Raw genomic sequence first — 54,667 nt, 5'->3', positions numbered from 1 at the left:
TGGAGGGGCAGGGTGCTCACCTGGTAAATAGATGGTCCCAGACCTGTTTGGTGGTACAAATGTTCTGTAATAACACAGAAATATGAGGGTGGAAGTGGAGTCCCTGCTCAGGAAGGCGGGCAGCTGGTATTCCACCAGTTTGTCTAGTCGGTGTTCCTGGAGGTCTGCACCATAGAGGTATTTTTTTAGGGAACCACGAGTGGGTGGTGCTAGGGCCACTGGGTGGTTGGCAGCTGGGGCCCAGGGCTGGGCTGACTGGCCTCCGTGTTCTGCTTAGGACTCCCCCATTGGGAGGCCAGCCCTTGGCATCTGACCACCAGCTCTGAGTTCTGTGGGGGCAGAGTCCTGGCTTCCAGGAAGGGCAGGTAGAGAAGGTGAGAGCCCTTCTCGCTGGGAGTGTTAGGGGTCCTGAGGCCAAACTCACCTCCCATGAGTCTCCAGCTCAGCACTGCCCGCCTGACCTCCCACCACCAGAGAGTTCTGGGTAATCAGCAGAGCAGTTGGGGGCTCCCACTGGGGGCACCACATTAGTTTCTGGGTTGTGAGCACATTCGCACTTAAGAAGGTTTCTTTTTGTGTTTCCAGGGTCGGTCTCTGTACTAAACTGAAACGTCCACAGAAAAGCAGCTGGGCCCTCCTGTGCTTGGCGTCAGCAGGGCCACAGGCAGGGCTGGAAGGTGGAGTCGGAGTGTCTGGAGTTGCAGATGGGGAAGTGCTGGACGTGGGAGGACCCCGGGCTGCCAGCTGGAAGAACTTCAGGTCATTCCACACCACACCTTTGATGAGGACCCGCAGCATGTTCTGCTGGTGCTGGCCCTGCGGACTAGGCAGCTTATGCCCTCCAGGCACTGGCTTTTGGACTCCACGACCTTGTCCTTGGTTTTCTTGGGCAAAAAGAGCACCTTCTTTTTCTTCTCCTTGGTGAGCACTGTCATGCACATGGTGGGTGTTGCTGCAGCCTCTCCCTTGCTGTGCAGCCTACTGACCTGGAGAGAGTGGAAGGTGCACTTGAGGGTGTTGTTGGTGGTAGACAGGTCTTTCTTCTTCGAGTCTCTCTTCCTGTCTGTGGGCTGGGCTGCAGTCCAGTAATCCACGTGCCGCTCCATCAGCTTCGTGCCATCGCCCTGGCTGGAGGTGGACAAGCCCCAGTCACTGACGGGGTGCAGAGTGGGGTGACAAGGCCTCATTGGCAACCAGAGGTATGGAGAGAGGGATGAACGAAAGCATGCTGCAGCCCAAGGGGGCCCATTATCTGAGTCTCCTGACATGTCTGAGGACTGTTGCACTATCCCAACTTTCACCCCCTCCCCGAAGGGAATGAACCATAAGGATTCCTCGTGGGGGCTCTTCTGCTTGTAGGAGAGCAGGGCTTCCTCGACGGGCAGCTGGTAGGCACAGTTGTTCCCATGATGTACTGTGTGATTCTCGTCACGATGTCCAGTGTGTCCTGCATGGCGCTCTGGGCCTCCAGCTTGTGGAACAGGTCCCGCCAGGCCAGGTCCTGGAAGAAGCTGTTGTAGAGGTAATGCATGGAGCCCAGGTGCCTGGCCACAGGGTGGGAACCCAGCGGGATGTCCAGGAAGTACATGTATCACAGCCAGTCCAGCATCTTGTAGGACAGCAGCTCCAGGAAGATGCGCAGCACAGCGCTGAAGTAGTTGTGCCCCTGCCACCAGTATCTTCACCGGCTTCGGGGGCTGGGAATTATAGTGACAGTATCTCTGTATCTGCCAGATGATGAAGATGAAGGCTGCCTGGACGTCAGCCATGAAGCAGGAGCACAGCAAGGCAGCGTGTGCCCTTGCAGGGTGTCCGAGGGGAACTGACCCTGCCAGTTGGAGGTGTTAACGAGGATGATGTTCTCCGGCAGCTGGTCATCAGAGATGAGGATGTGGTTCAGCTGGTTGTACGTGGTCTTCCTGGGGATCTGCAGCTGACTCCCTGAGTCCGGGCAGCGCTCATTGTCTAGGGCCCAGGCGTCCTCAAACTACAGCCCGCTGGCCACATGCGGCCCACCGAGACATTTATATGGCCCACCGGGTGCCGCTGCCTGTCCTGCTTAGCAGCCGACTCGTCCCAGGCCCGCAGTGAGCATAGGAATTTGTTCATAGTTTTTTTTTAAACCATAGTCCGGCCCTCCAATGGTCAGAGGGACAGTGAACTGGCCCCCTGTTTAAAAAGTTTGAGGACCCTGGTAGGCTGTTGACCTGCTTGTTCTGTGGCTGTGCCGTCTGCCGCTCCTTCAGGTACCTGCCCCAGTCATGGTGGCTGGGATGCTTCCCCTTGGCCTTGGTGGAGGGGATGATGAGAGCTTCGGTCTTGGTGATGCACCCACTGGGCAGTAGCTTCTTGGTGAGCATGTCCAGGGCTGAGGTCTCTACCTCGGGGCTGTCCTTGGGCCGTGCTGGCTGCTGCCCTGGGTGGGCATGCTCTGAGGCGCTAAGTGGGAGACACTGTCACTTGGCTATTGCTGCCTGGGCTTGGTCTTCTCGGGCACTGCGGCCAGACTAGGAGGCTCCTTTGTTTTGTTAACCTTCACTGGAGGTTATTTTTCCACTGATTTTTTAGAAAGTTGAAGCGAGGGGGAGAGACAGAGAAGGAGAGAAGTATCAATGTGAGAGAGACACATGGATTGGTTGCCTCCTGCATGTGCCATGACCAGGGCTGGAGATCAAGCCTGTAATCGAGACAGGTGTGCCCTTGACCAGAATTGAACCCGGGACCCTTTAGTCCATGGGCCAACACATTAGCCCTCAGTGAAACCTACCAGGCTTGGAAGCTCCTCTTGGAGCTGGGCACCATGGATGCTCCCCATGTCCATTTTCGAACTGAAATATGACAGGCCTTCTCAGTATGGCCAGAGCTTAGGCTTGATGGTACTGAGAAGGCTGTCATCTTCCTCCCTGTCTAGGCTACTGTCGCTGGTTCTCCAGCATCTTAGACAGAAGGTACAGGTCCTCCTCCATTCGGGGACATGATCTGCAGGGTCCTGCTCTGAGTGTAGGACCTCCTCTGACACTTGGGCCCTGCTCAGCCACGCCATGACATTCTGATTTAAATTTGGATGCCTTGTCATGGACATGGTTGTGACTTTCAATAGTCGCTGCTAAGTGGGCTCCCTCATGTCAAAGTCGTCCTGGTCTGGGTCCTACCCATGGGCGGCATCTTCACTGGCCTCCTGCTCTGAGAAGCTCTCATACTCCTCCTTTGAGTAGTGATCTGTGGACTTGGCCTTGGGCCGGCCTGCATGGCACTGTCCTCATGCAAGTCATGGAGAAGGTACAGGCCCAGGAGACCTTGGGGTTGAGGGTGCTGTGGGCCACCGTGTTCCAAACACTATCGATGGGCTATTTGATGCCTGAGGCTCATGTGTTCTCTCACACTTTGGCCAGTTTTGCAGGCTACTGTTGGTTCCGGGCCCTGTGGATGCTCCCCATCTTTGTCTGTGAGCTGGAGTGTGCCAAGCCTTCAAAGTACAGCCTGAGCTTGGGCTTGGGAGTGCTGAGGGTGCTGTTATCATCCTCCATGTCTGGGTCACTGTCTCTGGAGTTTTCTAGTGTGTCGAATAGAAGGTCGAGATCCTCCTCCAACCTGGGGACATGCTCGAGTCCACAACCTCCTCTGACACTTTGAACTTGCCCAGCCATGCCACGACTTTCTCCTTGATATTTTGTGGCCTGGTAATGGACGTCTTTCCTAATATCCATGGCCTCTGCTTCTTGGGCATCCCCATGACAATGCCCTCCTCAGCCCGGTCTAGGCCATGGGTGGCATTGTTGCTGGCCTGTTGTTCAGATGAGAAGCTCTGATATACCCCCTTGGAGTAGTTAACCCTTGACTTGGCCTTGCATCTGGCCTGTATAGCACTGTCCTCTTGGAGGATGGGCTGGCTGACAGGGAGCAGATCCACATCTCAGCCACTTTGGCAGAAGCCTCCTTGATGCTGCTGCAGAGGCACAGCCCCTGGCCACCCTTGAGGGGTTGCTGCCTGACCTCGGCCATGTGGATGGTGCCCACAGGGAGTGTCTTGTAGCTCCAGATGATCTGGTTCTTTTTTTTTTTTTTTTTTTTTTTTAAATATATTTTATTGATTTTTTTACAGAGAGGAAAGGAGAGGGATAGAGAGTTAGAAACATCGATGAGAGAGAAACATCGATCAGCTGCCTCCTGCACACCTCCTACTGGGGATGTGCCCGCAACCAAGTTACGTGCCCTTGACCGGAATCGAACCCGGGACCTCTCAGTCCGCAGGCCGACGCTCTATCCACTGAGCCAAACCGGTTTTGGCCAGATGATCTGGTTCTTAAAGCGCTTCCTCCAGTGCACAGGACCTGTAGCTTGTTGTAGCTTGTTGTCTTCTCCCGAGGAAGTTGGGGTCTTGCAGTGAGGTCAGCCCCAGGTCTGTCTCCAGTTGTCCACTAGGGAACAGCACACTCTCATAGGATGTGCTTGTAGCCCTGCATTTTCATGGTGATCACCATTGATATGAGGTTGGAGCCCTGTATCTTCATGGCAATCACCATGGAGATGAAGTCCTTCTCGAGCTCTTTGAAGACCACCATCTTCACTAAGGTCAGGTTGCACAACCTGGGCACGAATCTGAGGCTGGGGCTGTCCAACTCCTGGGTAGCAAACAGGTTCTTGGGCATTGATGTGTTGAGCCTGGGCACGGGGCTTGGGGTGCAGGGTGTTGTGGAGACCAGGACTGTGGGCATCAAGGAAGCTGCAGCTGCTTGCCCCATGCAGGTCCTTTCTGTATTCTGGGGTGATAGTTTCTCTTCCTGTGTTGGGACAGAAGAGAGACATTCCATCAGGGGCAGCTTATGAAGGTGGCTTGGGGGCTATAGTTCAGACCGAACCCCTAAGCACTCAGTTATTATTGTCAGGAGGTGGGACACGAGTGATCCAAGGACAGCGTATGCGAAAAGGGACCACATGCTCACTGACTAGCTCAGGGAAGGCCTGTGCGGTGTTCTTGCAAACTCAGAGACCTAAAGTTATTACAAAGGATGTTCTGAAATGAAAACTTTTAAGCTAAATGCAGTTTATGGTGGGTAGTCATGTCCTAGGCTGGCATCTTCCCTGACAAAGGTCAATCTTTACCTTAACTGAGCCTGTCTATTGTCTATTGGCATCTACAATAACATATCTTTGGAATGTCAAAGGAATTTCCCTTTTTCCGGACCCCTCAAAGCATAGACAATGCTCTGTGGAGACCACAAATGCCCTCATTGTACCCTAGATAATTGGTGACTTGAAACTCTCCTATATCCACCTATGTAAAAGAAATATGTCTGTGTCATTTTAATGTTTATCCAGTCACATAGAATTCCCCACTTTGATTTCTCTGGGACCCTAATGTATCACCACTGGATTTCATGTTACCAACATACATCTCCTGTTTTAATTGAAATGTATAAAATAAGATGAACAACCGCCATTCTCCAGAGCATTCTCTCAATCTGCTGAGATTTTCTTCCCACCAATTGTTGACAGCTGGACTTAAATAAACTCACAAAAATTCTTCACAAGTTTGAGTGTTTCTTACTTTGACACTTACTTGGCATAGTGGGTTAGGATTCCAAAGAACCCGCTCCACCCCCCTCCTGGACCAAACTGTGGACCCGGTGCTAGGATTCAACAAAAAATCCATTGAACCCACTGGTTCCCCACCCATCAGGTGAACCTGGGTGAATTGTGTCTTAGATCTAGGACTTACCCTCTATGGTCATAGAGGGTTTGATTTATTTGAGCTGTATTTTTTTTTAATATATTTTATTGATATTTTACAGAGAGGAAGGGAGAGGGATAGAGAGCTAGAAACATCGATGAGAGAGAAACATCGATCAGCTGCCTCCTGCACACCTCCCACTGGGGATGTGCCCGCAACCAAGGTACATGCCCTTAACCGGAATCGAACCCGGAATCCTTCAGTCCGCAGGCCGACGCTCTATCCACTGAGCCAAACCGGTTTCGGCCTGAGCTGTATTTTTAAATACTCCAGGTGTAACTAAGATTAAGGGTTGAGGGAACTTAGGCTAAGACAAGACAGAAGGAACAATGGGTGCCTGGTTTTATACTGTGGTTTTCCAATTGGAATTGCTTTCTGAGAATCTGAGAAAAATTAACCTTTGCTGTATAAATTAAAGTTGAACTCGATCAGCTCCAAAAATACAGGGGCATGTCCTCCCTCCAGCCTGAATATCGGGTATTCTCAGGTGACTAAGAATCTCTGTGGAGGTGTCAGGTCATTCCTCATGACATGCAGGGGCCCCAAAGCAAAGATTTCAACTCAACTGCAATTAAAGTGACTGGTTCTGGTGGGGGAGCACCCATAAGTTTTGGTCAACTAGTTCCCTGAACCCTCTGGTTGTTTTAGACAGCAGGGAGATAAACCAAGGCAAATAAGAGGGTTGAATGTGACTTGAGGGGTGAGAGCCTCATGGAGCTCAACCATAAGCAATGCATGTTGACCAGCTACATTATATAACAATCCTAGAAAATTTGCTCAGATTCTGCAGATATCAGAAAAACAAACAAACAAAACAACAACAATAACACACACACACACACACACACACACCCCCACACACACACACAACTACAAAACAACAAAAACAAAACACACCTAAAATTAACATGGGATTGTGCCTCCAAGGCCAGGAGATGCCAGATCCCAGCCCTCATTAATACTCCTGATAGGAAGCTTTTACTTGCAAGTGTTTTACAGAAATGGGAAGATTTAACTAGAAAATATTCTACTAAAAATGGCCAAAATGCAGTTTTATTTGCGTGCCTAATTTAATTTTTGGCATGCAAGAAAAATGCCAGGTCTAACATTAAACTGAATGAATGAATGGAAGCATATCTTGATTTGGAAATGAGGAGATTCTAAGGAGAAGCACATATAAATTCTTTTTTAAAAAATTAAGGAATTAGAAATTTTAGAGACTGTCTCTGAACTCTTCCAAAGCTAATGAATGCCAACACCCTATTCTTCCGCCTTCTCTAGTTCCACCACTACATCCTTCGCCCTTTCCCTCCCTTCTTCCTTCCCCTTCAGTCCCCTCCACTACCACTCCCCACTGACTTAAGGAATAATGAGAATAGGAATTCCAACAGCTTCCTTTGGAGAAAAGCTTGTCTCAGCAAAAGAGGAACCAGCAATTGTTCCTGATTTTCTCAATGACCCTGATGGGTTCACAAAGACATTTAACTGTTAGAACATGTAATCCTGGCTATTCTAACCAATTCCAATGGATATAGCTAATGGTTTCTGCCAGCAAATGCAACACAATTTCTAAATAAGGTTTGCAAGGAAATTCCTGTAGCGAAGTCTGTCCACTGTTAGAATCATAGAAAACTGAAATAGGATGTAGAAAAAGGAAAAAAAAAAAAAAAACACAAAACAACCATAGGGTTGACCCAAGGGTGTTTCTCCTTCTCACTGATAGTTTGGGAGAAGTGAAAATGATCATAGAAAGGGAAGCCACTAAGACCCCTGTAGATACTGGGGCTACTTTATTTGTTCCTAACCACATCCAACTAAAAGGAATTTTTATTTTATTTTATTATTCTTTTTATTGTTTAAAGTATTACATATGTTTCCTTTTCCCCCGCCATGGGTCCCTCCCCAGCCACTCCCAACCCCTTGTGCATGCTCCCACACCCCCAGTGTCTGTGTCCATTGGTCAGAGTAAAGCTTCTGTGTAAATGGCAGGAATATTTAACCAATGTCTGTTTTTAATCAAAACCTGTTTCCAACTAGGGAATGTTATAGCAATATTAGCAAATATATATCTTTGCTAATAAAATCTGCCCCAATTCAACTGATAGGGAGAAGTGTTTTGTTTCTTAATTTGTTTTATGAAATCAGTGATAACCCACACTTGCTTTTTACAGAAGGGTAATATGCATTTAGAAATAAATGAACAAGATACCGAACCCAACAGAGCCTCAGATGAATCCAGTAGGGTGTCCTTAAAGTTGGGGTCCTGGCTGCAACCAGGTTTCCTCAGGGGCTCTGGAAAAGGATCTGCTGGTGGAGTCATGCACAGACATGGAGAGGCATGGGGGAGATGGTGAGCATTCAGCAGGCAAGATGGGCATTTGGCCAACATTTGTCTGAAAAGGAGCCCAGAGTTGGAACCACATACATGCACCTCTGTCCTATACCCACCCAGGGGGGAGGGAGCTGGGCCCCTTTGTTCTGAGCTCAGGCTTATGCAGTTCTGAACCCAATCCTCAATGGAAAATGAGGAAACTGATGTCCATAGAGTGGTAGATGTTACCCAATGTCCATGACATTCAGAGCCCAGAGTTCAGGAGTGTTCAGACCTTCCAGGCCAAGGATCCCACCTCTCCAACAGAGTTGGTCTTGACATTAGAAATCCTGACATACTGGGAAGCTCCTGCCTATTCTTCTGTATCTAGGGCCTAGGGTGGGAGGGAGGGGGTGCTTTGTTCTGGGATCCAGAAAGAGCACTAGCTCTTTTTTTATTTTTTTCCAAAGAGGAATTTTTATTTTATTATTTTTTTATTGTTTAAAGTATTATATATGTTTCCATTTCCCCTCATGGACCCCGGCGCAGGCACTCCCACCCGCTAGCACATGCTCCCATACCCCCAGTGTCTGTGTCCATTGGTTATGCCTATATGCATGCATACACGTCCTTTGGTTGAACTCTTACTCTCCCCCAGCCCCCCACACACTCTCCCCTGCCTTCCCATTGAGATTTGAGAATCGGTTCGATGCTTCTCTGTCTCTGGATCTATTTTTGTTCATCAGTTTATGTTGTTCATTATATTCCACAAATGAGTGAGATCCTGTGATATTTATTTTTCTCCGACTGGCTTATTTTGCTTAGCATAATGCTTGCCATGTCCATCCAAGCTGTTGTGAATGGTAAGAGTTCTTTCTTTTTTCACAGCAGCACAGTATTCGATTGTGCAGGTGTACCACAGTTTTTTATCCACTCATCTGCTGATGGGCACTTAGCTGTTTCCAAATCTTAGCTATTGTGCTGCTATGAATATATGGGTGCATATATGCTTTCTGATTGTTGTTTCTGATTTCTTGGGATATATTCCTAGAAGTGGAATTACTGGGTCAAATGGGAGTTCCATTTTTAATTTTTTAAACAAACTCCATACTGTTTTCCACATTGGCTGCACCAATCTGCATTCCCACCAGCAGTGCACAAGGGTTCCTTTTCCTCCACATCCTCACCAGTATTTGTCCTTTCTTGATTTGTTGATGATAGCCACTCTGACAGGTGTGATGGTATCTCATTGTGGTTTTTTTTTTAATATATTTTTATTGATTTCAGAGAGGAATAGAAACATCAATGATGAGAGAATCATTGATTGGTTGCCTCCTGCACACCCACTATTGGGGATCGATCCCCCACCCTGGGCATGTGCCCTTAACTGCAATAGAACCCTGGACCTTTCAGTCCGCAGGCCGACACTCTATCCACTGAGCCAAACCGGCTAGGGCACTCATTGTTGTTTTGATTTGCATCTCTTGGATGATTAGTGGCTTTGAGCATATTTTCATAAGGACAAGAGACATATGAAAACAGAATTTTTTTTCTTGTGACTAATAAAAAGAATTTTATTAAACTCACTGAAGTCACATGTCCACATACAACCATCATCACTGTGGTCTGGCCAGTGAGATGTGCTGATACCTCCACTCTGGGGCCCTGAACCACACACCCCAGAACCACCTGGATGTGGAAATTGGCAGCTGTTAGAAAGGGGGAAATGGAAGTCATGTCCACCACAGGCCATTTCAAATAAAACATTGACTTCTGGTTCCCACTCTGACATATAAGAGCTTGGAAGTCCTTACGCTCATTCTTACAATAAAAAAAAAAAAAAAAAAAAAAAAAAGATGAACAATCCAAAAAACAGAAACTCTTTTTCAATCCATCTGAAATTAACTATGACTGTGAAGTACAATACAAGCTAGCCTATCTTCCTGATAAGATGGAAAACATCTTTTCCACTCAAAGTGAGAGACAAAATAAAAAAGCATAAGAGAAGACAGATCTGAACACATCAAAATGTAACACCTCTATTTGGCAAAACACACATCAAATTGAGACAAATGGTAAGCTAGAGAAACCATTTGCAAGTTACATGGCAAAAAGGTGATATCCATAACAGTTCAGATTTCCTAGCAATCCAATGGAAAAGAAGACAAAGGGTCTCAAACCGAAATTCCAAAACAAGGAATAGGCCAAAAAAGCATGTAAAAGATATCCAACTGCAGTTTAAACCAGAATGAACAATTCAAATGAAAATATTGCTCTTTCTCACCCTGGACAGGGTGCCTCATCAGTTGGTTGGGGAGTCATCCCATACACCAAAAGGTTGCAGGTTTGATTCCCGGTCAGGACACATACCTAGGTTGTGGGTTCTGAAAATGTTCTGGAACTAGAGAGTGTTTGTGATGTTATGGAACAGTTGCAAAAAATTGTGAATGTACTTGATGTTGGAATTTATACTTGGAAGGATCAAAGAACTAAAATTTATATAATTTAAATTTATTTTAATATAATATTTAAAATACATTTTATTTTACTCAATAGTATAAGGAAAATGCACTAAAGTTCTAAGTATGTGTAAGATAAACACAAAAATGTTTTAAATTGCTATTATTGGGGAGGGGAAGCCCTCTCTGCCATGGCAGCTGAAACAGGCTGCCGCCCAGGACCTGGGACCACAGGCCTCGCAGGAGCTGAGGCGAGTTGCTCACAAGCTGAGGTGGGTCCACATCTGAAAATTCAGTGACAGCTGTGCCTGGAGCCTGCTCTGGCTCTGGAGACGGCACCAGAGTTGGCGTTTCCTCTTTAGGTATTTCTTCATCTTATTCTGGAGCTGCTTCTAGAGATCCAGGAAGAGAATATGTTACACCATGACTGCCTTTTGTGTACCTTCCAAGGAAGGGAACCTCCCATCTCCATCACTAAAATCCCAGTTCAAACCCAAACCCAGGAAGTCCTCCAGACTGCAGGCCATGGGCACTGACCTGAGCAACTCTGTGCTCCTGCCTAACCCCAGCCTCTGGGAGCTCTTCTCTGTGTGGTCCAGCCCCATCCCACCCCCTCACACACACCACCCTCTCTGACTCCGCCTCCTTCTGTGTCTCAGCCTCAGTGGGCTCAGGTGCTCCAGCTGTGAGGGAGATACTGGGCCTGGTTTGGCAGGTCTGGGACTGGAAAGGTGAGCTCTATGGAGGCCAAAAGCGTGATCAGGCTGGGAAATTCTGGTGGCCGATAAAAATCTTGAGGGTACTGGTCCAGCCAGATGCCCAGAGTGCAGGAGATGGCCCTGGGGAGAGAGAGAGGTGGACAGCAGGGTCTGAGGCCTGGCCTTTCATTCCACATGGCCCTCCCAGAGCACCACTCAGAGAGACTGGGGTCCTGTGCCTGCTGCTCCTGCCCATCCAGAAGCCAGACCTACTCCTTGTCCACCTTCAACCTGGCAGTCCTGGCAGAGACGCGCCTGGTCACCCAGGAGGGGCTGGCAGAAAGCCCTCCTAACTGACAGCTCTGGATCAATGAGGGAACCACTTGTACCCCTTCTTCATGGGAACCTGACATGCTCTCTCAGTGTCCCTGTTCCCTCCCCCTACCCTCCCACCCAAATGTCAACTCCATGAGGACAGGGAGGGCTGGTGTCTGCTCTGTTCATGTCACTCATTGGCAAACAGTAGGTGCTCCAGGAATAGCTGACCAATGAGCGAACAAAGAAAAACCGTCTCCACCTCTGCCGACCCAGAGACCTCCTAACACCTCAGACTTTGGATCCTGGACCTACATGCTGCCCAATTTACTAGCTGCCTGATTCACTAGCTGCCTGTGGGGTTCTTCTCCTCCCGTTGACATTTACCTCCCATGGGTAGAGAGCAACAGCCACACTGCCACTGAGGAGGTTCTACAGATTAGTGAGCAAGGTCCCTGGATAGGGGTGCAGGCAGGGCTGGGATTAGGAGTGGACGGGTATGAATTTTCTGAGGGGCTCACTCTGTCCACTGACCTCCCCACTCGCCCACACCACCCATATCCACATGCACAGCTCTCTGATTCATGTCCTTTTCTCTAGGAGAAGCCCTCAGACCTCTGCCCTCTTGCAGAAATCCCACCATGAGTGGGATCCAGGGTTCTGCCAGCACCTTGAATTCACACTTTCCATACTCCTCTCCTGGCTCTGACCCAAAACTGACTCACGTTTTCTGCTGGAACAGAGGTCCACCGTCCTCTTCACAGTACGGGAAGATGCGCCATAGGTAGAGGAGGCCAGGATGATGTCACATCGGCTGTCCTGTGGACACTATGAGCCTGTGACTGAATCGCTGAGCCAACTGCAGAATCGCTCCCGATTAGAAGGAAGCTCTGCAGTGCAGGCTTGGGGTCTGCTCTGAGCACTGGATATGGTCAATGCCTAGAGACATGTCTGTACCTGGCAGACTTCTCATATATTTGCTGAGTGAGTGAGCCCAAACCAGCCCCATCTCAGATATCTGGGTGAGCCTGGGCCCCACTGCTCACCCCTGGGGTTTCTGATCTGGCTTCACCCAGGACAGGGACCCATAATGGAATTTCCAAACTCTTTATCTAATGAAAAAAGTGCTTAGCCCTAGGCCTTGAGGAGAATCACGAATTTGGCAGAGACTTTGTCAATAGTAAGAGAAAATGACCAATTGGCTCAAACACAGCCCCTCCAGCAGACATCTCCACTGTCCAGACACCCAGAGGCACCCCACTGAGACCCTACAATAACCTATTGGGCCTCATTTCTCCCCATGTTCCGAGGAACAAAGACTCAGAGACATGCAGTGACCTGAAGTTTCACAGAAAACAGGTGGTCAAATGACCACTGTGCTGTGCAGGGGCAGCAGCTCACCTGGTACATGGCTGGTCCCTCACCTGTTGTAGCAAATGCTCTATAATAACAACGAAAGGTGGGGACAAATGTGGGGTCCCTGCCCAGGAAGGTGGGCACCGGTTTTTGAGCCCAGGTGGTCAGTACCACACTGGTCCTTTGCTTTTCCTCTTCTGTTTTGCCTTGTGAGGAGGGAGTTTATTGGACACCAGAGAGGGTGGGACTGGGGCCACTGGGCTGGTTGCAGCTGGGCCCAGGGCTGGCTGACCGGCCTCCGTGTTCTGTCAGGTGCTCCCATGGGAGGCCAGCGCTGAGTCGGGCACACAGTGAGGCTGACTCCCCGGGAAGCAGAGTCCTGGCTTCCAGGAGGGGCAGGTCTTGACGGGAGAACCTTTCTCAATGACGGTTTCTGGGTCCTGAGGGCCATCACCTTCAATGATTGTCCAGCTCAACCCGTCTGCCTGACCCCCCACTCGCCAGAGTGTTCTGGGTAATAAGCAGAGCAGCTGGGGGCTCCCTGTGGGCTCCACCACGTTACTTTCCAGGTTGTGAGCTCATTCACACTGAAAAGGGTTCCACTTTGTGTTTCCAGAGTCTGTCTCGGTGCTAAACTGAAATGTGAACAGAAAATGCGGCTGGTCCTTCCCGGGCTTGGCCAGGGCAGGGGAAGGGCATGGGACGGGCAGGCTTGAAGGTGGGATTGGAGCGTCTGAAGATGCAGGTGGGGAAGTGCTTGACGTGGGAGCTTCACGTTGTTCCACTCCACGCCGTCGAAGAGGACCTGCAGTGTGTCCTGAGGGTGCTTGGCCCTGCAGATCAGGCGGCTGATGCCCTCCCGGCACTGGCTCTGGTACTCCACGTCCTTGTCCTTGGTTTTCCTGGGCAAACACATCACCTTCTTGTTGTTCTCCTTGTCCACAGTCATGGACCTGGAGGGCGTGGCTGCAGCCTCACCCCTGCTGGGCAGCCTGCTGAGCTGCAGAGACTGGAAGGTGCACTTGAGGGTGCTGTTGGCAGTAGCCTGGTCTTTGTTCTCGGTGTCTCTCTTCCTGTCTGTGGGCTGCCCTGCCGTCCAGTAATCCACCTGCAGCCCCATCAGCTCAGCACCAGCACCCTGGCTGGAGGAGGACTCGTCTCCACTCACAGAAGGGGAGGAGGGAAGGATGTGTGAGGCCTCCTTGTTTGCCACAGACCTGTGTGGCGGGGTGGACGACAGCACGCTAGAGCCCAAGTGGGCCACATAATCTCAGTGTCCTGATGCGACCCAGAATGGTCCCACAATTCCAGTTCCACCACCCCCACAAAGGGAATGATGGTCAAGGACTCCTCATTGGGGCTCTTCTGTTTGTAGGTGAGTGTGGCCTCCACGATGAGCAGTTGGTGGGCACAATTGGCCCCTGAGACGTACTGTGTGATTCTCAACACCAAGCCCAGCGTGTCGTGGACAGCCCTGTGGGCCTCCTTGTAGAACAGGTCCTTCCAGGCCAGGTCCTGGAAGAAGCTCTTGTAACAGTAACGCACGGAGCCCAGGTACCTGGCCACAGTGTGGGAACCCATCAGGATTACCAGGAAGCGAATGTAGCCCAGCCGGGAGGGGCGGGGGGGGGCAGATTGTAGGACAGCAGCTCTAGGAAGAGCCACAGCACAGCGCTGAAGTAGTGCAGTGCCCCTGCCACCACGATCTTCACAGGCTTCGGGGGCTGGGAATTGAGGTGACAGTACCTCTGTATCCACGAGATGATGGTGCTGAAGGCCGCCTGGACCTGAGCCTTGGAGCAGGTGCACACCCCGGGCAGCATGTGTTGCTGCAGAACTCAGACGGGAACTGCCCCTGCCAGTCGGAGGCGTTGAGGAGGAGGATGTTCTGGGGCAGCTGGTGTCAGAGATGAGGATGTGGTTCAGCTGGTCGTAAACCGTCTCCCTGGGGATCTGCAGGTGGCTCAGCGGGTTGGGGCAGTGCTTGTTGTCCAGGCTGTGGACCCACTTGTTCCTGGCTGTGCCTCCTGCTGCTCCTTCAGGAATGTGCTTCAGCCCCAGCAGCCCTCCTGCTCCTCTGGGATCTGGTGGAGGGGATGAGGAGAGACTCGGTCTTGGTGATGCGCCCACTGGTTGCTTGGGGCTCGTCTTCTCAGGCACATGGGTTGGACCTGGAGGCTCCTCCTGGCACTGGCACTGTGGATGCTCTATCTCTCCATGAGAGCTGGGCTGGGACATGTCTTCCAAGTATGGCCTGAGCCAGAGCTTCGGGGTCCTGAGGACACGCTCATGGGCCACTGTCCCTGGGGCTCCCTAGTGAGTCATACAGAAGATCCAGGTCCTCCACCTCAGGGACCTGCTCCGAAGACTCCTGCTCTGAGTCCAGGACCTCCTTCCACACTTGCACCCTGCGCAGCCACGCCCCAACTTTCTTGTTGGCATCTTGTTGCCTGGTCATGAATGGCGATCTTACTTCTCCTTGGCGCTGCTTTTTGGGTGACTCAAAGTCAAAGTCCTCCTCCTCCTGGTCCTGCCCGTGCCTGCAATCATGGCTGGCATGTTGCTCCGAGAACATTTCATATTCCATCTCTGAGTAATGAACCCTGGACTGGGTCTTGGGGCCGGCCCGCCCGGTGCTGTCCTCGGGGTCAATGGGCTGGCTGCACGGGGAGGCGATGCTGACCTCACCCACGTGGGCACATGCCTCCATGATGGTGCTATCTGAGGCTCAGAATCTGGCCACCCTCAAGGGGTCGCTGCATCACCTCAGCCATGTCGATGGTGCCCAGGGCGAGCTTCCGGTAACCCAGGATGGTCTGGTTTTTAAGACGCTGCTTCTGCTGCAGCATGATCTGTAAGCTGTTGCCTTCTCTCTTTAGGAAGTGAGGGTACTGCAGTGAGGTCAGTGCCAGGTCGGTCTTCACGTGACCGCGAGGGGGGCAGCAGAATCTCGTCTGACCTCAAGATGTTTTTGGAGCCCTGCGGTTTCACAGTGATCCCCACAGCGCTGAGCTCCTTCTCCAACTTCTTGTAGATCAGCAGCTTGGCTAAGGTGAGGCTACACAGCCTGGGCAGGCAGGTGGGGCTGGAGCATTCAAAAACAAGTTCATGGGCACTTGTGTGTTGAGTGCGGTGAGCATGCTGTCCAGGCCCGCAGGCGCCAACATAGCATTCTGATTTCTACCCTGTGTTGGGAGAGGGGGCACATGCCATCAGAGGCAGCTCATAAACTGCCAGGTGAGTTGGGGGCTGCAGCTCAGACCGAACTTCCAGGCACTCAGTGATTGGCAGCAGGAGGTGGGACAGAAGTGACCACAGGTGCCACATGCTAACCTGGCGGCCTTGCAAACTCAGAGACCTAAAGTGACCACAAAGGATGGTCTGAAATTAAAACTTAACTAAATGCAGTTTGTGGTGGGTAGTCAAGTCCTAGGCCTACATCTTCCCTGACGAGGGTCAATCTTTACCTTAACTGAGCCTATTGTCTTTTTGCATCTAGAATAACATATCCTCTGAATGTCAACATAATTTTCCTTTATTCAGATCCCTCAAAGCACAAGCGCCACTCTGCTCTCTGCAGAGACCACACATCCCCTCATTGTTATTGGGTTCGTTGTTGACTGTTAACTACCCTGCACACACCCAAGTGAAAGAAGTACGTGTCACCATTTTACTATTCATCCAACCTCAGAGTTTTCCCCACTTTGCTTTCTCCTGGCTCCCTAGTCTATCACCAATGGATTTCATGGGACCCACAGAGGTCTCCTGTTTGAATTTTAATGTATAAATAAGGTGCAAAGCTGCCATTCTCCAGAGCATTATCTCCATCCATTTGAGATTTTGTTTCCCAGCAATTGGTGACACTTTGGCTCAAATAAATTCACAAAAATTTTTCACAGGTTTGAAAATTTTTTACATTGACATGAGAAAAGATACTTGACAGGAAAAGTAGAATTGTAGGGGAGGAATGATGAAACACATTAGTACCTTAGGTCATTTCTTAGCAGAGGATGGACAGCACCTCCCTGTATTAACAGCATCAGTCCTGGGATTTCTGACAAAACATCTCATTCTAAGATGGGAACACAGAGGCTTTTCCTGGGGTGGGAGGGTCTGGATATTAGGACAATGGGGTGGGACTTGTATGTGATCCCACAATTGACATGTCAACAGGGCAGCACAGCTGACATGTCAACAGGATGGGATCATATCCAGGTCCCACAGCAGTGAAGAGATGGATCGCTAGCCTTGATAACAGGTCTCCCTCCTGGTATGTTGTGCAGCCCAAGGAGACCTCAGCTCCTGACCTGGAGGGTCTATGGGGATGTGGTTCTCGGGGCAGCAAAGGGTAAAGCAAAAGACTTGGTACCCTGAGCCCCATGTCCTTTTGGCAAAAGCATCCCCACTAATCACGATGATGTGTAAGAGTGGGAGAAGGTGTGTAAGGATTGTCAGAACAACATGGACACATGGAGATGGGCGTTAAAAAGAGAAAGTCTGTAGAAAAATGCAAAAATACTCTTGACTGAGAATAAAGTGAAATGGAACAATGTCTCTCCTCTGGTATTCCTAACACTTTGTGGGCAGTGACTTTGCATCTCTTCTGAAAGGGGCTGGACAGTGAGAGTGGGTTGTGGGGAGGATACGGGCCCCAAATTCCTTTGGAAATTGGACTCTAGGAGGGACCTAGGGGCCTAGCAGAGCAGCTTCTGGAACCCAGGGCTCTCTTCAACTACATGGGATCCTGGAGTCTGGGTCACCTCAGCACCTGCACTCACCCCGCAGCCGTGCTGCACACTGGAGGATGGATGGGGCACCTGTGCCTCCTGCAGGGGCATGGAGTTGAGGACCCCATCTGATGCCTCCAGTCCGTTCTCCTGTGTGGAGCTCTGTAAAGACAGTTCCCAGTCACCAGGGGAAAGCCTCAGAGCCCTGTTTTGCTGGTTCTGTGACCCCTGTGACCCTCCACTCCAGAAACACACACAGTGTGATCCGTTCAGACCTCCACTGCAGAGGAAAAGGAGTGACAGCCTGAGGGCCTAGGACTCCCATTGGCGCAGATAAGGGACCCCTCTGGAAGCCCATCTCCAATGGCCTGCCCTGCCCTGCCCTGGGGTGTGATCACAGCAGAGCCTCTAGGTGATCCTCTGCCCCAAAAGCTGTACCTGCCCCAGGGTTCTCCCTTCAGGTTCCTCTTCCCAATACATGAAGAGGAGGGGATGTGGGTTGCACAGGGATGGTGCACAGAGGTGGCCTGGCCTGAATGGGTCTGACCCAGCCCACCTTGTGTTACCTGAGGCCATATTTTTGAAAATGCCAAAAAACGTCAGGGACAAGGGTTGAACCAACGTCTGCACCGTCTGGAAAAGCTCTCACTGCAGGGTCTCCGGAAGCAAGAGCACCAATCACTGGGAACACAGCAAGAGAACATCTTGCATTGGCAAATGCCTCTTGGCAAGTGAGCTGCCTGTGGGGCTAGATGTGGGGGCCTGGTTACAGGGTTTCCAAGTTCTATTGGTTAGTGACCTCAGTACCTGGGATTGTCTTGCCTGAGTCCCCTCATCTCATGACAGCTATGCAAATAGTCCTGTGGGCGCTGTCAGTGGACCTCTCTTCCCCGTGAAGCACCTGATCTGTACACAGTTGCACCAACACACCCCTAGCCCCCTAGAAACTCTGGGTGCAGCCAGGATCCCAGAGTTGAGGAAAATGACCTGGGCTCAGACTCAACCCCTCATTCTTACTTCTTCTGGATCCTGGATAAGTCATTGTGCCTGTCAGGGTTCGTCTTTCTCCTGCCCGCACAATGGGTTATGCAGCAAGTGCTTCTTAGGGCTGTTCAGGCTCATGTGGGGAGTAGCTGTAAAGTAGGAGGAGGACTGTCACATGTAGGTAATGCCTCCAACCTCTTTTTCCCTCCTGTTATCACCTCCTCTGAGTCTGCTTTTCTTCTAATCCCACCCAAGATCATCACATCTAGAGTGTGTGTGTGTGTGTGTGCGTGCGCGTGTGCATGCCAGTGCTCCCTTTCTGGATCCCAGAACAAAACAACCCCACATAGGGAGGAACAGGCAGGAGCTGCCCAGTAAGTCAGGATTTCTAATTTCCAGACCAACTCTGTTGGGGAGGTGGGAGCCTTGGCCTGGAAGGTATGAACATTCCTGAACTCTGGACTCTGAATATCATGTACCCTGTCCAATCCCTGCCTGACTATGGGCTTCTGTTTCCCACTTATACAATGAGGGTGTGATTCAGGACTGTGTAAGCATGAGCTGAGCATAAGGGGGCCCAGCCTCAGCTTTCTCCACCATGGGTGGGTTGTGGACTGAGGTGCACCTTTGTGATTCCAGATCTGGGCGCCTTTTCAGACAAATACTGTCTAGGCTGCCAAATGCTCACCGTCTCCCCCAGGCCATTTCCATGTCTGTACACGATTCCACCAGCACCGCCTTTTCCAGAGCCCCTGATGGAACCTGGGTGCACCTAGGACCCCACCTTGAGGACACACAGCTGGGTTTATCTCACGCTCTGCATTCTGACCATCTGTGATCCTGGGCAAGGCATGGACCTCTCGGGTCACCGGTTCTCTCCTCAGTGACTCCCCATGGTCTTCACCTTCCTCATGTGGTGTGAATGTGTGCCCTCCCCTTAAGTGTGGGTGTCAGTAGTGACTCCATAGAAGATGGCAAAAGGATCCAATGACCTCCATGATTTGGTTCTAAAAGTTAGTGCCTAGCCCAGCCAGAGTGGTTGAGCATCATTCTGGGCACTGAAAGTTTGCTGTTTGGTTCCTGGTCAGGGCACGTACCTAGGTTGTGGGTTTGATCCCTAGTTGGGGTGCATACAGGAGGCAACCAATTGATACTTCTCTCTCACATTGATGTTCCTCTCTCTCTCTCTCCTCTCTCTCTCTCTCTTCCCCCCCTCACCCCCCGCTCTGCCTCAAGTCAATTTTTTGAAAAAGAAATTTAATTTAACAATTTTAAAGCAAATTCATTTTTTTTATTTTTTAATCTTTATTGTTGAAAGTGTTACATATGTCCCCTTTTTCCCCCATTGATCTCTTCTAGCCAATCCCTGCCCCCACCCCAGGCCTTCACCACCCTATTGTCTGTGTCCCTGGGTTATGCTACATGCATTCAAGTTCTTTGGTTGATCTCTTCCCACCCTGAAAAGTTTTTTAAAAAGTCAGTGCCTACCACTTGCTCACTCTGATCTGTTCTCTTCCCCACACACACACACTGAGGAATAAGCCTCTGTGCTGTGAGCTGCTATCTGGAGAGACCCCCATGGCCTAGCACTGAATGAGACCAACAGACAGAGAGGAAGTCAGGCCTTCCATCCAAACTGAATCCCAGAGTCCCCCCCGAGTGAGCTCAGACCCTCAGTGACATGGATCCTGCCTCAGGTGACACCACAGTAGTTCCAGCTGAGCCATGTAGGATTCCTCGTCACAGACGTGTGAGCTAATAAGTGTGTCTTGGTTAAGTCTCTAATGTGGGGGAACTCTCAGCAATAGATCACTAGCACGGTCATCCCACATCAGGCCCTGGCCCTGCCCTCCTATCTCCCTCATTTTTCTCCTTCCAGGTCCCTCCAGCCCCCACCCTCTAATTTCTAACACCCTCTGCCTCCAGTTTTGAGGATGGCTGTGAAACTTAGGAAAGGACCCTGGAAAGTAGAGCCAAACTGAAAAGTGTAATTTAAAATAGGAAACAGCATCTGTTGAGACCACAGTTCTGAGCTTCCAAGGTGAGGAGACGCTCCACGCAAGGCGGGTGGCTGCTCCTCCAGGCCCATTGCCAGTGCGCACAAGTGCACTGACCATCACCACAGACCTCTAAGGTAGACCTGCCCCTTGATTTCCAGACCTCCATTTAATTTCACAAAGCTTTCATCAGCTGCCATTGTGAAATCAGGATGAAGAGGGTAGACAAGTACTTACTCTTCTTTCTGGTTTAGGAATTGCACCCTAAAGAGAGTCTGTACAATGTTCCCGCGATGGGCTCACGTTCTCAGTGCTTATGGTCCTCAGGGTCAACGGTAGGACTCCTCACACTCCATTAGAATTTCCTTCCTATCCGTGTCACCAACAGGGCTGAACTCCTTGAGAGCAGGGACCCTGGGTGTGGTCCAAAGTTAACACCCATTTGTCCTGAGACAGTGTAGCTTGTGTCATGCAGGGTGCCATACGAGGCTGTTAGTCTATCCTTACCCGGTGGTTCAGAGCTTCGAAGAGGATTGATGTAAAGGGAGAAGCCAGGCTGATCCACAACCTCGTTCAGCCTTGGGCCATGAGAAGGAATGGCCGCTGGGCTCTGGTGAGACGGAAGAGCCTCAGGAAAAAGCTCAGCTGAACCAGGGCTCAGGGGCTGAGGTCGGAGAGAGGCTCTGACCCCAAAGAAGACTTGGAAGCGGTAACTGTGGAGGAGATGAGTGTGGACCCCGGGCCCTGGGACATTCCCTGTCCCCTCTTCAGTGCTATGGGCCAACATAGGAGATGCTTGGAATGCTATTCAGTGCAAGTGGAGGAGGGTGGAGTTTCTGTCCAGGTGCAGGTGGCAGTCAGTGTTCAGGAACAGCTTGCTGCTGGTTAAACCCTACAGCATTCTGCAACGTGGAAGCCAGGGGGTGCTTAAGACCATGCTTTGCCCATGTGCTGGTGGGAGATGAAGTCAAATGAAATGTGGATTCCTAAGGACATTCGTGACATAAAGGGTCCCTGCCCCAATGCACATCAGTCAGTTCCACCCAGAGTCCCATTGTCCTCGGTCTCAAGAATGTCACATCCTTAAAGCAGGTGGCTCTTCGGGGACAATCTATTCCTAACCTTAACTTACGGTAACACAACCAAGGCCCAGAGAAAAACTGACTTGCTCAATATTATGAAGGTTGTTTGGTGACAGTGCTGACCACAAGGACGGTCCCCTGATTCTCAGTGAACACTCATGCTGGTTCCAGCCTTTGCAAATTGCTAACCTGTCTTCCATTGATTTCCTCAACTTTAGATGAGTACTATTACCTCACTACATTTGATGGGCACTTTTACACCCTTTATCTCATGTGATTGAGTTGAGTATCCTGTGGGGAATGATTCTTATTCCTCTTTGACACTCTGCTAAACCAAGACAAGGTGAGTCTCTCCCCTGAGTCACACAGAGAGTTATGGTGGAGCTGCGACTGGAGCTCAGAAATCCTGACCCTGGGACAAGTTGTTAAGTTCTATTCCCATTTTTTAGATTTATTGATGGATTTTTAGAGGGGGGGAGAGGAGAGAGAGAGAGAGAGAGAGAGAGAGAGAGAGAGAGAGAGAGAGTCATCAATCAATTGTTCCACTTATTTGTGCACTCGTTGGTTGATTCCTGTATGTGCCCTGACTGGGGATCAAACCTGCAAACTTGGTGTATCGGGATGATGCTCTAACCAATGGAGCTACTAGGCCAGGGCCTCTAATCACATCTTCTTGTGATTTGTCTTTTCATTCATCCGATGAGTACTCAGTGAGAGTCTGTCGTGTGCCAGAACCCTGCTCCTCGGGCAGTTCCTTGCCAGGTTGTGGGGAGGGCAGTACATCAATATTATCAGAAAAAATACAGGCGTTGAAAATAGTGATGCAAAGCTGTCATGGGATTCTGCAAGAAGCAATAAAAACCATTCGGGAGATTCATAGGGCCTCACAGAACAGGTGGCTGTAGAATGGGGTCCTGAAAGGTGAGCTCAGTTCTGCAGGTGGAAAGAGTGCAAAGGGAACAGCGGGGCGGCGGTGGGGGGGAGCAGAACATCCCAAAAGAGCTGCTGGGTTTGATCCACACCCAGATTGTTCCCCACACCTTGCCACCATCCTCGCCCAGGAAAGGATTGTCAGATCCTAGAGACTATGTGTTGGAACTAAGTGTAAGATAATATCTCATGGTTGCTCCAAACAGGATTCAGCACAGTGTAAGCTTCAGTGCTCTGCTTCCATTTGCCTCAATATTATGGGATAAAATAATTGCTACTTTTCATTCAGAGCTTCCTTTTATTTCCCATGGTCCTCAGTTTCAGAGTCAATTGCTGAATCTCAAATGAAGCCTTTGATTTCTTTGCTTTGTGTTTTTATTCTTAAAATAAAAAATACTTTTCCTTGTCCTACTGAACTATTAAAAACTAGCCCAGCTGGTGTGGCTCAGTGGTTGAGCATCAACCTATGAACCAGGAGATCACGGTTCGATTCCTGGTCTGATTCCCAGTCGGAGTACATGACCAGGTTGCAGGCTCAATTCCCAGTGTAGGGCATGCAAGAGGCAGCTGATCAATGATTCTCTCTCATCATTGATGTTTCTATCTCTCTATCCCTCTCCCTTCCTCTCTGAAATCAATAAAACGATTTAAAATTTAAAAAGCTACATGAACGCAGTCCAAGTGAGCCAACCAGGTTCTGTGGGAATCATGTAGCAGAGGACGGGACCCCTGCCTCGTGCAATCCAACAAAGCAGCCTTCAGATGTGGAGAGGAGCAGCCGCTGGCATCCCTGCTGCTCCACGTACATCTAGTTGATAACCTCTGTGCTGCTTTTGCTCTGTGATGTGAAGTCACCATATTTTGCTCCCCACCGTTAACCCTCCATTCATATTACCTCCAAGTCCCGACCACCACAAATGCTTTGTTCTACACAAAACAAACATAATTATCTGGTCCCTATGGCTCTGTGAACATTTCCTTGGAGCCTGTACTCTAGAGTAGAATGTCTGGGACACGATTTACCTGTGTTCTTAGCTGGACGGATACATCCTCACCAGCAGTACCAAGAGTTCCTGAAACTCTGAGTACTGCCAATAGGCCTGCTCTGGCTATGGTACATTATTGCAGGAGACCGATTATTTCAATAAAACATAGAGAAAAGCTGGATCCAGCTTCGTAAATAGTTTCTGTGTGGCCATAAGAAAGCAACCACGTCAGCCAGGAATGGCAGATCCAGACCCCCAAGAGAAAGGAAACTCAGTGAGTGAGCGTGGCCCCTGCACTGCTTTTCCTCTCGAGACATTAGCCATGGTTTGTTGTTGTTGTTGTTGCTGCTGCTGCTGCTGCTGCTGTTGTTCATGTTTGTGTTTTGGCATCTCTCCATGTTAATGCAGAGGCAGGTTGGGCCATCTCCCATCACACTTTAGCTCTGATATTCTTCTTTGGGGGAAAATACAGATGACAGTTGAGCATTGACCTATGAACCAGGAGGTCACGGTTTGATTCTGGTCGGGGCACGTGCCTGGGTTGTGAGCTCAGTTCCCAGGAGGAGGCAGCCAATCAATGATTCTCTCTCATCATTGATGTTTCTATCTCTCTCTCCCTCTCCCTTCCTCTCTGAAATCAATAAAAATATATTTAAGTAAATAAATAAAATGCATCTTATAAATTGTAACTATATCCATTGAATAACTCCTCCTTGCCCTGCTCCTCCCAGACCCTGATGACCATGAATCTTTCTGTCTCTATGAAGGATACTAATCTAGGAACCTCGTTAATGGGATTCATAGGGTTTGGGTACTTAATTATGCTCTCTATCCCTCATGCAGCCAACCTGAGTTTTAACCAAGGATGTTGGTGGCCCACTAGCAGCGACGTCCTCACTCCCCTGGAAAAGGAGGGTAACCCGGTGCTCTCTTCCCCCAATTCCAGGGCTGGGCTTGAGGATGGGAAGAGTTGACCCCTAGAGGGATGCCAGACGCCTGCTGCATCCCACCCCTCTCGGCCGTCTTCACAGACCACTGCGTGGTGGGCGATGCTGAACTGTAGAGTGGGCAGGACTCATCATGCTCCACTTCATACTAAGATGGGGCTTCCCAGAGGACATCAACGCACACCAGGATTAGGGTTCACCTGTGCCCTTTGTCCTTCCAGAGGGTGAGATCACAGCAGAGGCCTGCACACCGCCCCTCTGTGCTGAGTTCCAGCTCGGAGGCTGTGTCTTTGAAGAGGGTGACAGGGGGCGATCAAACCACCCCTCCCTGATGGGCATCTTCTCCATTTGCTTTTGTTTTCTCCCCACATTGTCTGAGTACCTTTTAGTTCCTTTTTTTATTTAAATATATTTGTATTGATTTCAGAGAGGAAGACGAGAGGAAGAGAGAGATCGAAGCATCATTGATGAGAGTGAATCATTTATCGGCTGCCTCCTGCACACCAGACACAGGGAATCAAGCCTGCAACCCAGGCATGTGCCTGACCGGGAATCGAACCGTGACCTCCTGATTCATAGGTCAATGCTCAACCTCTGAGCCACGCCGGCCAGGCTACCTTTTAGTTCTCGGTAAAATACAAAGAAAATAAAGAGAGAGCCTTATCATAAAAGTTCAGATGGCGGCTATGGAAAGAGAGGGGGTGGCAGTAGCCGGAGAGACGTCCATAATGTTCTGTTCATTGACCCGGGCGACAGTCCCAGGCGCAGAGGTAATTCATTGGACAGCACATTGTGCTTTTCCTATATTTCCCCGTGTTTGATCTATACCAAACACAAATAACAAGTAGCATGTACACCAATACAACTATCTGCATTTGCAATAGTGCGTAAAAGTAAGCAGAAAAATAAACTGCTTTTGGGTGGGGAACTGAATGGAATGGAGATATGAGGAAAATAAAAGGATGAATAAAGTAAGAGAAGGACTTCAACATCAACAGATCAATGATGTTTAGATTCCTGGAGTTGAGGATTAGAAATAGCTCAGACTCTGAAACTGAGGCCAAGATTGTACAAAAGGAAAACCTTCAATATAAAAATGAATAACTTATTGTAAGCATTTTGACATGCAAAATCCAAAAGCTACACCAGGGCTTACATGGAAATGAAATCTCCGTTTCCTCCTCAACATGAGGATAACAGCTCCATCGCATAAGGCTGTGAAGGTCAAGGAGGATGTTAGACGGCAGGTATCGTGATTCCTGGCACATTTAAGGGCTCATTGACGGTGGGAGGAGTTCCTGCCAGCTGTCAGAACAAACCTGCAGGACAACTGGGGATGAGTCAACAGAGCATGCTGCCTTCAGAGTCCCACCCTCTTTATGTCCAGAAACCCAGTTTCTATTCCAAATTTCTTGTCCTGTTATGATGCATCCCACTGCACCCCCTCCCCGCCCCCCAGCCCCATTCAATTTTGGGACAGGAGACAATTCTAGGTGTTGTCGCTTGGGGGTTGCATGGAATTTTACCAGGAAATGCTGAACACACGCCTAGGTGTGTCCCACCCACCTGAGTGAGACAGTGGTCCAGGCTGAGCTTTATAAAGGGACCAGTCTTTGCCCAGATGCACTGCACACTCATCCTTCCCCTCAGCACTGCCTCCTCGGCTCCAGGAAGTCTGCACCAGGTGGGGTTCTCAGGGCCCAGCATGTCTGCTGTCTGCAGGAGCAGGGGAAGCAGTGATGGGAGAGGATTCAGGAGCCTGGGCCCAGTCTCCGCTCTGCCTCCCATGGGGCTGAGGCTTCACACTGAGGTCCTCTTCCGCAGCAAGATGAAGGGACCAGACCTTCCCCATTGCTCTGTTGGCTCCCTGTGACAACCCTTGTGGAACATCCCCAGTTGTAACTGAGGACATGACCCTCCCTCTCCTCCTTGTCTTCTCTCTCTCTGGACTCAGCGAACTGTCAGGCCCCAGATTGCTGTAGACCCACTGTGCACCCAACCTCAAGGTAGAGTGGCTGTCCCTTCCGAATCCTTGAAGATTCTCCTAACCCCAAGCCTGGGACCTCCATTCTCCTTGCCCTGGTGACGAGACCTGCCCTTACCTGGGTCAGGGACTGATCCAAAAAGATCCCCAACCTCCTCTCTGCCTGAGGGAATGATGGTGACCTCCTAGGCACAAGCCTCAGCTCTGCACTTGGCCCAGTTGACAGGAGCCTTGGCTAGCTCCACTTAGCGAATAACAATAGGGAAGTTTCTCCCAGATCAGTAGAAGATGGTGGCTTGTGGGCACCCGTGTGAGCCATGGGCACTTCCTGGGTGCTTTGGTAATTCTGTGATGTGAGGGCAGCACTGTCCCATTTCTCTGGCTTTAGATCCAGAGTATTGGGGAAATTACCAGCTTTAGGCTACAGGATGTTCTCTTTATTTAAATGTGGTCTAGACTTTTAGTTCCAGAGAGCAGGGAGACACAAAGGACAAATAATCCCCAATAACAGACAACCCAAGGATCCCAGCTCACTTCCACTCAACAGCCTAAGATCCGGGGCAGGTGTTTCTCTTCTCATAAACCTGAGCCTGGCTCCTAGTCCCTCTTTCTCTCGCCCACGGGTGGCCCCATAAGGTTTCCACCGGGGCCCAGGACAGGGCTGTGTTTCTCTGCTCACACTCACCATCCTACTCACCAGCCCACTTCACGCAGCTCTTGCTGTATGGTCTGGTCAGCCCTCAGGGGACCTTGTTCAAGCCCAGTAGGGTCAGACCAGATCGTTCAGATGTTATTTTGTCCAGAGACCCAACCCTGACATTGATGCTGGAGATTAACTCGGTGCTTCTGGAAGCGTGGGGGGTGTCTAAATGCTCTGTTGGGCTCGGCGCCCCACCTGGGGCTTCATTCCTTCTCCTTGTGGTTGACCCCTCCCCTCTCTGCTTCTGCCTCCTGTGGTCCTAACCTCCATGCACTTCTGTTTTCTCCTCCATTTCCTCTGGACCCTGACCTGCACGGGCCCCATCCCAGCCTTGGTCCCAACCTGTACCTCGTGAGCATCTCATCCCACCTCCTAGGGGAACACAGTTCCTCCTGCTCTACCTGAACCTCCTTTCACTGGCTCCTCAGCCCCCACCCCTTTGTCTAACTATCAGATTTCACCCAGTGAACTCTGAGGTTACTGACCAACTGGGCTCAGGAAGAGGTTGCTGCCCAGAGAAGCAGCGGGCCCCAGGTGCTGCTAGCTGCCGGGCACCGCAGGAGCCAGACACTGAATGAGCTGCAGGAACCTAGGATTGGATGCGCTGCCCAGGCTGCAGGAGCCAGACCTGAGCCCCAGGCATGTGCCTGTGTCCCAGAGTTTGCCCAGCAAGCACAGAACCAGAAACAGAAGCCTTCTCCTGCAACGTGCCTCTTCCGCCCTCTACTGGCAAAGCTGAACATGGTGCCAGTTGACAAGGGAAACATGACTCTTGCGCCCTCTACTGGCAAAGATGAACATGGTGCCAGTTGACAAGGGAAACATGACTGGATCCATTTCACAGTCTAGGCCTGAAGGGAAAACTTGGTGCTGAGACCAGCTCAGCTGCTCTTCAGGGCGAGAATAAAGGTAAACAAAAAATTATCACAAACCCGTAAGGAAAAGACCAACCACCCAATAGAAAGAAAAGAAATACGGAGAAGCACAGAGAAAAGCTGAAAGCGGAGGCAGATAGGACCTTTGCTGTCCTTCCGGGGGCTCAGCTGCACCCCTGCCCTTTGATTCTAGAAGACACCCCTGTCTCTTTTGAATGAATGCCTCCTTTTCTGTCAGCTTAAACTAGCTGGAGCTGGCTTGAAGCCCTGCCACAAAGTCAGCCTAATCAATACAAGCTGGCAACAAGTCACTGAATTAAAATCTTAGATAATTTTATCATCGCTGAGTCCTTGTAATAGTTTGTAACTGTTGGTATCTCTGGAATTTTAACCTTTGCAGTTTGGGGAAGCTTTCTTCCCTAGGGGAAAATTCTATAATAAAGAAGTTAAAATCTTTTTTCATTATATTCATTATTGCACTCTAAATAGCTGGATGACATCTGGGCCTCCTTGTCCATTTTCCCTGGACGTTTTCTGAGAGCCCTTACTAGTGACAAATTCTTGTAAAACCTGCCGATTGATATTTTAGAGCAAAGGTATAAAGACTTCCTTGTCAGTTTTATATTTAAATTCCTTAAATATAATACCTTGCAGGAGATTACTAAGATTCATCTGACCCAATAATTTGAGCAAGTTCTCTACCCTCTTTCTCATAAACACGCCTTTCCATAGTACAGTCTTGCTGCATCTATCCCATCTTCATCTGTATGTTTTCATGTGGACCCATTTATGTTGCATTTCTTTTTATTCCCTCTTTCATAGGGGCTGTGTCATGTTATTCATCCACTCGATGGAGTCAATTCATCAACCACATTCTTCGCCTACTGGAGTTATGAGATTCACTCACCTTTAACACCATTAGTGCCACACACACTTAACCCTGGGTGTCTTCAGCTTTTCCCAGCAGCGATTTCATTCCTAGACGGCAAGTAGGTTTCCGCAGTCTCACATCCCATCTCTCATCTGATCATTTGTTTTGATTTGAAGAAAGGGGCTCTAGCTGTTTTCAATTTTAAGTTTCCATTTAACTTTTGATTCTCTCAGTATCTGATTTTCCTTTTCACCAAATTCCTTCTGCTTCCTGCATGATGCTCATCTTTTCTCCCAATGTTCCTATTACAGGCTGCCCTGTAATGTCCTCCATGCAGCCATAGTCCATTCTCCCCTGAAACTACTCCTTACAAGCTTTATTTGATGCATATTTCTCTATTCTGTTCTCTCTGGCAACTCCCTTTCATTTTCCTGCAAGATCTTGTGCCTCGCTGGGACACAAGACATTTGTGTGACAATGATTATGACAGTCCCTTAGGTGGGGGGCCGGCATCTTTCAACTCCCTTGCACCCTCAATTCCCCCACGGCTTCCTCACTGGGCCTGAGACACTGTAACAGGAGAGAGGCTTACACAGAGCCTGCACACTGGATCAGTGGTTCCCAAAGGGAAAGGCCACAGCAGAACCCCTCCTGTGCTTGGTGAGATACAGGACCCGGGGCCCACCCTGTCCAGTGAGTTCTAGTCTCTGGAATCTGCATGTTAACATCACTCCAGGGATTCCTATGTGCCCTGAGGCTGAGCTGCTAGAGAAGGCCTCCCTCCACAGCTGGGAGCAGCATCCTGTTCTGAGTGGAGAGGGCTGCTCTGAAGTTGGGGATGACCTTCTACAAAGTTTCTCCAGGTGTTATCTCCAGGTATGTTTCCAGCAGGTATTATCTCTGCCTAAGGAATTGGAAACCGCCCGGCCGGTGTGGCTCAGTGGTTGAGCATCGACCTATGAACCAGGAGGTCGTGGTTTAATTCCCAGTCAGGGCATATGCTCGGGTTGCAGGCTCGATTCCCAGTAGGGGGCGTGGAGGAGGCAGCAGATCAATGATTCTCTCACATCACTGATATCTCTCTCTCTCTCTCTCTCTCTCTCTTCTCTCTCTCCCTCCCTCTCTGTTCCTCTCTGAAATCACGTCCCCTTCTGAGGATCACTGGCCTTAGGTGGCATGACTAGGTCTCAGAGTTCTTCTCTGGAACATCAGCTTGGCTCCCATAAGCAGTGCCCACCATGAGAACACCATTAAATATCTAAGGGCAGATGTTTGAATGGGCCATAGCAGTAAGCCACCCAATTCACATTTCAAATTCAGGGAACTGCTGGAGTCACAGGAACCAGCCATGGAGCCAGTCCACACTGTGGAGAGGCACCATTTCATCGGAACACCCTGCCTCATTCCAGACAGTGGAAGAGGAGCCCTGGCTCTGTGTGGGAAGGAGAACATTTGACATGTCTCTCTATTTCTACAAGATTGAGGGTCCTCCAAACACGCCCCCAATGGGTCATGGTGTGGTGATTGTCTTTACATTGCCAAGACCACCTGTCGCTGGAGGGTCTGGAGGAAGGAGGAAGGAGACTCCGGGTGAGGTGAAAGCATGTTAGGGTGTGGCACCGCACAGCAGACATCGCTACCCACTGGGGTGGTCGGGATGAGGGCACATCCTGAGGGCTGAGTGGCACCGAGGAGGCAGCGGGGCTTGCAGTTCACACCATTAGCCAAAGGTTGCAAGGCAGACCTCTCAGAGCAGGGGCTGAGAAAGGGGAGACGTGGTCCCGCCTGAGCCCCGTCTCTCATGGCAGAGGCCTTGTGACAAAGCAGCAGCACTGGAACGCCCGCCACGCAAAAGGACTGAGAGGCAGAGAGAACCAAGAGAAAGGGGGCCTCACCTCCCCCTAAACTAGTGAGGGCCTCTCTACTAAGGAGGGGATACTGTCAACCACCAAAACTGGGGCCGTGCCTACGGCGACCATGAGACTGTGCCTCTCAGGTGTCCAACTGCAGGGGGCATGGCTGACCAGTGGCCCCAGCTGCCGCGCTCTGAGACCCATCGCTGCGTTCACATCACTGCCAGGCCCCCACAGGCTGCTCTCCCCCAGGGACTGGGCGTGGCGGGCAGAGTGATGAAGGCTCATTCTCGTGATATGCAGGACTCCACCGGTGGGAGACTTTGGCTAGGGCTTCCCCTGGCCCCACCACCACTCCCCGCCCCCCACCCCCCACCCCCCGGCACCCACCCAGGAAGCAGCCTTGCTGAATTTTTCTTAGAAATGGACTGATATCAAAGATGCCTCCATCCTGCCATGGTTCTCCCATCTCTCCTTCACCAGGGGCAAGCCTGCATCACAGCCTGAGGGCTCTCCAGCCTTCTCCAGCTCCTTCCCCATTTCCTCTCACAGGTCATTCCTCTACATTCCTATTCCCCTGGGGATGTCTGCTTCTCAGAGTACCCAGACTAGCATGGAGGTCTTTCAGGGGCAGTCCCCAAAGGAGAGGCCTCTTTGCCTCTCCCTTCCCCACCCCAACACTGGAGGAGAAGTGCAGAGGAAGGAGGGGCTTGGACATAGCGGGCAGGGGAAGCAGCTACCAGTCAAAAATCTGCACCCAATGAGTCAATGAGTTCAACAGGCAAGGAGGACTGTATTGAAGACTATTGCAATAGGGGAGCGAGATTGACCGCAGCTCCACATACAACAGGAACGAGTGGGGAGTTCTAGCCAGCAGGCAGGGTGAGCGATTGGATGGAAAATTACTACGAGGAACTTGGTTATGTATCAAAGGCTGGGGAAGGGCAACTTGGATATCAAAGGTGATGAGTGGGGAGGATTCTTGATAAACCAGTTTAATGGGATGCTTTGCTAAAACAGGGCTGGGCAGGCCGAGGACGGGCCAAAGATGACAACTAGCTGAAAAGGGGGCTCAGAGATGTGGTCAAGGAGGGGGTCTTTGCCACACACAGGACCCTGGGCCCAACAGGCTAACTTGCCCTAGAAGGTTGGTGGGGATGCTAGAACGGGATGTGAGCTGATGTTTAAAACAAACAGGACTGAGTGAACTGAAATGGCCCTGTTTTAATAACTGGCTGCTACTGCAAAGTGAGAGAATTGGACTGCGGTAGTGGTATTGGCGCCAGCTACCCCGGGGGCAGAGGCGGGTTGGCTGGCACTCTGCTGGCAGGACCACAGGCACAGCAGGCACTTGGAGAGTGAGAAGGAAGACCCAGCCGAGCAGCTGCAGGGGCCTCTCCCTGTGGGGAGGCTGAGTGATGGCCCAGGATGTCTGATGACTGCTGCGAGCTGCTGGACACTGAGGTGGGGGAACAGGTGGCAAGAGTCTGAAGACCCAGCCCCTAACTTGGCAGAGTGCCCCATCTAGTGGGGGCACACCTGAACAGACCCAGGTGAGCTTGCTGAGAATCTGAAGGTTTAAAGGAACTGAACAGGCCCAGCTGAAGGTTTAGCGAGGGTGGGGACGTCCGGCTCACAGGCCGCACAAGGCCGGAGAAGTCATTGGTCCAGCCCTTCCAGGCAGTAGGGGTGAGTTAATTAAATGTTTGACCAGATACAGCAGGCCACTTTCTAAGCTGGTAGTTTTGTGTGGCCCGAGAATGATGTTGTAAATATCCACATGGCCCTCGGCAGAAAAGAGGTGCCCCTCCCCTGGTCAGAGGACCTGTAACTGGCCCAGCTGGAGTCATCCCTGCCCCCGACAGCCCTTCCCACACAGACAGGAAACAGTCACCCTCCACAGAGCTCCATGGAATCAGCGATCCCCCCGCGTCTGGGAAGAACGCATGAACCCAGGAAGCAGACAACCCATGAGGTGCAGACGGGCCTGGATGTTGGTGTAGAAGATGCAGCTTCACTTGCAGCCATGGGGACTCCGCAGATGGAACCTAAAATCTGAGAAATAGGAAGCCTGAGACCACAGGCTCGGGGGAGGCCCCACGTGACGTGGGAGTGACCACAGGGCCCCACATGACGTGGGAGTGACCACGGAGCCCCACATGACGTGGGTGTGACCACAGCGGCCCAGGATACTGCAGACATGATTCCCGGACTGCAGCTCCGAGCCGGGCAGAGGAGCCAGAGGGCTGGATGCACTTTACCGGGTCCATCCCGATGCGTCTGGAACCCCAGTCCAGAACACACCCTGCACCAAACTTGCATTCCAAACTGAAATTTGATCCTGGTTCTTTAACAACATGGAGACAATAACACACACTTTAATGGGCTGTTTGGATGACTAAGTGAGATAATACAGTCAGTTCTGCTGAAATACTTGTTTTGAAAATGGTAGTTTGGTCCAATGCCATTGATATATTAGAAGAAAATATAACACAAACTGCATGTTTGAATATGCAACCCTCCCATGAGAATATTAGGTGCACGCGGAAAACCGCACCCAGCTAAATCGAGCTGCATAGGAACACACAAAGCCCACATGGACACAGCTCCAACATCCACCAGCCTCAGGGCACACCACTGTTATGAGCTGCACCCCTCCACATCTGGCGTTACTGCTGTCCCGGGGTTTCAGAAACTCTTACTCCACCTCTCGGTAACTCACACACGGCAACCCTTCCAACACCGGCCTTCACAATCAAACTTCAGGTCTGACTCAAAGTAAGAACACCGTGTTTATTGTAGAGTTTATATATTTCTTAATCCTCTAACGTGTAAAACTGTGCTACCGTTTCCACTCAGTAGTGAATGAATTTTTTTAATTAGCAATGCTGTTTTATTTGAATTACAATAGAATCTACTTGATAATTTTCATAAATGCAATTTCCAACTCTAAAAGCAAGTTTTTTGTTTGTTGTTTTCATCTTCATTGTTGAAAGAATTACCTATGTCCCTCTTTTTCCCCCATGGACCCCCTCCAGCCCACCCCTGTCCCCCGCCCCAGACCTTCACAAACCATGAATTTTTTTTAATCCTCACCCAAGGATATGTCCATTGATTTTTAGAGAGAGAGGAAAAGAGAAAGAGAGAGAACAAGCTGTGAGAGGAACATTGGTCAGTTGCCTCCCGTACGCACCCTGACCAGGGATCAAACCCACAACCGTGATAGGGAATGTGCCGTGACAGGGAATCGAACCGGCAACCTTTAGGTATACAGGAGGACGCTCCAACCAACTGAGCCATACGAACCAGGACTAGTGAATGAATTTTTATTTTTATGTGTCACTGACAGCGTTTGTAAGTGTTATGTCCTTCGCTCTGTTTTTCCCACTTGCACAACTTTGCACAGTGTTGTGATTTTTTTAGGAACTAATATGTTGTGTTACAGGAAAACTGGCTGAATATGTACAACACTTAACCTCGTGGTAACAGTCAATACATGTCAGCTGCTGTTCCAGTTATTACAATAACAATCATCATGGAACCTCTGGCGCTTGAATAACACTTGCCAGTTTTTTTCAAAGCTCTTTCCCAATTATAAACTCACTTCTCTCCTCATGCTTCCCTTGTAGATGGTTTTTCCAATTACACATAAAAGAAAATGCAAATCCAAGAGGTTAAAAAATTTGCCCAAGATCACACAACCAAGTCCCAATAAATAAAGGCCTGTTCCTTGCCTTCAGATTTCTTAAGGGAAAACACACACACACACACACACACACACACACACAAACACACACACACACACACACACACAAAACCTCCAAACATTATAAAACAAAGTGTATCTATGTAAGAGTGTGGCCATGCAGGAGTCAAAGGGGATAGGAGGGAGGGCACTTAATCATGAAAGAATCCCTGAAGAAATAAACTGGGACTCTGGAGAGAAAGTGGGCAGAAGGAAGAAAACCCCAGGTTGAAGACAAATCGGTGAATGGCAGGGGTCTCAAACTCAGATGCCCACCTGGGCCAGGCCCAGCAATAGCAGGAAAGGGTGAGATCCTCCAGGTGTAAACAAGGGAACTACGGTGCACAGGCCCCACCTAGGGGCCTCTGTAAGCTCTGAGCAATCCCTGCCACTCCACAGGCGTGGATACCGCATCGGATTTGTAACAGAAGTGGGAAGTTTCTGTGATTTTCTAGGTTTTCAAAAAATGTTTGTGGTCAGTATTTTGTTTATTTTTTTTTAATATATGTTTGTTGATTTCACAGAGGAAAGGAGAGGGAAAGAGAGAGACACATCAATGATGAGAGAGAATAATTGATTGGCTGCCTCCTGCATGCCCCACACTGAGGATGGAGCCCACAACTCAGGCACGCGTCCTGACCGGGAATCAAACGGTGACCTCCTGGTTCATAGGTTGACACTCCAACACTGAGCCATGACCGGCCAGGCTGTAGTCAGTTTTTTAAACATCAGCAACTCATTGGGAAAATTTAAAACACTTTCGAGGCTAAAGTAACACATCTGCAGGCCCCACATGGCCCGGGGGCTGCCAGTATTCAACCTCTGGTGAGTTAAAGGGGACCCTCACTCGGGGGTGGGGCCCCAAGCAAAGAAGTCTGAACACTGATGGACACAAAATATGTTATTTATTGTCAATTTCTGCAAAGACACATTTAAGCAACAAAATATACATTTGTCAACCTTTTAGAATTTGTTTTATACATTAACAAATACAATGTGCTACCATAGCAATAAATTAAATGTACACTATTTACATGACATAGGCAGTCAGGGTCCACAAGTGACCCCCTCACAAAGAGGGAAGGAAGGGAAGTCACCACCACGGGGGGCCTCAGGGCCAAGCTGCACCCCTCGGGCCCTGCGCCTGCCCAGAGGAAGCGCTCACACGGAACGGCATCCTTCCCCGGGCCGGGGTGTGGAAGGGGAGCACATGACAGGGAGCGTTGGTGCACATGCGAAGGAGCAGCGAGGGGGGACTGACCCTTCCAAGCGGAAATGTCACAAGATCAAAGACAACAGCTTTGAAGTTCCAGCCTTCCCACCAAACACCCTCTCCCCGGGACTGGTAAGGCACAGAGCAGAGCCGCTGCCCCAGCACCTCTCCCTAGGCAGGGCTCCTGGTCCTTGGCCCTACTGGGGGCTGTCTCCTTCCTTCCCCAGGGGCCCATGGTCCAGCTAAAAGGGGGGACATGTGGGTTTGGGTTGGGCAAAGGGCTCGTGATGAAACAGATATCAGAACTTGTACTAGAGAATGCCCCAACCGCCCCTGGCAGGCTGCAGGACAGGCTTGGCAAACCCCACTGACCCACCCTTGCCCTTGAGGGAGGGGTAGCCAGAGGCTGGGAGGAGCCTCGGGGTCCTGAGCGGCCAGGTCCCTGCCAGAAAGCTGCAGCCCTAAGATCTGCCTGAACCCCAACCATCCCCCCCACCACAGACCTGCCTCTGGCGCCTCAGGACTGAATGAAGAAGGTAGTGTTTGCATTGGCACCTTAAACCCTCAGGGCGAGAAACTGAAACAGGCTCCCTCCCGTCCCGCCTGGTCACCTGCGTCTACATTTTCACTAACCACCATGGTTTAAGGATCAGAGAGAATCAAAGGGTTTTCTCTTACACTTTTCTTAACTGAAAAAAAGGGAAACTGAGTGTCGGATAACTGCGTCTACGCCCTGGCCTCCTCCCCCCTTACACGCCCCAGTGGAAGGGCCAATGTCACTGAGGAACAAGCCACTGAAATCTCTTTTCCCGCCTCGTCTTCAGGGCCCAAAGCTGCATCAGAGCCCCAGGGCCTCTCTGAAAAGTCCCAGCGAATATCTCTCCCGATGAACAGCCCCACCAGCACCCTGGGCGGCTCACACCCCCCAGCCAGGGCCCAGACCCCAGCTCACCGGCTCCCACACCTCAGGGCCCCAGCACACGCAGCCACTTGCTGCGCCAGCCATGTAGGCGGTGCAAGGAAGGGCCCTGGGTTGCGTGTTCTCAGCCCGGCTTTGCCACTGGCTGGTCATGTGGCCTCAAGCAAATTATGCTCCCCTCTCGGGGGCTGAGGCTTCTCCTCTGGACAGTGGCCTGGCTGGATTCGATGCTAAAAGAAGCCCGGGGGGCGTGGACAGCAAGATGCTCCCGACAAGGCTGAACCACAGAATCGTTTTCAGGAAACCCCGTGTTCCACTCATGACAGAAGCTCCAGCTAAGACCCCGCAGAAGCTCTTCCTGCCTCCGTTTTTAAGCATCATCTGAGCAGAGGCACCTGGGTGCCTACAGAGCCCATGGGCAGTTTCTTCCTTGAGTGAGCCAGGCGATTCCCGCAGCAAGAGGCGCGAGCGGGAAACACTTCTCCTGTGTCGGGGGCCACAAACAGAGCCCCTCAGGTACCAGCATGAGCACCATCGGGACGGATCTAGTTACAAGGACCCGTGAGGCTTCAGCACATCTATGAGCCCAAAACTGGGCGCAGCAATTAACGGAAAGACATCTGAGCCCAGAGCAGATGCAAGGAGACTGTCCAGGCACGCAAGCTGCCTGCCCCGTGGTCCTGAGGGCCGGGGACGACTGCGGGTCCTGCTTCTCCTCTCCTCTCCCCTCGCCCTGGCCATGTACATTCTGGAAGCTACAGGATGGACTTGCTAAAGATGGTGATGCAGACACAGAGGGAGGGACCTTTCAGATCCTTCCCAGGCATCCCCGTTAGCAGAGGGTAGACCCACTGCTCAGGCCTGCGATTCTTGGGGCAGATCTGTGCCTCTTGGTTTCCGGGACACGCCCAGCCACCCTAGCCCCGGGCTCAAGAGGCAGGAGCAAGGCCGACCTGGGAGGCGAGGGCTGCAGGAGGGTTGGGGGAGAACGGTGGGGGAAGGTGGGTATGAGGTTCCGAAGCAGGACGGAGCGGGGACCACCTGGAAACCCCAGAGGACCCCCCAGACCATGAACACAGCACCACCACCCAGCAGCTGCAAATACCAGCTCTCCAGAGAAGCAAGCCAGAGCCTGGGGTTGTTTTTAAAGAAATGCAGTTCGACCTTCCAAGTTCCTTCAGAAACCCAGCCAACAGGACGCCGCCAGGACCTGCAGGCCTCGTCACTGCAGCGGGTGCTGCTGCAGGAACGATTAATCCACGCCACGCAGACATTTGTTGACCTTCTAACCGGAATAAATTCCACGGGGCTAGGACTTGAAGTAAACAAGTTTCCCAGACAGTGTGAGGGGAGGGGCCCACCGGCCTGCAAACAGGACCCCACAGGGTCCACGTGAGTGGGGGACGAAGGACCGAGGTTTTGCTCTCATTGCAAAAGCAACAGGGAAACGGTCACAAAAGCAGGTGTAACATTTATATGCCTTACTCAGGAATAAGCCCAGATCTGATGCAAATAAAGCACTGGGCAGGAGACCCTTGTCATCTGCTCGTTAAAGCCCTGGCCGCCCGTGTCACAGAGGGCCCAGGTGCACTTGAAACTGCCGCACCTCCAAGGGTCTGCTCTTCAGACTCCGTTTTCCTGGAGGACACTCAGAAACCACCGAGGACTCAGGGGTGGGGAGCAGCCAAAGAGCGGGCTGTCCCACAGAGAGCACGCTGGCTCACCCCCGGGGAGGTGGCTCTGGCTGAGGGGCCCTGGCAGGCAGTGTCTCAACTGCATCAGCTGGGGCCCAGGCTGCAGGAATCCCACCGGTGTGACAGCTGCCTGGAGACCCACAGTGGAAAGGGGAAGAGGAGACTGGGGGGGGGGGGTGGCAGAGATCGAGCCGACAGCCCAAGGACACAGCCCCCGGGCAGCACTAGGCCTCCCACAGATGCCAGAACGTAAGCGCAGAGGGAGGCCGCCCCTTCCCCTCACCTGAGTCCTCCTCCCTCGCCAAGGCCTGACCGCACCTGAGTCCTCCCCCCTCACCTCTCCGCTCTCACCAAGAGGTGGGTTGAAGTAACTCCCCACGAACCTACGAACCTCCGCCACCCGCAGGGACAGGGATCCTGGCCTGGCCTGGGTCTCAGGGTCTCCAGCCAAGGCCCAGGCGCTCACTGCCTTGCCCCTTCCCAGCTCCTCCTCTCCTGGCACCCACCCCTTCGTGGGAAAAGCATCTGCTCAAAGGGAGAGACTGGCTCCGGCCTCTCCCACAGCAACCACACAGGAGCCTGTGTGAATGAGGCCACGAGGAAGAGTGTGGCGCCCGCTCCCACATGCCCAGCCCTGTCGCAGCTTCACCCAGCCATGCCCGGGCAGCAGAGACAGAGGCCCCGGCAGCTGTCAGCAGATGGGGAAGAAGCTCCTAGCACAGAAGCAAACAGATGTTGGGAGCTCCAGAAATGTGGGAGCGACAGAGCCGACTTCTACCAGGACATCCTCAAGGAGCTACAGACTCGGCTGCTGGAAAAGTGCTCCCTCCAGCAGCACAAAATGCCTGCCTGTCAGGACCCGGCGCCGCCCCTCCCCAGGCGCAGCCCCCTCCGGGCCTCTACTCCCCACCACACCAGGCTCTGCCTCTCGGCTCTCTGAGTCCCCAGTACCCAGACCCCTCTCACCCAACACTGGCTGCTGCAGACAAAAACAAGGTAACAAATGACCCAGACACACAGCACATGGGGGGTCAGGAGCAGGGGAGCCTGGAGGAATGAGGCCTTGTCCAGAGATGGGGAGGTGCTTGCAGGGTGTCTTGGCAAAGGAGTGGGCAGGGCTGTGCAGGTCGGGGCACTGGGACAGGTAGCTGGTCTGGTGGGCAGGTGGCCGGTGGAGCAACAGGCCTGTGACGGTCAGAGTAGTGAATGGCACCCCAAACTGCTAGGATAGGAGCATCTCCAAGACAGAATCAGGGCTTCCCTGGAGGAGACAAGAAGGAGGGAGGCGATCAAACACTGGGTGAAGGAAGGAAGGGCAGACACGTGTGCCCATGGCCACAGCCCATGGATATGCTCGGACAGGAGGGGCCCACACTGGGTACCCGGCGTCAGACAGCCGAGCAGTTGGGCATCGACAGGAACCTGGTGAACAGGGTCTGCAGTGCAGGATGGGAGCTGAGCTTGCCGGCACCCCCAGCTCACCTGCTTTTCTACAGATCAGGTTTCTACAAATGGGCTCAGCTCTGCCCCTCCCCTTGGTTCCAACTGTGACTCTCAGCCCTGCAGCCCCGTAGCAGGGCGGAAATCAGAGGGTCTCTGCTAACTTCACCCGCACACATTCAGGCCTTGGGGGGAGCTGGGCCCAGGCCCGATGTGCTGAAAACCACACACTCCTGCCCGCCCCCAACTGGCTGTGGCTGCCAGCAGGGTCCTCCCTCGGGGCGCCTCACAGTGTTTAGGGTGCTGAGGCATCTCTGGACACTCAGGTAGGAGAGCTCAGCCCAGAGCCCTGGGAAAGGCCACTGATGGCAGAAAGGCAGGGGCAAACGGACACCTCTCCCTCCAGGAGAGGAAGCAGCTCTGGGCGACTGCCCCAGCCAGGCACCTCTGGGGCAAGGAGACCAACTCAGTGAGTCCAGCCCAGACCCACACAACCCTTCCCATCCACACCGAGGCCACACGCCTTCTTCCCATCCTGGGCCCCATCACAGAGGCTTCAGAAGAGGTGACTACCCTCCCCAGCCGTCAGGGTCTCGGGACAGTGTCGGGTTAGCAGGCCCCGTGGCCACAGCAGGACACACACTTGACCCACCTTTGACAGGCGAAGGTCTCCTCTTTCACATTAGTGACCCTGTTTCAAGAAAAATCCACGCGAGAGTTTTATAAAACTAGGCAACATAACCCCTGCCGACTGCACCTTCTGTGCGCCCAGCTCTCCACTCTCCAGTGAGCTTGGAAGGGACCCAAGGCCCCGGGAGCCAACCATTCACAACTCACATCTGTGTGTGTCCGAGGGTGTGGCTCTAACCCAGGACATGGGGCAGAGGTGGCTGGCGACCCCCAGGCTGCTGCACCACGTGGCACCAACAGCCTCACCCCCAGGTGGGACCAGAGGTTCCTCCCCCCCGCTGTGACATGCCCAGGAAGGAAGGCTGGCTGGGAAGAGGTTGGAATGTGGGATGCGGGAGGCTCCCGCTGCCACCCCCACACCCATAGATCCTTACTGCACTGGAGCTCGCATGGCTGAGCTTATCAAAGCGGAATTTCAGGTTTGACCTCGGGGAATTTCGGCCTTTGGCATCTAGGAAAAAGAAGAATGCCCATGAAGAGGGTGGGGCTGTGGCGGTCATGGGCTGCTGGGGAACTGGGCAGGGAGGCCAGAAGGGGCGCTCCCCTCCACGAGACACTCTAACTAACACACCAATTCACAAGAGCCAACCCTTAAATTTTTACAAATGTTGTGAGCTGGTTGTTACACACACAGTCACAAGCTTAGCCCTGACCGGTGGCTCAGCGGTTAGAGCGGCAGCCTGAGCGATTCCTGGTCAAGGGCATGTACCTGGGTTGCAGGTTTGATCCCCAACCCTAGTTTGGGGCATATGCAGGACGCAACCAATCAATGTATTTCTCTCACATCAATGTTCCTCTCCCTCTCTCCCTTCCTCCCTCCTTTCCACTCTCTCTAAAAAAAATCAATGGAAAAAATATCCTCCAGTGGGGATTAATAAAAAAAATTAATTATAAGCTTATAATTAAGTGATATTCATCAAAGGTAATAAATACTCAGAAGTCATCGCTTCCTCGTTATTTCTCTACATTTTACCACTCCCTATTCTTTTAAGGTTATTTACATCAGTCACATTGGTGGCTTGAGATCAGCAAATGCTACCAATCAACTTAATCTGCTGTTTTGTTGCTGAGACTTCAGAAACTAATGGAGAGAATATTAGCAATATAGATGCAATGTGAAAGTGTATGTGTCTATAGCACTGCGAATAACACGGAAAACTGAGTAAATATTCTTCCGGTACTTGAGGCATGGGAAGGCTGAGGAACGTGTCCAATGTCACATCGCTCGTCAGTGGTGGACCCAGGGTCCTGTGCTTGCCCCCACCCCACCGTGCTGCCCTCCTGGAGGGCGGGACCAAGGCTCTGACTTCTGGGCACCCACAGAGCCCATCAGTGCCTACCAGGCATGTCTACCGACATGCCCCTCAGGTGCCAACCTTCACCCTCTCCCCAGAGCCGGCTCCTCCTACTCTGTCCAACTGCAGGGATCCCAGAACCCCGAAGGCCCAGACTCCTTGCTCTCCCTGAAGCCCCTGCTACTGAGCCCCGAAGATTTACCTCCTTGGCATCTCTTGAATCCAATGCTCTATCACCCCACAATCCACGGCCCATCACCCCTCACCACTCACTGTGACCCTCGCTGATCTTCCCCCCTGCACCTGCTCCAACCAGTCCTTCCTCCTGGGCCAGCTGCAGCCACAAAATGTTCTTTCTCAACACCAGATGGCGCTTCTCTACTTAAGAACCTTCAAAGACTTAAGACCTTCCCATGGCTTCCACTGCCTGCAGGACAGAGCCCAAATCCTCACCAGGGACAGCCCTGGCCCTGTCCCCTAACCATGGTCTCCTCTTTCACCTGTCCCCTAGCACCCTGGCCCTGTCCCCTAACCACTGACTCCTCTCTCACCTGTCCCGTCACCATTGTGAACTCCAGCCCCCCTGACCCACATGTGGTTCCAGATCATGGCCTCTCATGTGCTGTTCCCTCCACCTGCAACGCTCTCCCCACCTGGTACCCTTGCATTTTGAGGACCATCGCTGTGATGGGGGGCCCTGAGTCGGAGATGGGGAGGAGCGAGAGGTCCGTGGAAAGAACCTCGGCTTTCGACTCACACAGTCCCAACTCCCCTCTGAGCTCGGTTCCCGTGAGTAACGAGAGGACAAGAACAGGCCCTGAAGGCTGATGTACAGACACAGTGAGGGAGCAGAGCTCAAGGCCTCACACTGGGGTTGGACCGAGACTGGCCAGTTACAGACACCTGGGGCTGGCGCCCCACAAACAGTGCTCAGGGCACAGCCCCCGCCCTGGCTGCGTGGTGCACACCACGTGGTGCACACCGACCTGTCGGACTCCGGCTCATGATGATGGGGGTGGTGGCCGCCCCCAGGCTGGGGCTCTCGCTGCTTGGGGACGAGCTGTAGACAAACACCTCCTGCTTGAAGGGCGAGGTTGTGGACGGCTGGCTGCTCTGGGGAGAGAGGCCGGGTGAGCGAGGTGGGCCCACCCTCAGCTGACCTGGGCAGCCCCTGCCTCCCACTGCCCACTTGGACACGCTCTTTCCTCCTGCTGCCTCCAGCCCTGGCTCCCCTCCAGCCCTGGCTCCCCTCCATCCCCAGGCAGTGCCCCTGACCACACCCATGCAGCGCTGAGCCCTCTCCTCTCCAGCCAAGAACTCCACGGCAGGGACACGCTCAGCCTGACCTCTGACCCTCTGCTGCTGCTGCTCCTCTGTCACCCCAGGGAGACCCTAAACCACCGCTGCCAGAGGGTGGAGATGGCTGGGTGGGCCACCTCTTGTTTCCATACTCCCCGCTCTCCCCGGAGCCTGGAGGGGGCTCTGCCCACAGGAGCTGTTTTAACACACCGAGCGGTGGGCCCAGGTGCCTCCCCGCTGCCCGGGTTGGCCAGGCCGCACCTACCCCACTGTCACACTCCTCCATGGCCTCGCCCTCCCCGGCCGTGCTGCTGAAGCTGCTGGTGCTGGAGGAGGAACGGGAGATGTTGGCCCGGCCGATCTCCTTCAACTTCATGAAGGGCCTGCAGGGGGGCGGGAAGGCGGCCCTGGTCACACGTGGGAGCCGAGGGCAGGGCAGGCCCCGCAGAGACTGAGTGGCTCCCCGTGGCCCTGCCTGCTGGCTTGTGCATTCCAGGGGGTCCCCAAAGCGGGAGATGCCAGAGCAGAGACCTATTCCAGGTCCCGCGGGGCTAGAGCCAGCTTCACTCTTACTTCTCCTTGCTGGGGCAGATCTCCGGAGAGCTGGGGTTGGACGAGGTCTCAGACTTTATCTCCTGAGAAGAGTGCCCACCGTCCACAGTCTTGGGGTTGCTGGATGCACTGTCACTGAGGAGATGAGGATGAAGAGAGGTGAGCTGGTTCCCAACTCCCACCTCACTCCAGGCCCGAGACTGCACCATGGGGTCCTGTGGGGTCACAGCATCCCCGACAGAGCACAGCCTCCGGGCCATCTATCCCACCATGCCCCCATCAGACAACAGGGTTTTCTGCTTTGCCAGGGTCCCTCCCCTGCAGGCTCCTGGGTGAGAGTCCAGAGCTACCAGGCAGGAGTCCCAGCTTGAGGCCACCGAGCCCAAGTCCATCCCAGCTGGCAGAGCTCTGGGTCAAGGGCTGGCCACAGAGGGAATGGAGTGAGGTCTGGGACATCCACCATCACAGCCAGCACACACGCACCCCTCGGGGCCCCGGCAGGGCCACGGCTGCAGAACGCCAGGGGACACCCTTCACACAGACTACAAAATGGCTCCCCGGATACGTGTGCTGAGTGCTGGGAAGGGCTTCTGGGTAAACAGGCTACTCCCAGCCAGCGCCAAGGGTTTCCTTCTGCCGTTTAACAAAGGCCACAAACACTGCCCATCAGTTGCTCAGTGTCCACTGTTGGGGCCCTGTCCCTAATGTACTTTTATTTTCATGACAGCTTCATGGACATACAATCCACATACAACTCACTCATTTAAATTGTGCAATTCAATGGTTTTTAGTATATTCACAACCATGACTACCATCTAATTTTAGAACATTTCTACCCTCCCTCAAAGAAACCCCACTCACTCACAACCACTCCCATTCCTCCCTCCCCCCAGCCCCTGACAGAATCTACTTCCTGTCCCTATGGATTTGCCTATTCTGGACATTGCATGTGAATGGAGCCATACAATACGGTGTGGTCTTTTTGTGAATGGCTTCTTTCACTCAGCTAGTGTTTTAAAGGCTCATCTATGTTGTAGCATGTGTCCATCAAGCTTCACTCCTTTTTATTGCAAGGTAATACTTCACTTTTTGGGAGGGCATGTGGATCGTTTCCGCTTGGGGCTACTATGACAATGCTGCCACGGACATCCGTGTGCTGGTGCTTATGCAGACACTTGTGTTCTTTCCCTTGGGAGTGCACCTGGCAGGGAATTGCTGGGCCTTGTGGCAACGGCACGGTTAACCCTCTGAGGAGCTGCCAGGCCGTGGTCCAAAGCAGCCTCACCAGTTCACATTCCCACCAGCCATGCACGAGGTTCCAGTTTCCCTACGTCCTTGCCAACACTTCCTTCTTGTCTTCTGTATTTAACCATCCTGGAGGCATGAGGTGCCCCGATGTACTTCTAACGAGGTCACCAGGGACCTCCTCACTGTCCACCCCACCAGGGGCTAGGGTCACTGTGCTCTGCTCGGCTGCCACTGCAGGCCTCTCTCCTGCAAGGTCTCCTGCCCTAGCTTCCGAGGGTCCCCCCTCCCCAGGCTGTCTTCCTCCTCCCTCCCCTTCCTTCCCTGTCTTTTTCACTGGCTCTGCCTCCTTTCTCCACTTGCCCTTAAGTGCTGGTGTTCCCCAGGCATTCTCCACACCCCCTTGGGCGAGCATATTCATTGATTCATCTTAAGCACCACCTCCTCCCACCTCCCAGTGACTCCCACCTCTCCTTCAGTCACCAAGTCTCTCCCAAGCTCAAGATGAGCAATTCTGAGCACTCAGAGCCCTGGGTCTCCCTACTGAGTGGGCCACAAGGACTCACTCACACACACAGCTTCCAAACAGAGCTCTGCATCCTCCTCCATCACCACCCTCGTCCTGCGTGCCCACGCCCGGGGCTGGCACCACCGCCAGGGCTACAGGAAGGCACTTGTATACGTGGAGGTCAACCTGCCTGCCTCCCTTTCCTTCGTGAGACTGTAAGCTCCTGGAGGGCAGGTTTGAGTCTTTGGAGCTCCTGTCTGAGCTCTGAGCTCCCACACACCAGGCACTCGAGGGATGCTGCTTGCCGAATTCAACACCAGGTGGGCTCACTGACTAAAGGATCAGAAAGACAATTAGCAAGAACGGGGTAAGTAGGATATGAGAGCTGTTGAGCTGTGTGAGTTCTTTACATATTTTGGAAATTAACCCCTTCTCAGATGTTCATTGGATAATATGTTCTCCCATACAGTGGGCTCCCCTTCCTTTGGTGGGTGGATTCTTTTGCTGTGCAGAAGCTTTTCAGTTTCAGGTAGTCCCCTCTGTTTACTTTTCCCTTTGCTTTATGCTAAGCAAAATAAGCCAGTCAGAGAGAGGCAACTATCACATGATCTCACTTACACGTGGGATCTAATGAACAGAATAAACTCACGAACAAACAGACATGGAAACATGGAACTGACAGAGATCTCAGAGGGAGCGGGCGGGGCGGGAGAGATTAACCAAAGGACCTATATGCATAAATGCACAGCCATGGACACAGCCAGCAGTGCGGTGAAGTCCTGGGAGGGGTAGGAGCAGGGTGGAGGGAGCAAAGCGGGGAGAAATGGGGGACATCTGTAATAAACAATAAAAATAAATTCTAAAAAAGGAAGGAAGAAAGAAAGAAAGGGAGGGAGGAAGGAAAGAAGGAAGGAAGGAAACAAACTCTGGAAGTCCAAAGGCATGTTCCACGAACTCTGCTGTCAGAATCAGGGGAGGCTTCCATAAAGGGACATGTGAGTGAGCTTCGCAAAAGGAAGCACAGAAAGAAACGACTCTGAGCCGCATTTCTAGCTGGGGCCAAACTGCGAGACCCATTCTGTCAGGTGCAGGGACCTCAAAGCTGCCCGAGTGGACGATGCACTGCATGAGTGACAGAGGACATAGGGGACAAAGCACTGAATGAGTGATGGGGGGACATGGGGGACAATGCACTGAATGAGTGACGGGGGACGTGGGGGATGAAGCACTGAATGAGTGACGGGGGATATTGGGGGACAAAGCACTGAATGAGTGACGGGGGACGTGGGGGATGAAGCACTGAATGAGTGACGGGGGATATTGGGGGACGAAGCATTGAATGAGTGACGGGGGATAGTGGGGGACGAAGCACTGAATGAGTGACGGGGGATATTGGGGGACGAAGCACTGAATGAGTGATGGGAGATATTGGGGAACAAAGCACTGAATGAGTGACAGGGGATATTGGGGGACGAAGCACTGAATGAGTGATGGGGGATATTGGGGGACAATGCACTGAATGAGTGACGGGGGACATGGGGGACAAGCACTGAATGAGTGACGGGGGATATTGGGGGACGAAGCACTGAATGAGTGACGGGGGATATTGGGGGACGAAGCACTGAATGAGTGACGGGGTTATTGGGGGACGAAGCACTGAATGAGTGACGGGGGATATTGGGGGACGAAGCACTGAATGAGTGACGGGGGATATTGGGGAACGAAGCACTGAATGAGTGACGGGGGATATTGGGGGACAAAGCACTGACTGAGTGACGGGGGACATGGGGGACAATGCACTGAATGAGTGACGGGGGACATGGGGGACAAGCACTGAATGAGTGACGGGGGATATTGGGGACGAAGCACTGAATGAGTGACGGGGGATATTGGGGAACGAAGCACTGAATGAGTGATGGGGGATATTGGGGGACGAAGCACTGAATGAGTGACGGGGGATATTGGGGGGCGAAGCACTGAATGAGTGACCGGGGATATTGGGGGACGAAGCACTGAATGAGTGACGGCGGACGTGGGGGACAATGCACTGACTGAGTGACGGGGGACGTGGGGGCCTGACGTGGGGACCAGGGTTAGACGGAAGCCATCGCTCGAAGCTGAAGCTGCGGGCAGCCCTCCCGAGGGAGCCCACCCACGCCACGTGGACACTCACCACCGTGTCCGGCTGTCCCCTTGGCCTTCAGAGCCCGTGTGCAGACGGGGGGAAGAGCCCCGACCGCCGCTTGATGGGGCTCCGCGACTGGTTCTTCGCAGTTGCCGCCGCCACTGGAGGCTGCCAATGTGACCACCAAAATGAGCGCTCACTCCCCAAACCCAGGTCTCCTTCCCTTCACCCCCCTTCCTGGTCTACAAGAGCCTGTGCACCACCTCCCACCCCCACAGCTGGTCTGGATAGATCCCCAGAAACACAGCAGTAATCGCTAGAACAGAATTCTTGGAGGAACATGGGGTCAGAGCCACCCTAAGGAGAACCCCAGGTACTGAGAGGACGGGATGACTGAGGGGGTCACAGACTGGGAACCACAAAGCTGAGAGAGTCCTGGGAGTGCCCTGGTCCAACTCCTCGCTTTACCGAGGAGGTCCTGGAGGAGTCGAGGGGCGAGGGAATTTGGTCAAGGTCACGTAGCAAATCCCTGGCAGGACTAGCATGTGGTCCACACGCACCCACAGGCAGAGAGAGCCTGCCAAGCATGTGGCTCTGCTTCTGCCACGTGTGGGGGACGACGGACGGAGGGTGGCAGAATGAGAAGGGGGAGATGGGAGCCCGCCAGGCCTCTAAGCCAGGCAGGCCCCAGTGTTTGCCATTCACACGCGGTGCAGCCTTGGGCAAGTGGAAGAATTCTCTGGGCCCCAGTCTCACCCACAGATTGGAGATAATTGCCCGGCCCTGCTCCCTTCACAGACCCGCTGGGAGGAACAGGATAATAGCTATGAAAACACTATTTGGTAAATCAAATGCATTACACACGATCGTTTACAATGCCAATTGTCAGTATCGTGGTGGGTATGTTCTGCTATTACAAAAAAGAACAAGAAAACCCCAACGTGCACAAACACAAAGCCACTTTGCTTTATAAAAGGAGGGACGCTGGTCCCCTCACCTGGCCAGCTCCTGGTGCAAGCTGACCAGACCCAAAACCGGGACCGGCCGGGCTCTCTTTTCTTAGAACTGTACACACAGCGATTAAGAGCAGAGACTTGGGATTTGGGCGACCTAAACGCGAATCCCAGTTCTTTGGCATAGCTGGGTGACCTCCAGCAAGTTACCTAACCCCTCGGGGCCTCCCCTTCCTCAGATGTGCAATGCAGAGCACTCAGCACCTCCCTCAGACAGCTGTCACAGGGACCCATGAATTACTTAGCTCAGTGCCTGGTGCACAGCAGGCAGGGGGCAGCTGCGTGTCATTAGGAATAACAAAGGGAGGGCCCTCTCACAGTCCCAGGGCCCAGGACCACTGCGCAGGGCTGGTCCTGAGGAGGCCCAGGTGTCAAGGAAACCCCGAGAGCAGGACAACAGGTGCGCTCCGGTCTGGGCCAGCCCCAAGTGCTGCCTGGCTGGAGGCTCTCACTTCAAGGGGAGGGGTCGCCCCTGGGCAGCCTCAGTCTCCCTCCCCATCATTCAGCTCACCCTGCTGATCACCTGGCCCAAACCTGGGTGAACACACCCCTGCCCCCACCAAGGCCTGGGGGACCCCAGGGCCCGCAGACACTCACCGAGAAGGTGGTCTTGGTGACCTCCACGCTGTTGTGGGAGATGCCCCCGCTGAGGCTGCCGGGGAGGCCCCCGCCGTGCGGCTTCTTCTGGCTGGTCACCATGGTCTCCATGGAGTGGCTGCGCACACGGATGGCCCTCTGTGGGGACAGCAGGTGAGGGAGGCCTGAGAGTTGGAGCCAGGCCTCTCCAGATGACCCCGCTGCCTCAGTGGGATCTGCAGACACACTCCAGGCTCTCCTCGCTCCTCTCTCTCGCTCTCGCTCTCTCTCTCTCTCCCCCTCTCTCTCGGCGGCCCACATGCTAATCACTACAGTCTGCAGAGGACTTTCAGAGGCTCTGGGCACGTGGCACTCTGCAGGCAGAGGTGAGGGAGGACACTGGACAGAGGAGTCTGAGGGGTCAGTGCCTCAGATGCCCTCAGGTTGTGGGTCTAAAGGACAGTGACGCGAGGCCATTTCCCAGTCCCCTGCCTCTGGGCCGACTCCAGTGGCTTGACTACGGGGAGGGAGATCTTCAGGCCTTGCCCATTCCTTGTCTCTGATCCAGTAATCCAGGGAAGGAAGGAAGGAAGGAAGGAAGGAAAGAAGGAAGGAAGGGAGGGAGGAAGGAAAGGAGAAAGGAACGAAGGAATAAAGGAAGGAAGAAAAAAAGAAGGAAAGAAGGAAGGAAGGAAGGAAGGAAGGAAGGAAGGAAGGAAGGAAGGGAGGGAGGGAGAGAGGGAGGGAAGGAGGAAGGAAAGAAGGAAGGAAGGAAACAAACTCTGGAAGCCCAAAGGCATGTTCCACGAACTCTGCTGTCAGAATCAGGGGAGGCTTCCATAAAGGGACATGTGAGTGAGCTTCGCAAAAGGAAGCACAGAAAGAAACGACTCTGAGCCGCATTTCCAGCTGGGGCCAAACTGCGAGACCCATTCACATTGTCGGGTGCAGGGACCTCAAAGCTGCCCGAGTGGACGAAGCACTGAATGAGTGACGGGGGACGTGGGGGACGAAGCACTGAATGAGTGACGGGGGATATTGGGGGACGAAGCACTGAATGAGTGACGGGGGATATTGGGGGACGAAGCACTGAATGAGTGACGGGGGACATCGGGGACGAAGCACTGAATGAGTGACGGGGGACATCGGGGACGAAGCACTGAATGAGTGACGGGGGATGTGGGGGACGAAGCACTGACTGAGTGACGGGGGATGTGGGGGACAAAGCACTGACTGAGTGACGGGGGACGTGGGGGACGAAGCACTGAATGAGTGACGGGGGATATTGGGGGACGAAGCACTGAATGAGTGATGGGGGACGTGGGGGACGAAGCACTGAATGAGTGACGGGGGATATTGGGGGACGAAACACTGAATGAGTGACGGGGGATATTGGGGGACGAAGCACTGAATGAGTGACGGGGGATATTGGGGGACGAAGCACTGACTGAGTGACGGGGGATGTGGGGGACGAAGCACTGACTGAGTGACGGGGGACGTGGGGGCCTGACGTGGGGACCAGGGTTAGACGGAAGCCATCGCTCGAAGCTGAAGCTGCGGGCAGCCCTCCCGAGGGAGCCCACCCACGCCACGTGGACACTCACCACCTTGTCCGGCTGTCCCCTTGGCCTTCAGAGCCCGTGTGCAGACGGGGGAAGAGCCCCGACCGCCGCTTGATGGGGCTCCGCGACTGGTTCTTCGCAGTTGCCGCCGCCACTGGAGGCTGCCAATGTGACCACCAAAATGAGCGCTCACTCCCCAAACCCAGGTCTCCTTCCCTTCACCCCCTTCCCGGTCTACAAAGAGCCTGTGCACCACCTCCCACCCCCACAGCTGGTCTGGGAGATCCCCAGAAACACAGCAGGTAATCGTTAGAACAGAATTCTTGGAGGAACATGGGGTCAGGGCCACCCTAAGGAGAACCCCAGGTACTGAGAGGACGGGATGACTGAGGGGGTCACAGACTGGGAACCACAAAGCTGAGAGAGTCCTGGGAGTGCCCTGGTTCAACTCCTCGCTTTACCAAGGAAGTCCTGGAGAAGTCGAGGGGCGAGGGAATTTGGTCAAGGTCACGTAGCAAATCCGTGGCAGGACAAGCATGCGGTCCACACGCACCCACAGGCAGAGAGAGCCTGCCAAGCATGTGGCTCTGCTTCTGCCACGTGTGGGGGACGACGGACGGAGGGTGGCAGAATGAGAAGGGGGAGATGGGAGCCCGCCAGGCCTCTAAGCCAGGCAGGCCCCAGTGTTTGCCATTCACACGCGGTGCAGCCTTGGGCAAGTGGAAGAATTCTCTGGGCCCCAGTCTCACCCACAGATTGGAGATAATTGCCCGGCCCTGCTCCCTTCACAGACCCGCTGGGAGGAACAGGATAATAGCTATGAAAACACTATTTGGTAAATCAAATGCATTACACACGATCGTTTACAATGCCAATTGTCAGTATCGTGGTGGGTATGTTCTGCTATTACAAAAAAGAACAAGAAAACCCCAACGTGCACAAACACAAAGCCACTTTGCTTTATAAAAGGAGGGACGCTGGTCCCCTCACCTGGCCAGCTCCTGGTGCAAGCTGACCAGACCCAAAACCGGGACCGGCCGGGCTCTCTTTTCTTAGAACTGTACACACAGCGATTAAGAGCAGAGACTTAGGATCTGGGCGACCTAAACGTGAATCCCAGTTCTTCGGCGTAGCTGGGTGACCTCCAGCAAGTTACCTAACCCCTCGGGGCCTCCCCTTCCTCAGATGTGCAATGGAGAGCACTCAGCACCTCCCTCAGACAGCTGTCACAGGGACCCATGAGTTACTTAGCTCAGTGCCTGGTGCACCGCAAGCAGGGGGCAGCTGCGTGTCATTAGGAATAACAAAGGGAGGGCCCTCTCACAGTCCCAGGGCCCAGGACCACTGCGCAGGGCTGGTCCTGAGGAGGCCCAAGTGTCAAGGAAACTCCGAGAGCAGGACAACAGGTGCGCTCCGGTCTGGGCCAGCCCCAAGTGCTGCCTGGCTGGAGGCTCTCACTTCAAGGGGAGGGGTCGCCCCTGGGCAGCCTCAGTCTCCCTCCCCATCATTCAGCTCGCCCTGCTGATCACCTGGCCCAAACCTGGGTGAACACACCCCTGCCCCCACCAAGGCCTGGGGGACCCCAGGGCCCGCAGACACTCACCGAGAAGGTGGTCTTGGTGACCTCCACACTGTTGTGGGAGATGCCCCCGCTGAGGCTGCCGGGGAGGCCCCCGCCGTGCGGCTTCTTCTGGCTGGTCACCATGGTCTCCATGGAGTGGCTGCGCACACGGATGGCCCTCTGTGGGGACAGCAGGTGAGGGAGGCCTGAGAGTTGGAGCCAGGCCTCTCCAGATGACCCCGCTGCCTCAGTGGGATCTGCAGACACACTCCAGGCTCTCCTCGCTCCTCTCTCTCTCTCTCGCTCTCTCTTTCTCTCTCCCTCTCTCTCGGCGGCCCACATGCTAATCACTACAGTCTGCAGAGGACTTTCAGAGGCTCTGGGCACGTGGCACTCTGCAGGCAGAGGTGAGGGAGGACACTGGACAGAGGAGTCTGAGGGGTCAGTGCCCCAGATGCCCTGCAAGGTGGACAAAGGTTGTTACCGGGAAGGAAAGTGAGGCTTGGAGAGCTTACCAAGCCTGAGCTTCCTCATCTGCAAGTCAGGAATGACATGGTCCAAGCAGCAGAAAACTAAGCATTCTCCTATATTTAAATACCGGGTATCCATTCTGCGTCACCCCAAAGTGTGCCTGCTACAACTTGGTGTATGTTCGCAGTTGGTGCACTGTGGCCAGAGCACTTCCGGGTCCGTACACTGAGCCACACCCCACCCGCAGCGGCTAGAGATGAGCCCGCAGCTGGTGCGGCTGCCGACACAGCATACGCACTCTCAGACTCCAGGCTTTCGGCCTCAGAGGGCCTGGAGCTTCTCAGGCCGCGTGGAGCCCTGTGGCCACTTAGGGCCACCAAAGAACGAAGGGCCCATCTGTACACATCGCAGTGTCCAGGAGGGGACAACCAGGACAGTCACTGGTCCCGGTGCCTGCAAGGATGAGAACAGTTAAAATGAAGATTGCTGCGCCCACAGCAGGGAGAGGGCGGGGAGGTGCCGGCTGCTCTCGGACTGCTCGGCAGAGCTCTGCCGGCCACCTGTGTTGCTCTGGAACCTGACCCAAGGTTAGAGTGAGGCAGACAGATCCCACCTGGACCCGAGGGAGGATTTCCTGACACGGGAAGTCCTAGAGGCTTCCACCCACCATGTGGACGATGCTCCCTGGTTCTGAAGGCCTTCAAAGACGACAGGAGTTCTAGGGAGGGAAGTTTCTCTCCAGGATCCCCCAAACCCCACATCGTTTCCCTTTGACCAGTCATTCAGTCCCTCGATAATGCGGCCAGGTAGCCACACATACAAAGCTCTTAGCAGAGCACCCGGCACATACTAAGTACCCAATCAATGTGGCTGCTCTTCTTGTTAATAGCAAGCATTTGTCACGTGCTACCTGTGTGCCCAGCACTGCAGAAACTGGGAGAATTGTAGGAGGGGAGTCAAAGACGTAGGAGAGACGGCCCCTGCCTCCAAGGAGTGTACAGTCAGCAGGGAAACAAAACATCCCTAAACTTAGGGCAATGGAAAAGGCCCAGAGCCACTGTGTTAACCAGCTGTCCAGGTCCCCACGGCCTCAGAGCCACATGCAAAGACTCACGGATGCAGACATTACCAGTTGCTCACATACAAGTGCCATCCCCCCATGTTCCTTGCTGGCAGAGCCACAGTCTGGCCCAATGTCCCCTCTTCCTCCACAGGACAAATGAGTAAATCATGACCCTCTCAGGCAGTCACATCATCCAAACCCTTGCCAGTGGGACATGAGGGGACGTCACTGTGGGCTTCGAGGAAAGATCTCCTCTGATTCCCAAAAGAGATGTGACACCTCTGCACCTAGGACCGCAGCAGCCACCATGGGCTGTGAGGGGTCAAGCCTACGGGCGAAGCTAACAAGATGGGGACGGCAGAGGGGCAAGGGGATGGAACCTGCCTGCCACTGACTACGCGGAGCCATGAGCCACCTGGGCCTTCTGGTTAAGTGAGCTAGTGGATCTTCCTCATTGCGTGAGTCAGCTGAGGCGGGGAGTTCTCGGAAACCTCAGCTTCAAAAAACTGATGCAGAAGGACAAAGGTGGGACACTGCCCCCATCCTCACCTGGTTCACACCCCGCGTGAACCCCATGTGTCTGTTTACACGCTCCACGTGTCCACCTACATGGAACGGATGCCCTTCCCTCCCTTGAAGCATTGAGTCTACAGAAAGGTCGTCCCAAGAAAGCAGCAGGAATGCTGCACCCACCCCAAATTGCAGGTCCCCCGGGAGCTCTCCCCAATGTCAGGAATTTGCCAAGCTCAGGAATGGCCGAGGACCGCACACTGCCTGCCTTTCAATCCTGGGAAGGAAGCTGACTCAGGAAGGAGGGCCGTTTGCAAAGATGATGGTCCTAGAGGCGAGCTCCCCTTGAACGAGGCAGGGAGCCCACCAGCCGTGGATCC

At 52.8% G+C, this 54,667-nt stretch overlaps 1 pseudogene across 1 annotated transcript; it reads right to left on the bottom strand.

Moving 5' to 3' along the window:
• Positions 1-649: 649 nt before the first annotated feature.
• LOC308252559 (phosphofurin acidic cluster sorting protein 2-like) lies at positions 650-36,770 on the bottom strand (annotated as a pseudogene). The gene is made up of 6 exons: positions 36,717-36,770; positions 17,649-17,759; positions 15,636-15,761; positions 3,406-3,993; positions 2,208-2,439; positions 650-1,987 (listed from the first exon to the last, which is right to left on the bottom strand). The product of its transcript is annotated as a phosphofurin acidic cluster sorting protein 2-like (transcript).
• Positions 36,771-54,667: the final 17,897 nt, after the last annotated feature.

This window comes from Plecotus auritus (genome assembly GCF_963455305.1).
Source record: "Plecotus auritus genome assembly, chromosome: 7".
NCBI classification, from domain to species: domain Eukaryota; kingdom Metazoa; phylum Chordata; class Mammalia; order Chiroptera; family Vespertilionidae; genus Plecotus; species Plecotus auritus.
Note: the sequence above shows the minus strand (reverse complement) of the source record. Positions and strands in the feature narration are given on the sequence as shown.